The 72,089-nt window shown below is 36.3% G+C and overlaps 2 protein-coding genes across 3 annotated transcripts in view; one reads left to right on the top strand and one right to left on the bottom strand.

Annotated features, from left to right (window-relative positions):
- Positions 1 to 2,297, bottom strand: part of LOC753743 (5'-nucleotidase) — a 9,732-nt gene extending 7,435 nt beyond the window's left edge. The window contains exon 1 of the mRNA XM_030994083.1: positions 1,829 to 2,297. Within this exon, the coding sequence (XP_030849943.1) occupies positions 1,829 to 2,176 (348 nt within the window). The 5' untranslated portion in view covers positions 2,177 to 2,297. The remainder of the gene's footprint in view (positions 1 to 1,828) is intronic.
- A 19,795-nt stretch (positions 2,298 to 22,092) lies between these two features.
- On the top strand, positions 22,093 to 64,806 carry LOC753935 (transmembrane protein 181). 2 transcript variants are annotated; one of them, XM_030994081.1, is made up of 16 exons: positions 22,093 to 22,735; positions 39,346 to 39,449; positions 40,870 to 40,919; positions 45,946 to 46,036; positions 46,566 to 46,687; positions 48,784 to 48,900; positions 51,269 to 51,349; positions 51,860 to 51,959; positions 52,836 to 52,963; positions 54,073 to 54,222; positions 54,746 to 54,848; positions 55,405 to 55,456; positions 56,174 to 56,256; positions 57,394 to 57,483; positions 58,444 to 58,510; positions 59,032 to 64,806. In XM_030994081.1, exons 1-16 carry the CDS (start codon positions 22,599 to 22,601, stop codon positions 59,102 to 59,104), a joined length of 1,548 nt encoding a protein of 515 aa, XP_030849941.1. In that variant the 5' UTR covers positions 22,093 to 22,598; the 3' UTR covers positions 59,105 to 64,806. The 2 variants fall into 2 exon arrangements, with proteins under 2 accessions (XP_030849941.1, XP_030849942.1); XM_030994082.1 differs by lacking the exon at positions 22,093 to 22,735 and adding an exon at positions 36,857 to 36,985.
- The last annotated feature ends 7,283 nt before the right edge of the window (positions 64,807 to 72,089 follow it).

Here is a 72,089-nt window from a genome sequence, read left to right as displayed (position 1 = left end):
AGATTTCAATACACTGATCATAATATTTGCAAACCGAGAAACCTGCTTCGTGCAACAAATGCGGATATCCTTTCTTTCTTAGTTCTCAAACCTGACATAGGCTACTTGCAATCATAGCAGTCAGATTATAATTGATGGAGGTTTTAAAGACGGGCTTGAGTCTGATACGGGCAACCCCCCCCCCCCCCCCCAGATGTTATCCTAACAAGTTTCATGAAACAGGGCCCAGACATAAAGGTATCATAATTATAATCATCGTAACGAGACTTTGGCTATATCATTTTTATGTTTGAGCATTATCTGACAACGGTTTGGGTTTTTATATACTAGGTTTTTTATCTTCGTAATTACCTCTAACAAAGTCTAAAGGTAGTTTCCTATACTCTATTCAAAGTACACACCTCTGTTTATCCTTTGGATTCAGGCTCACACTCGTTAATTGTTTGTTGATTTGAGATGTCAACAAAGTCGGGAATGTATTTTGTAAGACCATGCGGATCTATAGGATTTAGCGCCTGCAAATGAATGGTTCTCTGTCAAAATCCACTGTTAAACTAATAAAGATAAATAACTTTTGTGATATACCACGACGAAAAAGTGCAGTAAGAGTTTCATGATTCTGGGTTATCTTGTACGGGGCGGTAGTCCTCACCCCCCCCCCCCCCACCCCTCCCCTCCCCCTCCCCCTCCCCCTCCCTCTCAAATTCATGCAGGGGAGGGAGGGGGCACGATTATAGGTGCCTATTCTTGTGTATGTACTTCGTATGCCAGATGTGGTTTTGCCCCTGGAAACGCAAATGAAGCGTATTTGAGTTCAAAAGTATTACGTGCGTTTTAGTATACTCGTCTAAAACAATTAAAGAAGAATAAAGAACAAATATATACAATAATATGAATGCCTTTAACACATGCAATGGGGAAATCAATATGCCATGTTCCGACAAGTCCAGTTTGTGCTAATGTCATTAAACATCGGCAGAGCGTACTAAAAATTAATCCGTTTTGATAAGCCTAAGCCTATATACCAATTAAACACCATTTATCAGTCTGCAATGATAAGTGCTGATCCCAAGGGTAATTGACAAGCTCTGTGAGAGATAGACAGAGGATAGGTTAACGACCTTATATGCCCGATTTATCGAATGAAAAGAAAAAAAGGCCACGCTGATGCAGCATTTGACCTATTAAAAAAAACTAGAGACACGAGCTATCAAAAAGAAATAGGTATATTATCTGTTTTTTCTTATGTGTTCTATATGTATTGATAGAATAATTGTTAGCACCTTTACGAATGTCTCAAAATATCTACAGATCTGTTGTACATGGAGTACGTAAAGTCTCACTTTGTCTCGTTTTATTCTCGCTATGTATCAGTGGGTTTTTATAATATTGGTATAAATGACCTTTAACTTCCCATGCGAAGATCGTATCAACCCCCGCTTGACCTCAAAGCCGCCATTTCCTGAAACCATGGACCTACAAAGCACCGATAAGTTTATATTCATTTCTGAATGAGACTCCTTCCCTAAGGTTCTTTAAATATGCCTAAATTACTGAAATTCGTTTTATATTTAAGATTAAAATCAAGCCTATCTAATTTATAGATCAATTTTGATACTCATTGTGATGATCTATCGCGGTTGTTTTGTTAATTAGTATTGTATACATGCGGTTTATTCCTTTTGTGTGATATCATATCGATACACGAATAGGCCTACACTTGTGTTACACTTGTGAATAACTTTGTTAATAAATTTCTTGGGGAAGGGGGGGAGAATTGTTTGAAAACAAAATAAACTCTGACCTGTGAACTTTGAAATGTACTCACCATAGCATCGTACCCTAGTAAATTCATAAAGTGCGCAGTCGCGTTCCCACGGTACGTGTAGAACCAGTCTGTTCCCTGAAACTGATCACCGGCGTCGAGAAACAGAACGTGCCCATCGGGATCACGAGCCCTTGCTTCGTTGACTACGGTAGCTCGTCGTGCAACCCCGCCGAAGCAGTCGGCGGTATCTGCCGTGCATATCCGACCGTTTTGGTCTGTTTCCATAAAGCGGGCATGACAGTCGTTCGTATGTAAGATTGTGAGGTTGAACACCGCAGCTCGAGTGCTATGGTAAAGACATAATGTAAGCAAGGCACAATATTTCAGCAAAAGATGTGTATTCCGCATGTTGATTTGAGAATTTTGCGAATGAATCCACAAGTTTGGTTAGAACCCAAAAGCAGATTTTCTGCAGGTGTACTTTGTCACCTGCCGTCACGCGTCAAGCTGTTTACAATTATGAACGCTGTCTTTAAAGAGACCGACAGTCCCACAGGATATTTGGAAATAAAGATAACAAAGTCAACATTGCCATATACGTTATATGTCGTTTTTTCTTCTAAATGAATTCATATAAAACAAAATGACTGTTTCGGAAGTAGTGTATCAAGCTGGGTTGCCTATACATACATTTAAATATGTCAACAACGGGTTACTAACCTTGTTTGATAGGTTAAAAAAAAGACCACTTTCAAATCAAATCTTTCAGGTTTGTTTTGGCGTCGTTCGCTGACCCTTTACTTCACAGTTTAATGAATAATGATAATAATGGTGATGCGCTATTAATTGTATAGCGCTCATGGCGTTCCAACACAACCCATGGTCAAAATAGTCCAGCAGCCATGACTATAACATGTTTGTAGCGTATTATAATTACCCATTTTAAACCGGGGTGGAAAGTGGCAACGTGTATTACCAGGGAGTAATTGTGAGTTTAAAACTCACAACTCCCTGATATTACGTTGAGTGCCGAGCTGGGATTCGAACCTTGAAACCTTGACTGAGATGAGGGCCAAGTGCATGAACAATTACACCACGACGCCTCCACAGAAGAACAGTGGGAACGCAACATCTATAATTCCACATAAGTGGGATTCCCCTATGCAGTCTTACTGTGGTGTGTACACACTGTGATTTATTATCTGACCACAGTGTGTTCTATTGTGTTACACACAGCGTAAAGACAGTGTGAACATAGTCGACACAATATGAAAGTGTTTTAAATCTTATACTGTTGTCTATGTTGTGTCTTTAGGACCACAATGTACCACACAATGCCATAAATGTGAACATGCTCGACATTACCTCAGAATGTCACATGCACTCTCATGCTTCATGATTTGACTCACTGTGGCGCGTGACGGTGTGGTTAGTTATCTGACCACAATGTGTTCTATCGTGTCACACTCGGAGTGAAGACAGCGTGTACGCAGTCGACATGATAGGAAATTATTTTCAATTTTACATACTAGCTGTTGCATCTACATGCTTTGATTTCCTATATGTGACCACAGTTTACCACACTGTGTCATTATGCGGACAAGTTCTAAACTACTGCAGATGAGTTTGATATAATTTTCAGATTCACACTGTGGTGTGTATGAACCTTATGTACTCAGATTTTACCCACAACCCACATTGTGCCACTATACTTCAGTATATGTTTCTCATTCTCTTTCTCTCATTCTCTTCTTCCTTTATCCCTTCTCTCTCTCTCTCTTTCTCTCTCTCTCTTTCTCCTTCATTGCTGCCCGTTTCTCTTTCCCTTTATCTTTAATTTGTTTCCTTCTGTTTTCCCATATAATTTTTTTCTACCAGCAGGGCCTTTGCTACAACCGTACTTTTTGTTAGCTCCTTCCACGTGCAAACTTTCCATTTCGTTGTGCATGTACATTGTCTTCTATATAACCTTGTCAAAATGGCCATAGTGGATTACATTTTATCGCAACAGAGTTTTAACATATAGTCATGACAGTGTCAACACAGTCGATACCATAAAAGTCGTAAAAATCTAAATTGTGGTCATGCCCTGTTCGATTTTGATCTGGTGACCACAATGCGTCACAAATTCTCTCTCAGTTTAAACTTTGAACATTTTGTGAACATATTCGATTAGTGTGAAACTTCTGAAACACATTACGCATGTTACGCATGGCCATACTACCTCATGTTCTGTTACAGTGTGAATAAAATCAACATTGTGAAAGGGGTCTATGGTTCCAACCGTTCTTGTATTTAATGCTCTTTGACCTCAATGCGTCAATTTGTGTCTCTCAGTTTGAATATTGTGTGAATATATTTGGCATCATGAAAGTGATCAGAATGAAAACTGCAATCGCAACCCACACTCAATGATTTGATCTCTGACAAACAGTTTAGTTCTCTTTTCAATTAATATAATTCAGTTTATTGATATAAACCGTTTGTTGCCGATGAGGCAAATTGCAGATTGCTCTTAATACAAAGAGTGACATAACATAATTACAAAGTAAAAGAAACATAATAAAGTGGTTTGAAATACGATAATCAATCAAGTCCATAAATAACAGATACAAATAAGCATTATAATGTATTATTGAACATTGAATAAAGAATAAAGGTTTTATTGCTACATTATTTTATATAATATATTGCCTGATTTGAGTACATTCATATAGCTCATGACATATCTTCTTCTTGTGTCATACAACGATTTGCCGCTAAAGTGACGAACCCAGGGGCCCATTTCATAAAATTTGTTATCTATAACAACTGCTAAATTTCTATGACGATTTTGTTCTCAGCCAACCAGATGCAATGTTTTAAGTAGCTTATAACAGTAACTTGTTATTGATATCAAGTTTTATGAAACAGAGCCCAGGTTGGAGAGCCACGCAAATGAGGCCTCATCTGACACAGGATGACCTGAAGATGCCTCTTGGGAGCCTTGTTAGCACGCATCTGATGATGGTGTGCGGTAAGGTCTGGTCTAGGTGACCACGTACTGTCATATTATGCACTCCCTCTGTAATGGTGGCTTCTTATGATAACGCATATGTCTGTCACGCCGTGACGCTCCTGGCGCTTCAACATTAGTACCCCGGTCACATCCGTCAGCTAAATGATTATGTAGCGCTCTGGCATATTGGGTACCCATTTACCCGTGTGTAGGGAGTGGCAAGTGTGGATCAATGTCTTGCCAAGGGTCATGAAGTTCAAGTTACTTCATCATAAAAGCGTTTTTTGACCACGAAGTTCGAATTCCGGCTCTTGTTGTCAGCTATACACTATGGAATTACTCGAGTTGTTCGTTTGTGATACATTTGTTGAATTCGTTAACGGGTAACCATTGCCTGTGAGGGTTGAAAAAAACGAGTGTTTTTAATGATCAGTATTAAAAGACCCCATAGCTGCCCTCCCTGTGGGTTTTTTGCAAAGTTTACAGCTGTCTACGCCTGGAATCGAGCCCAGGTCACTGGCTTAGGTCACGGAGACGGTCTGGTGGTTTTGGCAATACCCGATTTAATTAACCGAACGATTGACTAATATTCAACCTCCAATAATGAACTTCTTTGTTGGGGGTATTTCTTTCTGAAAACATATTTAGATAAGGAGCAAAAAAGAGAATATAACGACGTTCATTTGTATTATGTGTCTTACCCAAATCGATTTACAAATAAGTTTCGTTATATTAGTCGATGATCATAAATTGTTACAGATCATTAGTGATATCATCCGTGGACAAATTTGTTGACCCATCCAAAATTGTAATTCAGAAATCTGTGGTTGATTACGTAGCTACCTTGAATAGTTAGCTTTCAATACCAATGGTCGGAAAGGAGCTTTTAAACGGTATTTTCTTCGAATTACTATTGCAGCTATCATACATCCTTTGCATGCAAAAAGGACCAGAAGCTATTGTAGCAGGACTCAAGTAAACATAGGAGCAACCCTAATCGGGGAAGGATGCCCCCCTCCCCCCATATTCAAGATTTGTGTCAAAATCAAACGAGTTACCCCTGCCGAGGACCAGACCACATGTGAGGGACACTCCCAGGACGATGGAGCCGAGAAGGAGACCAAGTAGAAGGGTGTGCAGCTTCCGTCGAGCCATGTTGAAGGTGGAATCAGTTGAGCTTGGATCGTAACTCTACACAAGAAGAAGTACATCGGGAAAATATTTTAATAACAGAAACTTATATTTTCTTTTGGTGATGTAATAAACCACACTTCATGGCCTTCAACGTATTTCGAGTAGGATACATGGGATAAGCAAATATAATTTCTCCAAAGATATGTTACAAATTTAACAAAATTACCTAGCCGACCCGTAAATTATAGAAGAAGAAGAAGAAGAAGAAGAAAGAGTATTTAAATGTATTTTCATCATGATCATGTATATTTTATCAAATGTATACTAAAACAGGGCCCTATGAATGTCAGTTATATGTTGTTCCTATGTGCATATGTTGAAGAACGATTGTTCATGTGCATATAAACAATTATCCTATATGGACACAATAAAGAAATGAAATGAAATGAAATGAAAATATAATTGTTATTTATATTGTCACAGAGAAAATAGTTCTCACCTCTCCAGGGGCGCCGGATTCAGGATGTTTCATTTCTTTTGTTAATACATTTATTTATTTATTTTTTATTGTTATTATTTTTTCTATTTTTTTCGTGGGGGCGGATTCTTGGAGTGGTGTATTTAATGTATATACCACTTATGTTTCAGAAGTAGTACATACTCGATGTGCCATCTTAATCTGTCAATGCCCCTCCCCGATCGTTTGGTCTTCTCATAGCATGTATGCTGTAAACCTTACCTCCGGTCTAGTGTCTGGCTCGAGGTCGTACTTCGAAGCGGTGTGCGATGTCGGATCATAAGGAAATACCTTCATCAAACATGAGGTAAAAGAAAACAGAGATGGTGTTTCATTTTAAAAGCATCGTTTAACAATATTAAATCTGGGATGCACTGCCCTACGTGTTATCAATATCTGTGATAAAAAAATTGCGCTTAAGAATGATCAAGAAGTGCCTCAAATAAGTAAAAAGAACCTTTGAGTGACCGGTTTTACCATATTCGTTTACCCCAATATACTGTAGTGTTATGAAAGCCGTTTGGTAAACGCAAAATTTGATTTCGATTTCCAATCATAAATATCTTGATAATCAGACAAGCGATCGGCTTGTAAAAGTTATGAGGTTCCTGGCTGATTTAAAGGTTTATAATTACCATTGCAGCATGAGCTAAATCCAGGATATTGTTCCAGAATCTGAGACAAAGTTACCGGATCCCTTTTAGGGGTTGTCGGCTGTTGATTTTCCCTAACATCAAACTTTTGTGATTTGTTGGCATGTAAGCACTTTAAAAAAAATTCGTTTCGTATTTTAATGCCGATTTACTTTCCGCTATGTATTATACCCAGAGCCACAGAGTTTGGCCATCTTGGCTTCAGGTGGTAACAAAATGGCATGTATTTTCTTGTTTTGTGCTTGGCCACCAACACAATATTCGTCGTATTGTGCCCGACTAGAATTATCTTTGCCAAAATATGTATATCAATGGTGAAAAATGCATTACTATACGGGATAAGGGCTTCTGTGATTGTGGCTAGGGCCCGGCCCCCCCCCCCCCCACTTAGTGTTATTTAGGGTACGCATATGCTCGTACCCTCTTTTTGAAAGCACCCCCTATCTGAGGACTGCCAACATTTCCGAACCCCCCTATCGCGGGCTTTTCGCGGGCTTTTCCTGCCTTGGAGACCCCCCTAAATCAGGAAAAATGCTCGATGTACCCCCCTAAATTCGGAATAATTTCTCAGGAGTCCAAAGAAATGAGAGGAAAAAAAGAAAAACACCCCTTTTTAAAGAAATCTCCGGGTGAAAAGTCAAATACACCCCTTTTTTTACAATTCTCGGGCCGGACTTTGTCGCACGAAAAGTACCCCTTTACCGGACATTTTGGCAACACGCATGCGGTCATTCCGACCTCTGAGTGGGGGGGCCGGGGGCTAGGGTTTGCGTTACACTAGGGGAAAACAGATGGGAAAACATCTACGAGAGGGGCTCCTTCTCCATTTAGCTTTTTCTATAATACTTAAGATTCTTTTGTCAACTTTGCGTTCATCAAATGTGTTAAGAGCTATATTTTGCCCGGAATCATTACAAAAATCCAAACAGATTATGAAACTTGCCTATAATTATGATGATACATTTTCGACTTACCCGTTTTGAATCCGGGATCTTTCCTTTGAGCGTATTGGGATCCACGCCTCCTTTCATGGGACAGCTGGTCCCATGTGATTCGTTCGTCATCGTGACGTCAGAGTAATATCGCTTAAGTTCGTAGAAAGTATAACTAGTGGCATGTGCAGTCTCAATTTACAAAATCCTAGGGGGAACTGTTCCAGCACGTCGTGTTAGAACTTTACAAAAAATTAACATCAAAATTTTAACAACATAATTTATGCCATTTTTAGATAAATTCCCTCATTGTGACACCTACTCGTAAGAAACCTGTATCATTGTATAACATGGGAATTGTATGTAATTTTACAAAGATAATCTGTGAAAGGAATGGTTTGTTCCTCTGTTCGGACATAACGAAGTTTATTGTGTTTGATCTGATGAGTTTCGTTAAAATAACGAGAAGCAACTCGATATTTCAAATAGGAAATAGTAAAAGGATGTTTAACAATCTGCACTTTTATTTTTCGAACTATTTTTATCCATCTAATGCGATAAACTCTGTTGTGAAAGTGCTGTCAGGTTTGCTGTTCCTCCTAATATGCTTTCCCGGAGAGAGATGATTAATCTGAAAAAAGAAAACATTTCTATTTAAATAAATTGTGAAAACATACTTGCTACTCTTCTTAGTATTTTTAAAATTTGCCTAGTAAATAGCATTTATGGATGTTTCATGTGTTCTTTGATTTGGCTAATTCTACGGTCACAAAGGTTCGTACGAACGATAATTTCGTACGAATCTCCCTGCTGTTTTTCCATTGTCTTCCCGAATTTCCATTGTCTGAAAATCGTTCGTATACGGCGTTCGTAGCAATTCGTAATGGCATTTGTGACCGAGGCTTAAAGCACGCTAGATCAACGTTCATCGAGACCGACACTGTTGTGCATCTCAACAATTTATCAGGTTAGTTTTCGGGAACGACGGTGGCCGATAATTATAATTTTATGGTTAGTATTAGAATAATTATTCCAGGGGGAATAACGTTGAGTATTAAATCACACCTACAAGCATGTACATGCACGTACGTACTTGTACCTACTTGTACCTACATGTACCTACATGTACCTTTGTCACGATTATTTAATTCTCCCCTTCTGTGATAATTAATCACCTGATAAAGTCCACAGGCAATTGATAGTGTGTATATCAGTTTAATATTTGCGCCTTAACCTGTCATGACTGATATCATTAATGATATTAATTAGTCATCCAATGTTCTAACAAAACTGTATACGCATCATTAATCAAAACTAGTCCATTAATAATTCACTGCACAATGCTTCATAGTTACGACAAAACCCGTTTACAAGTAAGCTATTTATTGAATTCTATGCTCGACGTACACAATTTCTATTGAAAATAATAACAAGCATTGTCAAACACATCACCTGATAGATAAATGTCAAAATCATCATCATGAACGCAAATATCACATTCGATAGTATTAGAATCATCTACTTACAACGGGCCATGTATATAAGCGCAATGGAAGAATAATTTGTGGCAAATACACCATTATTTGCACACGTTATAATATGCCGGTATGAATATGATCCGTATGCGATGGTATTATAATATACATGCCATACAGCACAAGCACGGTTGTCGGTCGTTATACAACGTGTTAAGCATATTATTATTATGGTCCATTGCAAACGTATACTCACCAAAAAAAACACTTCCATGAATAGCATTATTGTAAAGAAAACGGGTCAAAAACAGCATTATTGTCCACTGTCAGTGAGCTAACGCATATATACGATATTCCAGTAATTTATATGGTATAAATTGTATAGGTACCGTTGCGATGGGCAACGGCATAAACACGTTATATTGACTTTGTATATATTGCTCGCCACGTCCAAGGGCAAATTTTGCTGCCATGTCAATATTTTTTTTTTAAATTCTGAATCAAATTAGGGTTAGACACTCATTCTACATAGAAATAATGTAGTCATGAATAGCCTTAAATCCCAAGAGAAGGTGTTATGTTTTTGCGTTGTTGTTGTTTTGTTTTGTGTATGCTTGTTTTTTAGAGGAAGGGGATTCGTATATATTATTGCAGTCACCCCCAGGCTAATTGTGTATGAATGTAATTTATTCAGTGGGAATGCTGTCACATTGACATATTAGTCTATTGTAGCCTATTAGTCCTTACGATAACGTAATTTCAGGGGTTTTTTTATATTTTTTTTACCGACTTATGTAAAAGACAAGATCGAGTTCTCGGGAATTAGTGTAGAATAGTATCGTAGAAAGAAAAAAAATCCCTAAAAAGGATGACTCTTTAAACGCCCTAATATTCAAAATAGGACAAGTAAAAGCTAAAGGATGTGGATCACCCTTTCATGCTACATGTTTGTGTAGTCCCTTATACACATATTTATGGCATGCAGTGCATGTGGCCAACTTCTTAACATTGTGATGATTCCAAAACCTCAAAGTCATACACCAATGCCTATGTTCTACATGATTTAACCATTTTCATTGGCTACCACACAGTTTCTTTCACAATTCAACTTGACCAGAACTCAACTTTATCTTTAAATTCAAACACGTTGCATCTCACTGCATAATACACTTACGCGATGTGTTTCACATGGCCTAAACATCATTAAATGACATATTTATGTGTGTAATGTAAGTTCAGTGAATTATTTTTTGCATAATAATGCAGAACTCATTTCAATGAACTCAATGCACGTCCCTGTACACCATTTCATTAGCGCCATCTATGACCGTCGTTTCTGTTTGTTTGTTTTTTCTTCTTTTCTTCTGAAGGCAATTCCAGACCTATCTTTTTATCCCTATTAGTACATGCATATTGTCATGCACACCACTGGTGAACCCCCTCCCCCCTAATCCATTTGGGGACCAAAGTGGCTTATCTTAAGTACGCAACTTGCCCTCCCATTTTAAATGACCTTGAGGGCTTTCACACTCAACCCCCCCCCCCCCAAAAAAAAAAAAAAAAAAAAAAAAAAAGTTATTAAACAAATCGGGAGGCGCATGTAGTAAATGAATGAAATATACTCCAAGCCCCATCCCCGGAAGCCCCAAAATTATTCCTCTAAAACCGTTCATGTTTAAATAGTGTTAACAGCATAACAATATCAATATCAAAAGAGCGCCGTTGCAAAGCGATAACTTGCCTCGGTATATTATCATTTACAAAAAACACTCTCTACCTTTGGGGGAGGGAAATGACAATCGGGGTGGGGGGCATTTTAAACATCTTTGTTTTTAAAGGCACAAGGATCGGTTATGCCCCCCCCCCCCCCCCATCCCTTCTCAAATCTGCCAGTGAGAAAAAGCACTGATTTTTCCGTATGTGGTTAATCGAGTCTAGCTCAAGGATTTCCACTTCAAAATATTTTTCTCAATACATTTTTACTGACGTTTTTTTGTCGATTTTCTGCTTTTAATGAAATGATAATTATTAAGCCACTTAATATCACGTAGGACATCTTTTTTTAATGTAACAAATTTAAAGTGCGCTTTGAAAATATGATCTTCAAAAATATAACATGTCTCACATCAATAAATTAGTCTAAAAAAATATTTTAATGGATATTCTAATGGCAACGTGACGCATAACATTTTTACTTATTGACAGATCTGCTTTTAGGTGGCTCCAACACTTTGTTAATTTATGAGAATCCTATCCTCATCCAATGAATAAAGATAAGCCGGTGTTTTGAAAAGAAAGGAAAACATATTTTACGGCTGACACTCCTACGCGAGGCATTTTGGAATGATGGAAGTGTTGCCTTTTTAGTTTGAAATAAGGATGAAGTACCTTTTTTATCGCAGGATATAGCCGAGGAGTTCCCATTGCCAGTGGCGTAGCATGAAATCCAGCTGTAAAGGGGCCACTGTGTCATGGAAGGGGGCGGTCTAATAGGATGTTAATGAAGGCGAAAGGATGAGGCCGTCGATATAAGAGTTTGGAAAAGGTATACTTCCTCCTACGTTACCTCCCCTTCTCCCTCTCCATCTTTTTCTGTTACCCCCTTTGATTGGATTAGGAGGGGACACGTGCCCCCTTGCCCCCTATCGCAACGCCACTGCCCAGTGTCCTTATTAAAGAGATATCAAACGTGTTGAATATAACACTCTCATGATGACGAAAGTAATTAAGAATTTTTGACATATGATGTATTTCTGATTACTTGACCGATGAGATCACTAAAAATTCACGAATATTAAATTTGCCATTTACACTTTTTGAGGACACTTCTACCAATAATTGATGTCCAATGACAAAATTTTCATGAATTTCATGCTCCCTCAATTACAAAGCTTCTCTCGGTAATTTACTCAAGATATGTTATATATTATGGTTACCATTATGTTGTAGGCCTATGTTTTGAAATCAAAAGGAAAATTGTAATTAGATCATTTTAAATATTTTCGACCATGCATTACAAATATATTACCCAGTCGTCAATTTTACATTTAATATTATAGGTATATTTTTTTGTCAAATGTCAGAAAAATTGTTATTATTTATCCGATTATCGTTTACCATTAATTCCTGTTCATTTGTATGCTTTCTTTCTAAATATTTTGGCGTACAGGTTGGATTTCCGTAAATCCTCTTGCACGTTATTTCCTCTCAAAATATAAATAATAATCTAAAATCTTTCGGCAATTGCCAACTCCTACCCACAGACTGTATTTATTAATTTGCCATCTATTTTTCAGTACCTCTCTGGGTTGCTCTTCATTTCCCTTGATTTTCATCGTTCCTTTCTTGTTCTTCGTTAGATTCTTTTAAATCCTCCCTTAAGACATTTCTTTTTAATTCTCCCTGTTAAACCCTCTTAGTCTGTAGCTTTAATGTGTTTTACACGGTAGACGTAATGTAATTGCCTTAATTTGACTTTGTAATGTTTCGCCCTAAAATTAATTGTATTCTATTGTATCTATATGTATTTACTAGATGTATCTGTGCTTATGTATGTATTTTGAATTAATTGTAGATTGATTAGTATATATTAATTATAGTTATTGAATGTATTATTATCTAAGTACAACTTTGTAAAGCGCTTAGGAACATTGTAATAAGCGCTATATAAATATAATGTATTATTATTATTATTCTTTTCGATCTGAATTTTCTCTACTCTCTTTGTCCCTCTCAGTCATTTATTTCTCTTTCGTTGTTTTCCACAGTTCACCAGGCTGAGGTAAATTAGTACGTGGTATTTTGGTAGGTTATTCCTTGAAATGCACTTTCACGGCAGCCGGAGCTATATATAATTATAGCCGGGTAATAATTTCCAAAGTTCTTTTGAACCGTAGGGACGTAGTACAAAAACAGTATATTATCACTATTATTATTCCTTTTTCATTTCCCTTTGTTCGATATCGTGGAAACAGCCCATCTTTCCCTTAAAAATGTATTGTTTGAGAACTTTTTTTTAATCTATGGCCTTCACTCACATTCGATTTCATTTCAAATTTGTATTTTTCCTTGATGACATTTTCCTCAATTCTGAATCTTTGACTATTACTGCGTTTAAAAAATTGTTATTTTCACTTTCTTATTCTATTCACCTCTCATTTTGCATCTTTCTCCCCTCCCCCTCCCTCTCTCTCTCTCTCTCTCTATCTTACACGCTCTCTCTCTCTCTCTCTCTCTTATTCTTCCTCTCCCTCCCCTTCTCCCTATTCCCCCCTCTCTCTCCCCTTTATCACTCTATCTCTGTCTACTATTTGTCATGTGCTTCCAAATGTATACTCTTCTATTTAGTAACAGTACCACTGTACATCTCACTCAATAAAGAAAAATGTTTTATTTTACGTTTCAGATATTTATTTTCTCTTCAAATGAAAAACAAAATCCAACAGTAATTGAACACTTAATGTGAGACCGTTTTTGTTTTCTTTAGTCTCGTCATATAAGTACTTAGTGCATGTACCTACATGTATAAAATAAATTTTGTTTGCAGTCTGAAGAAATTATCAACTGGAATTTAAACATGGCGACATCATTTAGCGACTGGAAACGTTGTCGGGTACTATGCAGCATCTGGAACCAAATAAATTGAAAAAGGGGAAATAATTTTTACATAATGGTAACATGGGTTTGAGCCAGGACCTATTTATCTGAGGTCCAATGGCCAACAACAAGATCACATTACCATTAACTTCTTATATTGAACCCTTACTGAGACAATGATGCAATTTGGAACAGAATTAACACATATCCTAATAAACAAAATAGATTGGTTTGCCGCCAAAATGAGTTAATGATTAGTGCTCTCTCCCTCTGTATATATCTGTGCATCTATACGAGCGTCACACTTATTTTAACCGACAAGATAGTAGCTCATAGCTCGAGGACAAGATTGAATTGTATATGAAAATAACAGTTTGTTATTGTATATACAATCCGGGACATGATCTCAACTATTTTCGAAAAATGAAACAATTTCAATACCCTATTATATGTCTCATAGGAATAATTTTCCCGGGCGAGAATTGCTCAGGGCTCTCGTGAAAGAATTAGATAATTACCTGATAAAGGGGTACACTGGGATTGTAGATCGTTTTTAGGGTTAGTATTAGGGATGGATTTAATATTTTGTCCAGGGCAGTGCAACCGTTGTCACAGCATACAACGTTAAAAAACAGGAAGAGTGATGGTTTCGCATACTTTGCTTTCTCTAAATAGGGGACAGCGGCCCCAACCCCTCCCTCGTTTGATCTCCATTTTTATAGGCAATATGAAATAATTATGCTCACCTGTTAAAGTTTCTGTTGGTGTAGGATGGATAAAGGGTTCGTTTAGATGGGTGTTCCTTTGTTCTTTGGTACACAGTTAACGTATCGCCTCCTGTTGTTACGTCTGAACTTGCGGTCACACACGCAGCTGTCTCCACGGTCGTTCTTGCAGTCTGGAGATAAAAGAAAGAGAAGTGATCATTAATTAAGCACTAACCTGGTCCTTTAAAATCAGTAAATATTACTCGTTTGTACTCAGGAAATTGTTTAGATCGTGACACCGTGTAGACATTTATATGACATGTATAAAAACATAAAAACTACTACATATTGAGACAATGTCGAATTTAAAATCATATAAAATAGAAACTATCAACGCTATTCTACAAAATTCGACATGAATGTTGAATGTTAAAGTCATAAAGTTATCACATCATATCTTGTGTCGAAAATGAAAATGAAGGGTAAAGGTTCGAAGTGACTAATTCTATACCCTCGATGGCACCTGAAAATGTAATAATTTGCTCCTCCTATCCCATTTTCCAAGATATTTTTAAACCATGGACCCCTTCCCCACCACAAAAGAATTTCGAACCGCCATTTCGAGTGTGCTGAATATATATTACAAGTCGCTATATTACAATAGTCATGGAAGTAGGATAAAGATCCCGCGAAGCAAGGCGCTTGTGTTGGGTATGCTTTCCCCATCCCACCCCATCCTCTCTTTCTCTCTCTCTCTCTCTCTCTCCCTCCTATACCACATTTACTTTCTACTCACATTTGAATCGTCCTCTCTTCACCATGGGCTCACTCTCGTAGAGCATGGATTCCAGGAGGTCACTGTCGTCCATCGAACGCTTGTCCATGAGGTCGAAGAGCTCGTCATCGTCTTCTAACGCGGCGACGGAGGCGACGACGAGGGCGAAGGCGAGGCAGACGTAGAGGAACTTCATTGTTGAGCTCTGTGATGTCTGGCAAGAATATATTTGGTGGATATTTTAGGACTCCATTTGGGAATACAGGACGTCATTGGAGTAAGCCTCTTAAGGTATTTGTTTCTCTTTATACTGTTTTACGATTCTTGTATTTTAATGCACTTTATACTTAGCGGATAATATATTAAATCAATTTATACTTGGCCTACAATGAGGGCAAGTGACAATTATTTACCAAAAGAAAATATTTTGCTAGCGGTCAGCTATTCAGAGGAGGTAATACTTTCTGTTTAAGCCAATCACTGGAAGTCAACTGTTAAAGGATTTGTCAAGAATAGGGAAAGTGAAGGTACTTGTAAATCTAGCCATTTAGATTTCTTTAGGGCTAGATTGTTTTTCGCCAGTACATTTGGATTGAGTTTGGTTCTGCTTCCGTTAAACATATTTAAAATTATTCCGAGAAATCAAAACTGTGCCCAATATTGGATACGCCCATGAATTTAAACAACTAATACGCGTTTGAGGTAAACTCTTTTCGAAGATAAGATAACTCTGAGTTGATAGAAATGGACGATTAAGATATCATCTCGTATGAAAAATCCTTCTGAAGTAAACTGGATGATTTTAAGATTTGTATACCCTTATTAAGCTTAAGGTTTACTCTATTTCACGAGTAAATTGCTATTAAAAAAACATTAAAAACTCGTATTTCAAAATTGAAAAACAGTAGATCTCCTTTATTTTCTAAATTGTCTAATTTTTGTGTATTTTCATGTTTCTACTTTTTCTTTTGCACCTTGAGCACATTTAAGTCATGTGGAGTTTGCGCAGTCAGATACATGTACACTTTAAAGCACAAAGATTTTTAATAATTTCCCTTAAAACCAGTCACTGTCATATATAGATTGCTTTTTTGTACCAGAAAAGCCTTGATTTGCTTTAGAATCAAAGATAAAAATTACTTTTGGAATATCAAGTACCTATACACAGTATTTCAACATATATATTTCACTCAAATAGATTTCAGCTCTCAAATTCAAACAATTAAAAAATTAGTTGATTTGAAGGTTGGGAGCCAATAAGAATATTCTTGAAATTATTAAACACTGCCTCCAATTGAGTCAAATATTTTCTTGTCTCTAACTTAAAAGGTTAACAACAATATTTTCACTTACCCTTGGCTGGTTGGTGTATACAAGTGTTTCTGCTGCTGGTCCGATGGTTCCAAACTAGAATCTGCACCCTTTTTATACAATTTCGGTGTCTCTATTTTTTTGGTAGGGTGAGGTAAAGTCAGTAATTAAAATGCGTAAGTGAAACCGAAATGTCTGTCAACGTAAACGTATTATTAGCGGTCAAGAGAAAGGATGTACGCCCGAAGGAACATAGGAGAAAGGGAGATAGATTAAAACATCGTGTCATCACGGCTTATTGTAAAATCATTAAGGACGCATTTTCGGAGAAGGCGTGCCCGCGAGAAGGCGCTACAAGATGGGTGCTTTCTGTTTAGTGAGATTTGGTGAAAGTTAAAATCATTTCCGGGAGTAGCAAATTGACATGTTATTTATTGTTAGTTAATGAGCCATGAATTAAGGATTTGTAGTAGTTTTACGCAATTCCTAAATGTAACTTAGTAAAGGATAAACACTAATTTTATAAAATGATTGAATTGTGCAGAATTCAATAATCTTAAACTGCCTCAAAGTAATGCAAATGTAAAAATGATTTATAATGCACAAACTATAGAGAAAGTCAAGGTTTAATATTTCTTTCCCAACTATCAATTTACACAAGATTACACAATGACATTAAGTTAATCAAACAGTGTTCCAAAGCATTGAAAATTTACACCAAAGGTGTACGCCTAACCCCAAAATTGATTTGCGTATAGTATTGACAACATGATAGATGAAAACAGAGACTTAAAAACGCGTACAGAGAGAGAGGGTGAGAGGGAGAGAGAGAGAGAGAGAGAGAGAGAGAAGAAAGGGAGAGGGAAAAAGTGAAGAGATATGGACGAGAGAGATATAAAGACAGACAGACAAATAGACAGAGAAATGAGGGGTAGTGGGCAGAAAACGGGTATAATAGAAGAAGACCAAAAGATAGCAAACTAAACCTGAAGATAATAAAGAGAAAGAGGGTGAGCGCGCTTGTTTTGTAGATGTGTTGGAGAGAAAAAGGGGGAGAAAAGTTTTGTGCATGTGAGAGAGAGACAGAGAGAAAGAGAGAGAGAGAGAGAGAGAGATTTTAGGGAGAAGGGAAAAGAAGAGAGAGAGAGGAAGTGGGTGAGAAGGAGAGGGGTTGGGAGAGAAAGAAAGAGAGAGTGTGCTTTTGTGTAGTTGTGCGATAGAGATAAAGAGCGTGTGTATAAAGGGAGACAGAGAGAGAAAGATAGTTTTGATGGAGACGGGAGGAGAGAGAGAAATAGAGGGGGTCCCAAAGGTTTTTTAATGGCGACGATGAAGTCGATAACATTTTATATGGAAAACCTCTGTCGATGCATATACATGTACATGCGTAAATATCAGTATTTCTCAAGACATATTCAACCATTAAAAATGCGATAAATTTGTGTTATAAAGGGGAAAATAGGAAATTTCCTCTCTTTTTTCATATAATCTTATTTTATTTTGTATCATCATAATTATGTGGGAGTGGCGTATGGTTTAACGCAGAAGATAGAAAGAATGGAATTTTATTTTCGTGCTGTCATTCTGGACACGTTATAGAAGGTAATAACGTGGTTAAAGTAACTGGAATACAGATTGCTATATATACCTTGTATATTCTTCTGGTTTTTAATGTGGAAAATAAATGAAATGAAAATATGTCATGCGTGGCTGACTATAACAGACACGTTCCTCATTCCACATTTTTATTAAAATAACATAAGTTTTTATTAAGCTGCAACACTAGAAATCGAGATTTTACTGGTTACCTTTAAAAGGTTTGACCAACAAAAACAAAAAAATACACAAAAAGGGAGAAAGACAGAGAGAGGGATAGAGAGAAAGGAAGAAAGATAGACGGATGGAAAGCAGAGAGAAAGGGGATGAGAGATATTAGGCCCTAAAGATGGAGAAAGGAGTTAGTGCCGATGGGGGACAGCCCTTTTCTGTACATCTCAAAAAAACATGTTATCATGACTGTATTATAATAAGTTAATAAGTTATAACAAATCCTATTGTCAGGCCAGAACGGAATAAACGTAGGTCTAGTTGTTATCGTTTAAGTGAATAATATATTAGTATATTCTTCATGCAAAAAAAGAAAGAAGAGGAATTGTAATCAGGTGCGGTCACTCTACACCTTTTTATTCAGTGCAATTTGGTCGGATAAACCGAATACAGATTGCAACATGCCATGCTTGAATAGTTACGGTGGACAGTCTTCTTTGAATTCCGATGACCGCTTCTACTATCACCCGATCTGAAGACCGTTCATCGCACACTCTTATCTATTAACACCCTCCCCCGCTCATGGCGCTTTTAGAAATCGCTTTGTATATCCCCCCCCCCCGAAAAAAAAACCCGCCCCCTCTCTCTTTCACTACTTTCTCTCTCTCTCTCTCTCTCTCTCTCTCTCTCTCTTTCTCTTCCTTTATTCCAATCTGTATCTTCGTTCTATATACCCATTTTTGTATCTCTTTCTCTCTCTCTCTCTCTATCTATCTTTATCTTCATCATTTTCTCTTTTATGTCTGTCTCCCAGTTTACTTTTGCAGACTACTCCCCTCAATCGTTTAATGTTAAAGGGGTGTAAATACATTGTTTTACCCATCTATAGATAATTCTTTTGACGACAGTCATAAAATGATCATACGATTCGAAAATAGCACTTTAATAACCTTTCATCAAGGAAATTGTCACAGTATTTGGAACTTGTCAACAGTTGCAATATTATCAATCGCGAAGTTTCAATAGAAACATTGCTTGAATTAACAATACATATCCGCTAACTTTCCACCCTATAACTTACAGTAATATATGTAGATCAAAATCATAAACAGGCCATGAATCTATGCAATGTGTTTTCTTTGTAGTATTAATATGCACGCCGAAAGAAATTTATTAAAATGTACTTCTTTAATAAGGAATGACAAATTTCCTTTCTATAGCGACGTCTTTATAGGGTGGAGTTACAAATGTATCCTTTTATTTAAGACAAAGAAGTATCCATTTATCAGACATGTTGCAGTGGAAATTAAATCAAATTTGTTACCGAATAGCATTAATATTGATATCGAGAACAAAGTATTCACATTATGATCTTCATTCACGCTATTGGAGTGAGAGAAAAATAGAATATTATTTTTAATGCAAATGTGGAAATAAAGTCAATTCAAATTCAATACAATATTTAAAATAATAGTAATAAAGATGTTGTTCACCCAGTGAAGCCTCATCGGCATCAATCGTCCTGATGGCCCTGCGTGTGTGTGTGTGTGTGTGTGTGTGTGTGTGTATGTGGGCGTGAGCGCACGTGTGGGTGTGTTCATAGTCATGGTGTAAGTGCGTGTGTGTTGGTGTATGTATGTGTGTGCGCGTGTAGGTGGGTGTGTAAGTCATGGTGTTAGAGCGTGCGTGTGTGTATGTGTGTGTGGTTGTGTTAGACATGGTGTAAGTGCGTGTGTGTGGATGGGTGTGTTGATGTGTTAATCATGGTTTAAGTGAGTGTAATTGTGGGTGGGGTGTGTGTGTGTGTGTGTGTGTTTGTAATGGTGTGTGTTTTTTTAAACTCGTCGGTTCGTCTGGACTAAAATATCATTGCTCAAAACTAATTTACTTATTTCTAGTTGTGTATTTATCATTTGTATTCACATATTCAAATGAAATGTAGTTTGTGTTGATGGAATCGAATAAGGATCACTGGGGGGGGGGGTATTCTACTAATTCAGTTAGACCCAACCCTGTGTCGAAATTCCGTTTTTAACGAAAATAAAACGTAAACGAAACCTAAAGAAAAAATTTAGTAAAATACGAGCCACATCGTAAATCAGCACAAAGTCTGTTTTACTTTGTAATCATCTTTGTCAATTTAAATAAAATCGAATTGAATGATCTCCTGATCTGAAACAAAATAGAAGATACTAAGAGTAATTGGAGTATTATAATACCGGCACACTTAAGAATAAAGAAGGCCTTGCTCAATTAGCCGTAGTTAATGGTTCATCGATTTTTAGTGCATATCGATAATTCGGTAGGTTAATTGCAATGCAGCAGCTCTGGGGTATTTGGCATTAATTATTGGTGTCTGGCATTTCCTTTGTCCTCGTTCTGTCATCATATTTTGGGGAATGAGGGTCAATATTTAGGAAGGCAATGACTGGCACTGCCGAAAGATATGACGATCAGTTGATTTCTACTAATGGTGCTTTTTATATATTTTCATGTGGACACCGAATAGATCACTGTGCGTTAATGTTTGTATTTTTAAATGCCTGAAAAGCAAAGGCAAATTTTAAGCAAAATGATAATCGTATAAAGGTCTTTAATATAAAACTTTACCTCTGATTTTTTTTATAATGTATAGCAAATTGACGATATAAATAAAATAGACAAGACTACCCTGATAAACCAAATAATCTGAAAACGTGTTTTTCTTGTCATTTTTTCAGATACGACCACATATTAGGACATTTCCCAGTAATAGGCTATTATCATTTATAACATTATCGTTCATTAGTTTATTTTCACAATCTGTGTCTTGTTTTTGAAGCATTTAAATTCTTTTTTTTTTTTGGTTAATGTATGTATATTCATAAATAACATATCATCGATCAGTATAGAACTAAATTTTCAGAAAAATGTACATGTAAATTGGAAGATTTTACCTCTCTCTAGGTACATCTACAATGTCTACGCATATCAAGTTGAATACGAAAAAAATTGTTACATCCAATCGAAGTGCGTATTTAAATATATATATCTGCAGTACAGACACAATTACACAAATCAGGGTTCAGACAAAGGGATTCTAATTTCGACTTTATCTTTTCTCAAAATTCCTACTTTTTACGATCATCTTGACATCAACTTTCTAACCCCATTGAATTGTAATACTGTCAATAATACACGAACAGCTGGCAATTACTTCTTTTACACCACCTCCGCTCTTAAATTGTTATTTTTATTGGTCTTTGCAGACTTGCACATTAATTATTCATGAGCGTGTATTGTGTTTTCCTCTCTCCTCTCCTCCCATCCATTTTCACGTCATACATCTTTCATCATACGTTTACCCGTCTAGAATATTGATTTCTGTAGCCATTCACTGCGCGCGTTACTCAAGATCCATTTTTTTTCTCTGCTGACATTCTCGCATCGAATCGCTAGTTGGGGACTTTAAAGAAGAAAACCTGTGTATTTCGTGTTTCGAATGTAAACGGTGGGTTCCATCAGCCGACATGGCGAAAATCATTATTTGCTGATGCTATCTTCTTCATCTTGCTTTCCTTCTGGAGCATGTAATTCTATTTGGAGCATCTGGAAATGCGTACGCACGCCAAAATCGTTGAATGGTTTCTACGCGGACGCCACTGAATTACACGAATCCGCCGGTGCTTCGCACCCACACACACTCTCACACACACAATACACACTCGCTCTCTCTCCATTGATACCCACACACACGCTCGCATGGGCGCTCTCGCATTAAAACGCACTCTCCGGGTGGCTTCCACATGAGGCATGGGCATTCTTATGCATATAGTGTAGCGTGCACGTTGAGATTGCTGGGCCGTGTCCAAGAAAACACGGAAAGCATCATTTTGGACATATCATTCGGAATATATTCATGAACGTCTCGCATCAGCTTATTCGCTTTATTTGAGGGATATACTTGAAATTGCATCTAGTGCGAGATGGATGCTTATGGGTTCTCGTATAAGGCGCCACAATGGAAGGCAAAATTAAAATCATCCTGCCAAGGTCTTTTTGATATATACTCCGCCGTGCAGGATTTCATCGTCCCTAAGTATTACTACGACCGCTCTAATCGGTAAGTACTCTAAAATGATCATAGCCACATACCCCTTCAAACCCCTCCAGGAGCAGCCTTTATTTAAAATGGTATAGGTATATCTTTTATTTTTGTCTTGTTACGAATATGTTGTCAGTGTTGATAAAGTTTATTGATTGTAGAGATGTTAAAAAATAATGATGGATGTCTTGAAACGGTAGAGCAATGGTCAATGGTTGACAGTGTATGCTCTAAGGTGGTCTCTTCCAGTGTCAGGGACTGCATCTTCTCGCTCACTATACCGCAGGTGGTTGGTAGTGATGGTGTGAAAGTGAAAGTGTCATGGAAGAGATTATGGTGATGGTGATAGTGATTATGTTGACAATGGTAACCGTGGTAATCGGGTTATGATATGCTGATGAAGATGATGTTGATGATAATGATGCTGATGCTAATTTTGTGATGCTAGTGATGATGTTGATTATGATATCATGTTGGGAGAAAATATGGTGAGCTTCATTATGTTCATGGATGTGATGATGATCACGATTTAAGTGACGCTATCATTAACTGACGATGCTTAGGATGCTTATATAGTACTGATGAGATTTTGTGAGATGGTGATGGAGATGGTGTTGATGATGAGAATGTATACACTGTCCCAATGGTAAAGGTGATGGGTTTGATAACGATAATGATGGTAGTTATGGTGATCACAGTGATGATGGATGTTTTTGTGATGATAGTGATGGTCGTCATTGCTATGGTAATGGCAGATGGTTATTTGATTATTTGATGGGTGATTTAAGCAACGGTTGTTGTGATGGTGATGATGATGTTCATGATGGTGATGGGCGATGTTAGTCCGGGTTTGTTGTGACAGTCGTTTTAATGGTGATGGTGTCGGTGATGATGATGGCGTTGGAAATGAGAATGGCAGTGATTAAATGATAATTTCAATGACAAAGGAAATGGTCTGGGGTCAAAGATGAAGAAGCTGGTGATTATAATTTCATTTGCTAACGTCTCACTGACATTGAGAGTATCAAAATAGTTTTTTATTCATTTTTCAAAAATGTTAATGTAGTAGACATACGAGTAAAAGGGTTATTATACTGATGAGTTTTCGCATTCATTCGTCTTAGTAGTCTTCACCTAACATCATGCGTATATTTTCCTTTAACAGACCAATTAGTATTAGCTCAAACTGACAGAAAAATATGTGAATCACTTCATGATAAAAACTAAAATGTTCGTTTTATTTTCTGCTTTTAGAAGATCTAATACACTCTACGCGACATAGAAATGTATAAGTTAATGAAAATAGACGAGCTTAAATAAAATCTAATCCAGCATTTGTCAAAATTTGTCTTTAGTCAAAACGAAAATACATTTTAAAAAAAAACGATTTCCTCTGCTCGCTATAGAGCTACCGTGAATATCCAATTGAAGTTTAACCATTTCAGGAAATACATTTTCCAAATCAAAAGCAATTATGATTAATGGAGCATGGTCTAATAATTTGTTTATGAATCATTTTGTCGTCGGTTTGATGAATGTGGTGTTCTATTTGCGGCTGTAAAACACTTTGAGAGGAAGGGAAGGTACTTCTAACACTGGAGTAGCCTAGATCCAGATATTCATTGGATACTGGTGTCATTTGGGTGGGGGTGTGGGAAGGAGATTGTATCAACGTGTTGACATTATCCTGCTCCTCCCTCCCTCCCTCTCTCCTACCCTCCCCTCTCCCTTTCTCTTTCTTTCGTTCCCTTTCTTTTGTTCCCTTATTCGATATTCGATTGGAGGCATCGATCTGCCCCTATGCTCTCATGCCCCTCCCCCTCCCCCTCCTCACGCGTAGTTTTGCTTGGGTCGATAAACTAAAATCATTGCATCGACGTTATTTGTGCTCCCTCTAGATACTAGTTGAAATTACTTGGTAGCTGACAATGGTTTGAATTTTGCTCAGATAGCAGACTGGACAATTGTATTATTAACAATATCTACCTTTCGATCATAGATTGCTATAAGCGGAAAACTCTCTCGTTTTTTTTTCTTCATTAGTTTGTTTAGCGACCACCTGTCAATGTCTATAAAGATAACAATTTTTATTTTCCTTAATTAAACAGACTTTGCCAGTAGTACTCGTATAACAGAAACCTGTACATAAGGACCTCCTGCCTATAAAGGCCACTTTTATTTTCTACCCTGAATTCTTTACATAGGCAGGTCTCACTGGATTTCATAATTTGATTTTTCTCACTAATCGTTATGTTCTCTAATAACGATAACATCTGACATCAATCGAGTCAGAATATTAACATGACGTCTGAATATACCGCCCAAACTTAAGACCAGTCATGTTTATACCATTGCGTATTATACCCGCTAGCGTTTGGAAATCATTATTTCATTCAGACAGCTTAAAAACCAATACCCAATCCTTCGCATCGTATAGAACGTGAACTTTCACATTTCGATCGGCAATCTTTTCCCGCGCATCCCGTAGTTGGCGACTAATTGGAATCCATTAATGGGTAGATTGTACGTCAGATAAAAAGTCTTCTCGAGTGAGTGAGCGTAGGTTTCATTGTTCTGCATTTTAAATGATTTAAGGAGAACATTAATTATGTATTTGAACTTGATCGGCTAGCAGTGTGTATATAAAGTCATATTTCATTTTATTGTCGTATGTACTGTTTTATATATTTTAACGTACTGATATTCTGATTTGAAGGGTTAGTGATAAAGTTACAATAATGTCTAGATAGATTTAGATCACGATCGCATAGACTTTCAAGAAATCAAGCTAAGGCAATTTCATGAGATTGTGCGACACCTTTTGAAATGTGTGAATAATGACAACGACCTATTACAATGGCACACTATTGACTATAACTATAACTAGGCGTTGTGGTGTGCGCCTGTAAGCCAGCTAAAAGTGGAAGTTACAAACTGATTCAGCCGAGGACGCAGGTTCGAAACTGAGTCAAGTCTTTCGAATGGTGACGTTTAAAGGTCGGTCTTCAGACGTAAATAATCAGATCTGATTGATACATGTCTGTAAAAACCCAATACACACACACACACACACACACACACACACATTACGTAATCCCACCATTGATTCTAATTACGATTGGATAGTGATATTGCCCTTGACAAGTCATGATATCTCGAGAGTCTTTGCAATCTTGACCTAAATTCAAAGGCAAGGTACCGCAGCTCGCCCTACCCCTCTCGAATATTTAAACTACCAATATTATGGGCAAGAAGGTTGTCTCTTTGTTTAATTTCCATATCAACAAAGTTACATTAAAGTGCTAAAAATTGAGTCAGTTTGCATCAATTGTTGGTGTCAATATAAAATACATGAGTGTACAAAGATTTTCTTGCTAACAACATTATGAAGCCGACAAATTTATTTTCAGGCAAGTCTAGAGACGCAACGTGAACTGCCACTTTCGACATTTACCTTATGGGATTATACCCATGGACAACTGCATCTTGGACAACTTCCTTCTAAGACAACTTTCCTATATGGCATCTACGCCTGGACAATATTTATTTTATTCTTTGAAAAAGAGAGAAAAGGGGAAGGGGTCCTTAGTTAACAATACGAGAAAGGTAGTTTATAATATTGACAGAGGTGAAATCGCTTCCCGATAGAGGCTAGATGTCGGAGTTAATTAATCTCAGGTGGTCCTGGAATAGGTGTCTAGCTGGGTCCTGTCTTACAAAGAGTTGATATCAATCGCAACTTATTTGCGATTGATACCGACTGATCTTGGGCTACAGCCCATGAGACCGGTCTTGTAGGCCCTCTATTAACTTTTGTTTAGGGTTCATCAGACTGACATGTTATCGGTCTCTTAGGCTGTTGGTTTCGTAGACCATCGATCTCGTAGGCAGTCGGTCTCGTGGTCTGTTGGTTTACCGATATGTCCCGCTGATTGTTACTATGCCTAGAGCATGGCATTAACCGGCGCGTGAGGCTCAATGCTGTAGAAGGTGGACGTTTAACCTTTGTGTGCCCTTTCCAGAAAAATGTCATAAATATTTGATTGATATAATTAAGGTGGGTGGATGCATTGAGGATGAAATTAACTCGGTCTTTATAGACTTTATTGTAAGTTGCATTGAACCGTTCGTGTTAAATGACTTATTGGCAGACCTAGTGGCGTAGCGCGTATGTGGATATGGAGGCTACACCACTGTATGCCGCTTATGAAATTATTGGTTAAGTGTGTAATCCGAAATGACTTTCTGAACGGCCTTCAGTGGTAATGTTTGATGAGTAGGTCTATATCGTGATAATCATGTCACTCTATATAGCCTTCTCTACATAGATCACCACATGTCAGACATCAATGTATACATGCTCGGATGACGTAATAAAGGATAAACAAAATGAGTCAGTGCACTGATCAGTCGCGATGTACTGCATTTTGTTTAAAGGTCCTCTTTAACCTTTAAAATCGCACTAAAGCTCTACCCCAAATTAACCCCGCAGCCTATGCAGTAGCAGTTCTGAGGGGATTGGGGTTGGGCTCAACACCCCCCCCCCCCCTCACCAAAAAGAAGCAAAAAAATCTTGATAAGAAAATGAAGGCTAAACCCCCAAGCCCACACCCCCCCCCCCCCCACCCCACCTATAAAAAAAAGACCAAAATGTCTATCAATATATCTATCTATGCCACTGTAAGGGCATTGTGGTTCTATTACAGCTAAAGACCTGGGTTCAATTCGACTCAAGGCAAAAGCAAATTTTACAAATCTCTGCACACAAAATATCCGTTTTTACTAAGACGGTCAATAGAAACCTATGCATTCTCCCATTTTCTTCCACAGTATAGTATTAATGACTGCTTTGAGAGAAATAGTTGTTTTTATACGCTCAAGGGAAGGTTACAATTGTGCTATTGCCCCGAGGCGTGCCGAGGGCAATAGCCCAATTGTAACCTTCCCGAGAAAAAAAAAAACATTTTTTAACATGTAAACCTATGGGGTAACCATGGAGACTGAACTTTTTTCCCGGTAACCATGGTTACTGGGGTTTTAGAACTGTTTTAACCATGGTTACTGGGAATTTTACATAAATAGTTAAAGTTTATGAATGCAATTTCGACCAATCAGATGGCTGGATTTCTTAAGTGTATATATTTACGATTAAAGTATTCCTTGTAAATTTTAACTTGTGTGTTTGTTTTAGGTAACTCAAAATGAAAGGTGGACTGGTCGAATTAGGACCTTTGTTGAATACGTCATGATGTAAGCTTTAATACGTCACATTCACAAGAAAAATAAATTGGGACAAATCGATTTTTCATATAGTTAAATAGTTACAAAACTTGGTAAGGGTATGAATATTCTATTTGTCAACGGTAAATAACTTTATACCTCAATCAGGTTTCATGATGCTATTCCAATTGGGATTTTATCAGGTTCGTGTGAACTGTCTTTGTCCCTCATTCGAGCTAGCTAAGCTGCAAGCATGAACAATTGTAATGTTCTGTGACCTGTCTTATATAACACAAGCAATACATTCTGCAACTGTGATCGAAACTCTGTCCTTTGAACAGCTACCAAAATTGATATGTGACTACTGGTGTTATCTTGGTATTCCATTTTTACTTATTTTTTTTTTTTTATTCTTTATCTAATATTGACAAAATATTTCTGTTGATTTCGATGGGGTCTGTGTTTTAAGACCAAGAGTCTAGACCGAAGGCCGATTGTCCACATAAAACTTGGACATTGACCGCTCCGATAAAAATAAAAGTCGATGAATGTACAGAGCTGTTTACATTCACGAGGTATAAGGTGCTACAAAAAAAGCGTTGGTGTATATGACGGCCTGTAATTGCTTCTTCTAAAATAATAGATTGACCTCTTTGTGACAGTTTATGATACACAGAGTATATAGAAATTGAATGAGGTGTATACATCAAGGGAATCAATGTATCTTCAGCATTAAATGGGGGTAGTGCCTACGGTTGGGGCATGTCAGTGCAGTGCTCGGGTGTTTTCGCTCTGAACATATTTTATAGAATACACACCGTATTCCCAAGTAATTCGGGGAACTGTTCCTGCCCCCACAACGCTCGACACCCCGGGGAGGGCCTGCAAATGGTCTCCACAGAGAGGTACCCGAATTGTAACTGTATGATTACAGATTTACAAACTATGCTATTGATTTGATTATATCCAATGTGTTCCATTTGCTGATGTATTGTGATGTAATGTGAATTTGCGATGTATTCATATAACCTTGAACAGTTTAGCAAGATAAATCTAATGAAGAGCGAGAATTTCTTGTTGACTTGAGTGATCAAAGATTACGTTTTTTTTTTGGCATATTTAGATTCGAAAAAGGGCGAATGGATATACCTAAGCCGCCCCCCCCCCCCCCCATATCCTAGACCTAATAGGACCTTATTATTAACTCGGGTTTTAATTGTCAAGCATTCAAGTTCACGTACATGCCTTCCTCTTTATTTTTGGCATAAAATAATAACCCAAAAAAAATAACATTTTGATATGATACATAAAATCATAGGGGTAAAAGGTCGATTATTTAGTGCTGACGTTCGTCATGTCCAATTTGAAATAGCCCTAATCTAATGCATGTAGGGATACACTTAGTAATAGATAAATTAATAAATCGTTAGAATAAATCCTACCAGGTCAACATTTCTTTCCTGAGGATAGAGCGGCGAATGTGTAGATAATAAGAACATTGGTGCCGTGTCGGGGATCGAACCCGAGACCTTCGCAATTCCGGTCATGTGATCAAACCACTAGACTATACGATACATGTACTGTAATGCACGTTAAACGAGGAAATCATGATAAGTTGAGGTAGGTGCTTTTCCTTGCAATCTGCACAATCTAAAAACAGTTTATCAAAGGATTTAGTCCCAATATTTGCTTTTCATCTATACACGGGGTACCATAGTGATTGATAAGCCTAATCGGTTTCCGTGATTCATTGTCAATACATGATTTAACATACCCATTTGCCAAGACAACTAAAAAGGTGAAGCTTTATTGTCCATTACCGTTGTTTAAATTAATGACGTCGTTAATATAACATGAGAACCTTTTAAAGTATGGGCCTTTTGGGGGTATTGGTAAATGTCTTGATTCAAATAAAAGTTGCAGATTTACTCCCGCCTAGAAAATCAACATTATCTGTACGATGACTGCCATCCCTCGGACAATTTTCCCGAAAGAAATACCCCAAAGAAACTCCTATTGATAATACACCTCTAGAAAAACGGTACGATCAATAGGGGTAGTTGTCCGGGGGATAATTGTCCTAGTAGGGAGTAAGTTGTCCGGGATGAAATTAATAGTAGTCGGCGATTAGCCTATCGAAGCAACGGGGAAAGAAGATGGCTGTGAGCAATATCCATGTCAGAAATCTCGCTTTCAAATTGTCGTTTTCGATTAGGCGGCGGGGAAATATATACGACCGTGGCATTTTATGGCCGTTAATGTGTAACCTTTACAACGTCCAAATATAGTCTGGATTAAATTGAAAGCCATCAATAATCAGCACTTCTAATTCCCCTGTCTTTCTTTCTCTCTCTCTCTCTCTCTCTCTCTCTCTCTCTTTCTCTCTCTCTCTCTCTCTCTATCTCTCTCTATCTCTCTCTCACTCTCTCTCTATCTATCTCTCTCTTTCTCTCTCTCTCTCTCTCTTTCCTTTCTTGTTCATGTTGATTTATCGCATGAATACTGATGCGTTTTATGATTCGCCTATATCTTCCTCTTCTTCTTATAAGACCTAACAAAAAACATAACTTGTTGCATTGCCCTTTAAGTGCCAAAACATTGGTCGGTCGGTCGGAAACCTCTTTGGGCTGATATTTCCAGTTTTTGAAGGCTTTAAAGGTAAAGACCAGTTATGGTCATGCGATTGCATTGTGAAAGAAACGTTGTGGAATCGATCAGAAAAGGTTGATCATCTAGCATCTAGCCTCTGCAAGGTTCTGGAATCATCAAAATGATAAGAAATTTGGCCCATTCTTCGTAAAGTTACAAGCACTATACACAGAAAGATGTATATGGGACTACCCTGTATCTCTCACAGACCATGAGAGAAACAAATTTACCAAATATATGAATTAGTAGGCGGTTTCCCGGCTAATTTTGTATCATCATGTATTAGTCAAAACATATTCTTTCACATAATTGGTAATGAGAGCTTCCATTTCATTTTTTGAAATTAGGGCGTTTCCAATACTGGTCTTTACCTTTAATACATTTTTGTTCTAAAAACCGGTAATTTTTTTTTTAAAGCCGTCCATCGATTGGTTCGGTCGCAAAGGGCAATACAACATCTTTTTGCGGTTAGAAAAAAAAAAAACACTCAACAATTATTTTCTCAACGACAAAAAAGAAGAAGATTAAATACTAGGTTTCGAAGAGGTTTTTCTTGAAGACTATACTGCACGTGAAGAACTGGGAGCTTGGTGATCTTAATATGGGACTCTATTAAATATTCATTTTCAATTAGATTCTGGGTGAAATCTGGTCGTTATCTTGATGGTTCACAGTCTCCTTTTCAATTACAGGTAGCTCTAATGGCAGCTGGGGTGACGAAATGTTTCCGCCGCGCGAGAGTTGTAGACGCTAAAATAGAGGGTATTTTAAAAGTAACGTGATTATTCCATTGTATTCCTTCCAACCAAGTTCAAGTGTGTATTCTTAGGGGTTGTTTCCTTGCCCCACCCCTCCCTCTAAAGCATGCGAATTTGAGAATTAGCTGCCAGTGTACAATTTTGTTCAATTATCATGAACCACCCCCCCCCCCCCCCCCCCCCCCCCCACCGGTCCTGAAAAGGGCAGGTTCGCTGCCCCTACTTCTTTATTTTCTCTTCTTGAATGCTGCCATGAATGCATATAATATTAAATTCCTTAATTTTCTTGTTCACTGATTCAACTACAGTCTTGTTCACTGCCTGCAAGTCTCACAATCAATATAGTCAATAAGTGATTAAAATATCAATTTTCCCTTCGATTGTGTCCTTGAGGGTGTATTAAAAGGATGACCTTCATTTTCATGGTTGACCTATCAAGTGAAAATACTTTTAATTCCCCATCCATTTTCCATGTTCACTGCCGTCTCTTTATAACGAGTAACGTGGAAGGCAGGTTGTATCCCTCCACTGATGTATACGCCTAATGACATTAATTTGACGGAGTTTTTTTTCCATCGGGGGAATTGAAAATATATCTCAAAATCAATCTGCAAAATTTCAAATCAAAAGTTTGCTATCTATATGCAAGAAAATGTAAGTAATTTTGTATACACCAAATGGGCTGAATAAAGCACTGCAAATTGCAAAATTCCAATTTGAAAAATAAAAAAGGACTGTAAATTTGGCTAATAATGAACATTCTGCCACCATTATGGTTAGGGAGGTTTTCAATTATGATTTTTTTTTTAAAAACAAGATTATTTCCCTTTCACAAGTTTGGAGATTTTCAACGTGTGAATCCCCGCAACGCCCTTTAAACGTGAAAAATAGTAGCGAAGAGGTTTAAATTCTTTCGGGGGGGGGGCAGGAGGAGGGGGAATAAGAACTATACTTATATCAGGCTAATAACAACCATACTCTTCAATATTTTATTTTATACCTCTCCATTCAAACGAGAAATCATAATCTCAATTTGCTCAGTTACAAAGCTCTTTGAATGAAATGAGAGATATTTTGTGTGCTATTAGTCAGCTGGTATTGCCATAAAATGTATCAAATTAGACACATGGGCCCTCAACCTTTACACAAATAGCTCTCTTCGATAGAGTCCGCGCTAAATATTTCCAAACGGTCACTCGCTTTCCTACCTGAACTTGCTTATGGTTATAATTATGATTATGATTAATGAAATGATCATGCAAGGTCGGCACTCGAACCATGACGTCGAACTCGGATCATAAGTGTACATTATGAATATCAAAAGCACAGTGACCTTCACGTATTGGCCTGTATCTTGTTGACATTGGGCATTTCATGGTATACGGTTAGCATAATTGAATAGGATGGTTATCTCTACACGCATCATAATTTGATAGCGAAGTGAAATGTTTTAAAGGGAGTATAATTATATCAATATAAATGATAGTACGACTATTCACGGGCCTACGGTTAGACTACTGCTGCTGTTTTGGGGATAGCCCTTAGTGCTTCCAGAGATTATTAATAGCTTAACATTCATCTCCATTATATTATAACTATTACAGCGACCCATTGTCACCTATGACGCGATATATTACTAATTCTCCACAACAGTGCTACTGGTATTACTCCCACCACTGCTGAATTTAATAACTGCTTCTGTTACTTCTGTTGGACCCCCAGGACAATCACCCCTAAAAAAAATATCCCCCGAAAAAAATACTTTTATTAAAACCAACTTATTATCAGGACTTCACCTTTAATTGTCATTGGGGTAATTTTCCGGGGGTGAATATCCAGTGGGTAATTGTCCTTATACGCTACCATACCGTCTAGTACTTTTTTTTTTTTTTTTTACGTCTGGTACATTTTGTTTAATCCTGCTGTACTGCACTGAATTTACCATTAACCAGAGATAGTAAATTTCTAACGTCCTTTGGCAAAACGTTAATCTACATTTGCCACACTCCACCCAGGTGAGGTAAATGGGTACCCGATATATAGGCCGCAGATATAACTAGGGGAATAATTTCGAAAGCTCTTTGGAAGCGCATAGGGACGTTATGTCTTGAATCGCTATAGGAACGGATATTTTTTTATGCAGGAATTTTTTGTTGAATAAAAGCGATAACACAATTTACATCTTAAACATTCCGTGTCATTGTCCTTTTCCTCTGACGTCATCAAATCAGTTTACCAGTCTTCCTCTGTACCTCTGTATACATGCTTACGTCACATCCAAACCAATCCACCCTCCTCCGCCATAGATAGATACCTGCACATCGGCATCCATCCCGTTGCCTACTTCGTAGAGAACTGGGTCAATAAAGGATGCGTTCACGCCCACTCTCTTTCTCCTCCCAACCAGCGATGCTCCCGGTGACCATATGTTCCGGATTCCAATTTACGCCTATACTATTTTCTGTTTCTAATATATAGAATATTATCAGATGTTGATTATGATGATGATGATGGTGGTGGTGATTATCACAATGGTGGTGGTGATGATGATGGTTTGGGGATGCTACCAACATTAAATTGTGTTATGATGGTGAACATGGTAATGCTGTTAAAGATTATGATAACGATAATAATGATGACGGTGATGGTGATAACGGTGATGATGGTGATGGTGATTATCATAATGGTGGTGGAGATGATGATGATGATGATGATGATGATGATGGTGATAATGATGATGATGGTTATGGTGATAATGATGTTGTTGATGGTGATGGTGGTGATGATGATGATAATTATCATGATGGTGGTGATGATGACGATAATGATGATGATGGAGACGACGGCGTTGATGATGAAGCCGACGGATATGCAAATGAAGATGATGAACATGATGATGAAAGTGAAGGTGATGATGATGAAGATGACGGTGATGGTGATGATGGTGAATAAAGGAAGCTCTCTCCCTCCATCGGTGTTCCCGGATTGACCATAATGTACCGAATTCCAACAGAGGACTACGGTTATAACATGAGAAACCCTAGCAGTCGTGCGTTAATTTTCAGGAAGGTGATGATGATGGTGGTGATGCTGCTGCTGCTGCTGATGATGATGATAATGATGGTGGTGGTGGTGGTGGTGGTGGTGGTGGTGGTGATGGAAGTGATTCTGATGATGATAATGATGACGATGAAGGTGATGACGACGACGACGATGATGGTGATGATGAAGTGTATGTTGGTGGTGGTGATGGTGGTGGTGATGACAGCGATGACGGTGAAGGTGATGATGACGACTACGATGATGATGAGGATGACAATGATTATAATGATAATGAGGAGGATGGTGCTGGTGCTGAGGATAACCATAACAAAATCTAACATTATCGTTGATACAAAAGGGACGGTTTGAGGAAGACCAAAAGCCTTTCACTATTGTGTGCATGCTGCTGTCGTTGATGATGATTATATACCTGTCAGTTGAGAAAGACAACAAATTATCTTAGTCTGGATAAGCTAAGTAGGGGACGCTTGCCTCTCAGTCATATATATATTGACAGAAAACGATGCTTTGTTCTGAAATACATTCCAGCGACATCAAGCTGGACTGCACAATGGTGCCATATAAAATTATGTTTAGTATTAATTTTAGTAAGTTAACATGTTTGCAGTTTATTGCAATAAAATTAAAAAAATACATGAGATACAAATTCATGATCATATTAAACCGATGACCCTCTCTAAGTACTGATAAAGCAGTCGTGGTAGTGGCGGTCTATGATAGTCACTCTGTACACGAATTCAATTTTCTGCTACCATATGGTTTCTTTAAATCACTTTTCCATCGTCAGATATGGTATTTACTTTTGCAGCAGTGACATGAACCCGAAAGGCTCAGCCGCTGAGAATTATTTTAAGAAATAATAAGGTCCCTAGATACCTTCTCTCTCTCCTTCTCTCTCTCTCTGTCTCTCTCTCTCTCTCTCTCTCTCTCTCTCTCTCCCTCTCACTCTCTCTCTCCCTCTTTTCCCCCACTTCACCCCCAGTCACCGCATGTTGGCTTTCTCTCTATCTCGTCGTTGATTACCCGCCATGCATTCAAGCTGCTATAGGCACACACAAAAAAAAAATCAGTTTGACGTCATCACCTTCTGGTAGTTCTGGTTGCCATGACAGCGCTCCAAGATACCGTCATCTGGGCTTCCCTCATCACCATGGTAAAGAAGACAGCCGTTAATGAATCAAAATAAAAGCGTTTATAACACGAAAGAGTAAGGAGATTTTGGACGCAATAAATTACTAATTCTTGAAATGTACGTGGCTCGATCAACAGATGCACGTATATGGGAACTTCGTTGTTTTTCTTATATTTTCTACCTTCCCCACCTTGTACCATTAAATTGTCACTTTGTCCATATTCGAGTAATCTCCATCTTATTCATCCTCGTCTTAATTCCTCCCCTTCCTGTTGGATGGTTTATTAAAATACTGAACCTGCCAGCCCGTATAGATTGAATTATATTCAGTTTACAAGACAAAAACAACTCAACTTGCGTATCAATGTTGTAACAATAAGCATACCATGTGAGAACATTTATGGTGTATGCAAAATTACAGTTCATTGTATCATATTTGACGTAACTCATACATATTAAAAAAGGCTAAAATACAACCAATGAAGTCATGATTTTTTTTAAGGAAATCAGAATGCGCATAGGGAATTGTGAGGATTAAATCAGTGGCGGAGACAGGAATTTCTTACGGGGGGGGGGGGGCACAAAATGGCATGGGGTGAAATCAGTAGCATACGCAGGATTTTTTTTCAAGGGGGGGGGGGGTTAACATTTTCTAATCGGGCCGAAAATTTCGCAACGACTCAGCCAGCCACTGAATAAGTGGGGGGGGGGGGGGGGGGGGTAAGAGGATATATATATATTTTGTTTGGTCAGCCGCTGAATAAGCGGGGGGGGGGGGTAAGAGGACATATCTGAAAATCGCGCCGGCCGCAAATTCGCTCAGTTGGGGGGGGGGGGGGGTAGTGAGCATTATTATTTTTTGGCCCGGGGGGGGGGGGAGCACGTGCCCCCTGTGCCCCCTAGATCCGCCCCTGGAAATGCACACGAAATAATGTAAAGATGTTATTTTTGTTTTATAGACTTTGAACATGTATTATGTAAACTTCAATAATGGTATCTTACTGAAGAAGATGAAAGAAGAAATACAACTAGTACCGGTATATACGCACGATTCTCAGTCGGAAAGGCCACCTCTTTATGGGCATTTAATTTGCCCGAACATTATTTTTGCTCATTTTCGAAATTCTTAGAGGCTAGCTAAGGAGTGTTACCCCCCCCCCCCTTTCATTTACTTCATACATCCATGCCCCCACCCCTGTCCTAACGCCCATCATGAATGTTGCATACGGATTAAAACATCGATGCACCAATATCCGGTTATCACTTGTAGTTATTTAACTTGTTTAATTAACCTGTGCCTGTACAAAATACGGGTACAATTTGTAATTTAGCACTTCTTTGCTTTGATGTTTACGTGGTGCAAAAATCTCCGATGTACCGTCTTTGTCAGTGAAATCGTTGGTTAATTTCTCGTATCATCATGAAAATTCCGTCTATTTTAGAATCGTAAGTTGCAGATTGATACCTCTTAATTGTAATCATTAATGAAAATTGTATTATTTACTTTTTTAGTGGACCGTTTCAAGCGTTTGAACTGGCTGTGTGAATGGTGTTGCAAGCGATGATTCGAACGCTACCAGGCCAGTGGCACTACCGTGTACCACTACCCCCGCACTCAACTAGCGCTGGCGCCTCGGGCTGGGAGCGCGACCGGGCTTGTCGCTGGCTGGGCTTGTACCTGTAAATAATGTACTTAGTACTTGTTACTTGGTTGGGTAATCCCTTTAGGCAGCTCACTAAGGAAGCTATACTGGGATGGTAGGTGAGGCGAGTAACTACAAGGTGTGTGGTGTGGACAAAGCACTTGTCAATTTATAGTAAAATATGCTAATGAGTAGACCTAAGTCCAGTGCAAGTAAAAACCTAGACCAAATTATCCGTCTCTTTCGTTCGTTTAGAGACAGAAATGGTCTATATATACCGGCTAAGGTGTAGGTTAGGTGGGCAAATCAGTGCACCAAACTTGCAAAACTTATCCCTGAATTACTCCTTTCACAGGATGCATTTCCGATGCATATAGCACTAGTCCAAAATTGTAGATCTAGGCTTAACTACTGCGGATCCACCTACCAACTTGACTGAAATAATCCGTTTGATGGTCCATTTTTAGGAAATTATGGGTCAAAATCGACATCCATGATAAAAATCTTGCAGCCGTAGTTTAAACTCTCGCTGCGCACGACATTATCTAAATCTCATCCCTTCTAGTCTACACCGAAGGCAAAATGATTATGAAGGAAAAACTGTGCACGAGCTACGAGTTGGTAATGACATTTTAAAGGATCTGGATGAGAAACAAGGAATCAATTTATACTTGGCCTTTTAAAAGAATGGTCAGATTGTTACCTGAAATTGATCTCCAGCTGATGAAAAGCACTTTCCAAATTCTCAGTGAATCTATCATCTAGCGTTATGGTTGCTGCTGCTGTTAACACAACAATGATATCTGACATCTACTATTGAGCTTTGGCAGAGTAACGATGTCTGCAATTCAATATTCATAAGTTTTGTTGATGAATGATGACGTGGGATCATGATATCACATTGTTTATAAGTGCCCTGCGGTTGATGATGTCAAAAGTGGATGAGGATTGTATCATGTACATGTACATGTAATGCGTGTTTTGATGATGAATGTTGAAATATGAATTCATGTCAACAGGCTGATATACAATGTATGCAAAATCTTTTTATCCGCAATAATTTGTTTTCTTTTTCATTTTGTTAATACTATATTTATACTAGTATATTTATATTTATACTAGTATTCTTTATTCAAAGAAATTAAATCATTCAGGTATTAAATTCTGTTTGGGGACCTTGCTCTAACAAGCCCAGCTTCTATAAGGTCTCCTCTTTCTTTCATGTACAGAACATGATCTTACATAAGTAACTTTTTTATAGAATTTCTTTAGTTAATAACAAGAGTTGTACATGTATGTTGAACGTTACTATTGCGCTTCAAATTATGTTCATTATATTGATAATCTGCTGTTCCAGTTACTTTATTTGAAATTCTATGTACAAATATTTGTGAAAGAAGACAGAAATACCGGTAAATGAACTAACTAACTAACTATATTTCTGTTGTACATTCTATGTTTATATTACTATTGTGTATTGTATTATTTTAGTTTTAAACTGACCCCTGCAGCCTGTGCTGCCGGTCAGTTTGTATAGACCAATAAATAGATAATTATAAATAATTGATAAATTAATGTTGACCTTGGACTCTACTGCCTCAAGATGAGAAAATTGTGCAGTCCCAGCTGGCTATTAATATCAAAAAGTTGTTAAGTTAAGTTTGTGCTGCATATAGTGTAGGAATAATTTACAACCAATGTACATGTACGTTAAACATTTTGGAACTTCTTGTAAGTTTGTTGATTTCTGGTGCTGAAGTGTACCTGTACATATTTTTCTTTAAATACTCCTCAAACAATAATAATTGTATACATCTCTCCATTTGTATGTTCGAGGGGTCAGTGACACAAATACGTACATTGTACCGTAACTCCATTTTGGCCATTTTGGAAAAAAAGTAGTTTATGTGTCACTGAGCACTTGGGTCTTAAGGAGTTAAGTCTATGTTTCACTAGCCATTGACTTCAATGGGGTGTTTCATTTTTCTGAATACTTCGATATCAAATACATGTACTCATTTTGGCAAAATATGGAGTTACTTCTTTGTGTCATTGAACCCTTGTATCTTTGACCGCAAGGGCCTCTCTAGGGGACCGTATTGCTGGAAAAGAAGGGGGTGCATTATCACAATAATAAACTTCATCTATTTTTCTTTCATGCAGGTCGGTACAGATGCGTCTTTATACCTTAAGCAAGAGGCAGTTTGTCTTAGTCTTCATCTGTTTTTTCATGGCTTTCGGCATCTCGTTATTAATTGGAATAGCAGGTAAGACCATTTACCTTTCCAAGACAAATGTTTTTATGTACAGTTGTGTACAGTATGCATATTAATATACTTATAATACACAGCAGTGAACAAAATGATGTGTATTATTTGTTTTATAAGATAATGTTTTATTTGTTTTATAAAATTATGTTTTATAACATGATTTGTAAATGACCGGTCATAAGTAAATTTATATGTTACGGTAGGCTAAATAAATGCTTGGTCACGTGTACGCTCTCAACCAATCAATCGATTAGGATCTGCTTACATCATTTTATAACAGTTTATACCCTGTAATGAAAAATTAACCGTTTCATGAAGCAAAGTATTTAAAAAAAATTCAACAAGTTACATGATGGTGCATCCTAAAGGCTTTGAAAAAGATAAATTCTGTTGATACAGTGTAGCTTATAGTACATGAATCAGCGATCAAACTAAATTTAATTAAATCCAAGTTCTGCTTGGCATCAAATCTTGTTTCTCCTAATAAGCTTCTAATTGTTCACATTCTTTGATGCATCTTGCAGTAGTGACTTAAAATTAAAGCCGGGGTACTAATAACCACATGTTCAGGATTATTTTTCTATGCCAATTCTATGATTGTGGCTTCACTTTCACTTATTCACTGTAACTCTCAAACACACCAGATAGCAATCCCTCCAATATTCGTGGTTTGATAGCTAAAACGTCACTTAAATATATTTTCTTGTTAGAATCATGCATTTCAAACATTGCAAACTTTATTACCTTGTAGGATCCTTTCTATCTCCCTCTCCCTCTCTTTCTGCCTTCCTGTTTGTCCAAATTTAGAAAGCAATCAGATATATTGACCAACATAACCTTTCCGGAGACCATAACATATATTATTCTTATTTGGTTAGTACCTCAAGTAAACACACGATGGAGACACAAAATTGTGTTTTCTAAGAGCCTCCAAATATCCGCAGGAAGTCAGTTCATTCAATGCTGTATTTGCTGCAAGCGATAAGCAGAAAAATGAGTAAATACTTACTATTAGCTTTGAAAGGTGAACCTATTTCATTTCCTAAATGGCCAAAGGCAAAATTTACCATTTGGGAAATATTTTCACATTGAAATGAGTCCCGTTAGTACGGGTGTATGTTGTCAAATATTTTGAAACTGTTGGCCTGTATTCTAATAAAATGTAAACCTGACGCTGGATTTGATTTTTTGTCGTAAAAAAAAAAATCAGGTTTAAACAGTTAGTCTAAGGTCAAAGTTATCCTTTCATTGAACATGAATTCACTGAACGTGGAGTGTCAGAATATGGACCTTTATGTTTGTTAAGATGATTCAGTGAATTTACTACATTCCAAATCTAGTCAAACCACCAAATATTTCCTATTTTATGCAAAGTTTCTAATTTTGTTATCTTCTGTTTCCATTTTTTGCTCCCCAGGTCCTAATATACAAGCTTATGAACTGCAGAAACAGGTTGAAAATTTACCAGTAAGTTGGAATCATTTGATTATTGTCGTGTTGTGTTTGTCATTATGTAATTGAAATAGGGTTAATGAATATCAACATGAAAATAGGGTTCTTAATGCCGAAAAATGGAAAACAAGCTTGTAATGCTTGAATGGAAAATAAGAAACTCTCTCTTTGGTTCAGAATTATGATTCCTCAAACTATTGAACCTTCGGAATCATGACAAATCAATGTACAATGTACATTGATGCTCAGATAAACATTGCTTTTATAGCTTTCTGTGGAATAAAAAAAAACCTTTTTACAGGGTTTTCTTGTGTTTGAAACGCTGCACTTTTGAACTTTAGGAATAACACCTTTGGAATAACGACTGTAGAATAACGATCATGTCCCACACCTTGTGCCCCTGCGTAGAGGGGCTGTTTAAGTGTCTTGACATTTTCAAGTGGCATAGCAGAAGGGATGCCTGAAACACAAGTACTCTACTACATACAATCTTTGGTATAAATATCGTGCATGAACTGAAGCAGTTTCTGTACCCACTTTAGCCTGCTTTTCATAAATGAATAATGTGACCCAAATACATGTAAAGTATATATACCTACATGGTCCTTGTATCATCATTTAGGAGCCACAAGCCTGATTTTTGTAAATGGGTAATTCCATAAATTAGGGACCCACTTGGTGACATTTTTGGAGTCCCACTTGCATAAGGAACCCACACGTATTTGAGGCTCTGAGTAAAGACTTGAATAGTGGAGTGAGATTATAAAGTGATTTCCAAGCATAATATTGCATCCTCATACCTACTGTACATGTAGAATCACTTTAATAATAACAATCTCACTCCACTATTTACAGTAAATCTTTCATCCCTAATAGAAGGCTTTATTTGCCTTTTTTTTCCCTTTCTTTTTTAAATACTTTTAAAAATTATTTATATTCCTTTTTTTTTTGGGGGGGGGGGGGGGAGGGGGGGGGGGGAGTTCCCAGAACCGTTAATTGTTCATAAAAATCTACTGAGATATGTTCATGCCCAATAGGGGGAATTGAATTTTCTTCAAAAAAATAGGCAGTACTGACAGTTATCCAGGCGAATAAGTCATTTGTTGAAACTTATTCTGTGAACATAACTGTATTCTTTATTGTCCTGTTTCTTAATTTCAATGAAATACATGAACATGTATGTACATGTAGGTTTATTACTTTATCTTCCTGTAAAACACACCCGTAATTTTCTTATGTAAACAATCTCAGTTAATTGTCCAAAGTGTATACATGTCACAGTCAGGATTTTGCGTGGAAGCGACATTGTTAGAGATTTTAATACAGGTCTAGGGAATGAAAGCAAATATACACATTTGTATGCTGACATTTAGAATTTGAAGTGCCTTTAGGGGGCTCATTTGTCTTGAGAGGGTCAATGATGCATTGTGGACCGGGAGGAAGTCCTTACATGCAATATGAATGAGGTAATTTTTCCATGGGTCAGGGCTAGACCTGTGAAACAATAAGGAATCAGTTTGTCATTACCCAAGGTTTGTCATTGATGTGTCAGACGGCTCTTACCACCACATCTAATTTTGATTGCCAGCTTGGCAACTGAGTTGATTTATTAGTTGTAGGTTGCCAAAATGAATGTATGGTAGTCTTTTACAATTATTTACACTGTATGCACGACATGAAAACAATCAAATTACAATTACTGTTATTTCTTTTTTAGTGGACAACAAGGGTGGAACTTTTACCGTACATTTAGGTTGCCTAGGGGATTTTGCTTGTCAATGACACTGGGGCAATTACAAATGTTATGCCCTGTTCAGAGCTGCCAACCATTCCGTTTTTGCCGGAACTACTCTGTTTTTTCCTCCAAATTACGTTATTACGTTTTTTCTTCATAAACTACTTTTTTTTCCTTTTTTTTTCACATACCCTACGTCAAACAACTGCCCTTAAATGGTGATTTGATCACAAATTCAACAGAAAACTAAATTTAAAACATACTTGAAAAACAAAAATATTCTCAAAAAGAATGAAATGCCGATAATACCAAAATAACCACCAAAAAAAATTCCTGCTTGTATAGAAAAAAAAAAAAACAGCATGATGAATGAACATTTCTGCATTGGAAGTGTGTCGCGCATGGTTGTAAGTTTCGTTTTTATGAATTCCTTTTTTTTGCTTGAAATTCCTTTTTTTTTCGCACAAGGTTGGCAGCTCTGCCTGTTGGGTCATATACTGTAATAGCCTTTGTCTTACTGTTTGTTTATGTTTCTAATTTTGCCAAGAAAGAGTAACCTTTCGCTTAAAAAGTGTCAAATCTATGAATCAGTTTTTTTTTTTTAAATAATATTCTGACATTTAGAATTTGAAGTGCCTGTAGGGAGCTAGCTCATCAATTTGAGAGGTTTGAAGATGCATGATTTTTGATTTTACCAAGAAAGAGTAAGTTTTCTCTAAAAGTGTTCATTCTGCACACTCACTAAATATAGCCAAATCTATGAATCGGCTGTTATAATATTCTGACATTTAGAATTTGAAGTGCCTGTAGGGAGCTCATCTGTCTTGAGAGGTTCGATGATGCATTGTGGTCCGGGGCGTAAGTTACAGGGACATGTAATATTAATGAGGTTTTCATCAATGGTCTAGCTTACAATGCATAGTTGGTACCCTGACGGCAATCGCTTTGTGGTCGACTTACATTCATTACCGGTACATCTGAATTTGTACAATACAATACATTACCGGTGTGTTGACTCAGTCAGTACAGCGTCCGCCTCACAACCAGGAGGTCTTGGGTTCGAACCCCGGCCACGTCATACCAAAAGACGTTAAAAGACGGGAGTTGCTGCTACCTTGTTTGGCGTTCAACAATAAGGGATAGAGTAATGTCGATCTGGCGCTGCTCAGTAGCTGCCGGGCTCACGATCAATTAGGCAAAAAGAATTTCCATTTTTGGTTTAACTTAATAAAAATTTGGAGTGGACTTTAAAAGATTATCATTTATTTAAAAAACATTAAATGTAGGGTGTAGGCCCTCCTAGGTGGAGTGTGACAAACAGATTAATGTCTTTCCAAAGGACCTTGGCGCCCTGACGGGATTCAAACTGCGAACCATGTGATCCTTAGTCCGACGGCACATCCAGTAGACTAATGATGACACTTCTTTGACACATCATAATATTTGGCTTGTGTATTGCTGCGTATTTATGGCAGGCCGTTTTAACATTATTTCCTATTTCTTGAGATCAAGAATTACCATTGCTTTACAGCAGAAAATAATTTCTTGATATCAAGAAATAGGAATAAATGTTAAAAACGGTTTGCCATAAATACGCAGCAATACGCAAAGTTGTGACTGAAGCATTACTGGGGTCAGACTCTGAAGTGTGTACATGTAGGTAATGTGCACACATGCTTATCAGTAAATTGGGTTTGATCCAGTATGTTTGGAATGTAATTCAATGATGTAAATCTGAGCATATCGATGTCAACGCTCTGTTTGGACAGAAATCAATAATGCAATGTAGTCATCGTGGTGCAGTGATGCGGAAATAGATTGTATTACTGTTCATTGTTGGCAAGGGAATTGTGTCGAGAAGTTGAGACTGCAGGGTAAACAAATATAAATAGGAGCTTTAATTTGGAGTCAAACTGGAATGGACTGAGATTTAAAGAATTAAACATACTGTACAATGCACAACCCACTAACAGGAAATTTGTGTTACAGTTTGCCAATTTTTTTCTTTTATAGGAGCCTTTTTATGAGTTATAGAGTCTTTATAGACTTCAGAGGGCAGATTGCCCCCCCCCCCCCCTTTTTCAGGTTCATGTACATCTCGGGCCTTAGAGTGTGTTTATTCTGAGAGATTGATTGTATCTTGTTCATAATCTACAAAATTCCCCACCAAAGTGTATTAAAGAGGTATAAAAACAAAAATAATATAAAGTTTCTCAGCACGACATGGGCATTGCCTTGTTCTTGATAACCGTGATGTACCATGTGAAGTCGTTTATCAGGTTAATGTATTCAAATTTATGGATGCTTCCATGCCCAGGCGTGGGTGGTGATGAAATATTTTATTCACCTGCTTTTATCCTGGTACTAAATTGCCGAAACGCAAATTGCATACAAATAAGTTGGTGCTCCGGGGTGAATTTTTCACATGTACATGTAAATGAAGTAGATTTGTTCCCCTGTTTTTTTCACCAAATGTAATTTTACCTCAGCTATGATTGTCCCTCATTGAAAAGTAAAGTTTTTTTGTATTGAATTAAAAATTCCTTCCAACTCATGGTGCATGAAACGTGAAAGAGTTCGCCTGTTGCGTCACATTATCAAGAAAATGGCTTTTAATAAACAGGTCCATACAATGTCCATACAATGTGTCTACACAACTAAGACCGATCACTTTACAGCTTGAGAAAGTCCACAGGAGTGGACAAAAGCTTGCATAACAAATGTAAGGTTGGTAGAAGCTTGAAAACTACATGTTATCATTATCCCCAACTGATGAAAGTTTTCTGTATCAATGTGTCTACACTTTGCTTGTGTTTTATACATCCATTCGTGTTGATGTACTATGTACAGCAAAAATCACTTAAGGTACCTGTATGCATACAGTATTGCTAATCACCCAATGTGTTTTACAGTGTGTGCAACTTCAGCCTAATGAGCTAGAGCTAATGTGCAAACATTATGGGCCAACATGCATTATTTGAGCATGTACTCATGTATATTACAGCACTTGTAACTTAACAGTATGAAGACGATAGAGTGGTGAAGTGTGACGTCATCAAAAATCTATTTTTAGAATTTCTCAATTTTTTCTTCATTTTCAAAAAAAGCTTCAAAAATAATGTCCGAATGTCGAAAACCAATTGAAGTATTGGCTGAGATATGACCATGTGAATAAATATATTTCCCATAGGAACTCAGTGTTATATGCTCTGGCTCCTAAATACGTTTTGTATGTGCGTGTGGTTGATTTTCAATTCTACAGAAATCATGAACTCTCTTTTTTTTCTTCCCCTTTCGTCTTTCCAGAATGGTCCTTTTGAGTTGACGTCACCTATCCTGAACAAGTTCAATAAATCTTTATGGCTTACAACAGCAATAGAAGTAGATGATGCATCAGGTAAGGAAGCTAGCTCTTTACAGAATTATTATTACTAGAAGTAGAAGTAGAAGTAGAAGTAGTAGTAGTAGTAGTAGTAGTGTTTTAGTAGATGGAGTAGTATAGAAGTAGTAGTTGTTGATGTAGCAGTAGTAGTAGTAACAGTAGTAGTACATGTAGTAGTTGTTGATGTAGCAGGCATCACCTGTGCCTGGGAGAGAAAAATCATATACATGTATATATCACCTAATATTCATAAGGCAAGTCAACTCATAGTCTCATTGAGTTTGAATCAATGCCAAAACTTCACTACATACCTGTACATTGATAGTTGTACTATATTACATTTTAAATAAACGCAGACATCCCAATATCGGATCCAATAAACTAGGCCTGATAATTACCTGATATAAATCGGTTTCCCAACTATTTTTTTTTTTTCCAATTTTCTTACTCATGTTGTCATATGCCATTTTTTTTTCCTGGATCCTTTTTTAAAAAAAAACTCAATAAACTGAATCTACGTTTATTTTTAATCGTCTTGTTCCAGCGGAAACCTTTCAGAAGCCATTCAACGTGAGCATCATGCTGCGAGGTGTGGCCCAGGATAGCAGTCAAGAGAAGCTCACTAGCGTCCCTTATAACAGATCAAGGAAACTCAGCTGTGAAAAGGTAGGGACCGTAGATGCAGAGCTGTCAACCATTACATTTTTTCCCAGAATTATTCTTTTTTTTTTCTCCAAATTACGGTAGTACGTTTTTCTTCATAAAATAGTTTTTTGTTTTTTTGTGTGTGTACATACCGCACGTCAAACAACTGCCTTAAAATGTTGATTCGATCTCCAATCCAATAGAAAACTAAGGTTAAAACATACTTAAAGAGAAAAATATTCTCAAAAAGAATGACATGCCAATAATACCAAAATAACAACAAAAACTACATGAGGAACAGACATTTCTGTATTGGAAGTGTGTCGCGCTTGGTTGTAAGTTTCGTCTTAATGAATTCCTTTTTCTTTTGCTTGAAATTCCTTGTTTTTGCCATCTAGGTTTTTTTTGGGGGTCGTTCAAGGTTGGCAGCTCTGTAGACGGCGATCCCACATTTCCTTTCCTCTTGAAGCTTGATATATCTGGGCTCTGTATTACATAAAAAGTTACGATTAAGTATCTCCCCCAAATTAATTGTATTTCCTTCAATAATACTTATTATAGAGCTCTAAATTGATATTGTGCACATATCCATCCCAGGGAATGCTCAAGGCACATACAAAGTAGTATTATCACCCTGGCTTTAGCCCAGCTGCCCGAAGGTGATCAAAGCATTCAAGAAATAAGTTCCTACCGTAACCCCTTTACCACACAACACCTGTATGGAACTTTGCAATATATAGTAACTTGGAAATTATTCTATGTTATTACAGACAGATACTTGCATGGTCCCTAGACCAAATATTTTTTTTTTTTTTTTTTTTTAAACCATTTTCAATTCTGAGTCAATTTAATGCCTAATCTAAAAAATAAAGTTGTTTAGATCTATTTTTCTCTCTTTTTTCCTCCCATAAGGAAATGGAAGAAAAATATTTTTAGTTTTGTCTTGTCCTGTCATGTCTTGGTTATCTTGTCCTGTTATAAATTGCTTTGTCATGTCTTGTCTTATCTTATTATGTCAGTTTCCTGTCCTTTGTGCCCCGTTTTTTGTAATTATGTTCTTTTCGTATATTTTAATTATTTAGATACTTTAAAAAGGTTTATGAAAATGTTCTTTTATTATATCTATTTTACTGTAATTATTAAGACATTTTAAAATTATTTATGAAAATAATGTTCATATTATAATTATTCTTGGGAACCTACAAAAACAAGCTACTGTATGCTTTCCAGTAGGTTTCTGTTTCATTTCATAATTTTGAACTTACTTTGTTAACTATGTTTTTATTGTGCAAACAATTGATGTATGAAATCGCAATAAAATCAATCAATCAATCAACACCATTAAACTTGGAGAAAATGGTAAAAAAAAAAAAATTTGCATGTGAAAGTCGACTAGGGGTAAGATAAAATTAATTGCGGCTAGATGGGAGATACAGGAGATTTTTATGATGATTTTATGTACATTTTTATATTACATTACCAGGAGGCAATGGTTGAATGGAATATTTTAGTAGTATGGGGAAAAGTTTGATGGTTCCTACCATAACAGATAATGGCACATTTGATTGAATTTACCTTTTTTTGTAACAGAATATCAATTCAAGGTGTTGTGGAAAAAAAAAAAGAATTAACAAAGATGGAAACCAAATGAAATATTTCTCCATATTATGAATATTTTTCTCCAATTTTGCAGTTTCAGAACGACATAAATGTAGAAAATAATGAAAAGATAGATAAGGCACTTTTTATTTCTCTTTAGTCTTCAGACTGACAGGGCTTAAATTAATCCAAGGCCACCAAGGCCATGGCCTTGGATGCCCCTTTGATTGGCCTCAATGCCCCTCTCATTGGCCTTGGAGATTTTTTGTGCCCTTTCCAGTTCTTCCCATTTGTGCTGTAATATAGCAATGTGCCCTGCAGAAAAGTGGCCTTGCCCTAAAAATGTTGAAATTTAAGGCCTGGACTGACAAATTTTGAGATACATGCACAAATTTGATTCAACCACTTTGGGAAGAACTTGCTTCTGAAAGATTACTTTGAAGTTTGAACAATAAAAAAAGAAAAGCATTTCATTCTTAATAACTTGTACATTTTATTTTATAATTCCTTTTGCACAGGGCCGCTGCACTGAGCTGTTGCTCCTGCATCTGTTAACCTTGAAGTATTCCACGTACATCGTCACTGTTTCCTTCCAAGGGCTAGAAAAACATCATGTTACTGCAATCAATTTCTATGTAAGTCACCTGTAGTACAGTTTGCAATCAATTTCTATGTAAGTCGCCTGTGGTACAGTTTACAGATCATTCAGTTTGCAATCAATTTTTATGTAATTCACCTGTGGTACAGTTTACAGATCATTCAGTTTGCAATCAATTTCTATGTAAGTCGCCTGTGGTACAGTTTGCAGATCATTCAGTTTGCAATCAATTTCTATGTAAGTTGCCTGTGGTACAGTGTGCATATCATTCAGTTTGCAATCAATTTCTATGTAAGTCGCCTGTGGTACAGTTTACAGATCATTCAGTTTGCAATCAATTTTTATGTAAGTCACCTGTAGTACAGTTTAGTGCTGTAAGTCAGACGCTAAGTTTGTGTTTGGTTCGGTTCGGCAGAGTTCGACAATTTTTCACCCGAACTTGGTTCGGTTCGGGGTTTGGTAATATAATAGCAAGCAGCATTATAGCCGCGGCAGTCGGCACTGGGTGGGCCGGCCGGCCTGCCGGGCCCGACCAGCACGGAGTACCCCTGCACACTGCTTCCGACCAGTTCGAATTTCACATTAAAAACTGCTCTAAACGTAATTATTTGTGAAGAAAAATACTACTTACATTCGTATTTCCGTCTTGAATCGTGTTTTATTTTCAATTTTAAAAGAATCATGTTTTCAATTTGTCAATAAATTATATTTTATAAAGATTTTCCGAGACGGTTGTTGTCTAATGTTAGAGTCATGAAAGCTGTCGTCTTGAATAGAAATTTAGGCTCGTCAATAACTGTTTTTTATAAGTTTTTATTTTTAATAGGAAAAATATAAAATCCGTAGTTTTTCTTAATAAATAAATACCATACTATAATATATATTTATTTCATTATTTATATTGTAAAATTTGTCCGATATTGTTACAATTAAAATATTAATTTTTTGTTGAATGGGTTTGAGCTGAATATATTTTGATCACGCACATGTATTCTTATAATTCTGTGGACGTAGCGTGGTAAGGATTTGGGATTTAAATGGCGCCAGTGAAGTCGCGCCCACCACTTGATAGGCATAAATCACAAAGGCGGAAAATGGGAAAAAAGTTAATATAAAATGAGCAATCATGACATGAAAATTAGGTACAAAATTACAAGTTTATTAGCTTGCAAAAACTTTTATATTTTTCTGCCGAACATCCGAACCAGGCCTTTGCGTTCGGTTCGGTTCGGTTCGGTTCGGAAGTGCCATGTTCGGCGAACTTCCGTTCGGTTCGGCGGTTCGGCTACAGCACTACTACAGTTTGCAGATCATTCAGTTTGCAATCAATTTCTATGTAAGTTGCCTGTGGTACAGTTTACAGATCATTCAATTTGCAATCAATTTCTATGTAAGTCGCCTGTGGTACAGTTTGCAATCAATTTCTATGTAAGTCGCCTGTGGTACAGTTTGCAGATCATTCAGTTTGCAATCAATTTCTATGTAAGTTGCATGTGGTACAGTGTGCATATCATTCAGTTTGCAATCAATTTCTATGTAAGTCGCCTGTGGTACAGTTTGCAGATCATTTAGTTTGCAATCAATTTCTATGTAAGTCACCTGTGGTACAGTTTGAAGATCATTTTATTATTTTGCTATTTCTGAATTAATTTTTAGTTAGGTAATGATTTTTTAGATTTTTTAAATAGCACTCACTTGTTACAGTAATATAGATGGATAAATTGGGTACATCTGTACTTGGAGGAGCACAATATGAAGAAATAGACAAAAATGCGCCAGAAATAATAATGGCGATAATAATAATAATAATTTGGAATACCCAGGCAAGCCTCCTCAGCATAAATGATGTTCTTCCTGAAGGCCCTGCAATTATTATTACCCCAGGGATTGCAAGGTACCCATTAACACCTGGGTGGAGAATGGCAAATGTGGATTAATGTCTTGCCAAGGACATTAGTGCCCGGGCTGGGATTCGAACCCTTAACCCTTGAATTGAGAGTCTAGTGAATGAACCACTATACCACGATATGTCCACTGGAAATCATGTCAACTGAAAATCACAATTCATATTTGCTTGTTCTAGGATCCCATACATTGTATATTTTGACATTTAGCTCATATTTTTTTTCTTCTCCAGGTCTTTCGCTTTGCTCATTAATTCTGATTCTCACCAAATGATACTGTAGTGTAATCTTGCATTTCAAGACTAGGGCATCGTTTCATGAAACCGTCTTAAGTACAACTTCACCAACATCCCATTGAGACATGTATTAAATTAAATACATGCATACCAATGGGTTGGCGGTGAACTTGTTCTAAAGACAGTTTTGTGAAACGCTGCCCTGTAAGCTAAAGGTCAAATAAGGAATAATCCATGTATCTCTGTTTTTCATTTCATATCACAGTTTCGAACTTATAATCCGGCCTTCTCCAACATGATGATCTGGTTCAGATTTGTTTTCCTGGTCATCACATTTATCATCACAGTAAGTATACTATTAGCTGCCCTCTTCAAATCATTTCCTGAAATGCAAGCATTACTTTAAACAAACCAAACTTTGTTATTTCGGGCTCATTTTTGCTGATTGAGGTGTCATATGAAAGGGCAGAAAATGAACTTTCTAGAAATGTTAGTTTCTCTTTGAAATTCAGATACCGTCCGCCAAATGACTTTTTGGTTTCCTCTCTTCAAATTGCTTTTAATCACTCATGCATGAAATATGCAGCATATGAGTTGCATCAAATGAAAGAGGAGGATCTAAGCTTTACAGATATGTGTCATTTATTAATTATAATTGTGATTAAGTTAAAATAAAACATCTATAATTCTCGGTTTCTTTTTTCCTGGGACGCACTGTGTATCAAGTTCTGGACATGTTTTTAATAACAATCGTTAAACAACAGCACCTTTTGGTAGCTTCTGTCATATTGGCAAGCGCTATAAATCCAGAAATATTATTATTGTCATTGTTTTCTTTCTTTCTTTTTTGTTCCAGTGTATGTTTGCTCACTCATTGAGGAAGTTTTCCATGAGAGATTGGTCAATAGAACAGAAGTGGCTGTCGGTCATATTACCCCTCCTCCTTCTCTATAATGGTAAGTTTCAAATATGTAAAACAAGCTTATTAAAGCCTGTCTGCACTAGTTTGGCCAGGAAGGATTAGACCTCCCTGCAAGGTCACTGACAGGTGGTTATCTCATCAAATCACCTCTCAATTAACATAAGCAAAAGGGGATCATGGGGGACCATCGGGTACCGCTTAGCATTGTTTGCTTTATAGAGGGCGCAAGTAGCTACAAGTAGTGCAGTCCTGCTTTAAGTTCTGGGCCCTGTATCATAAAACTTGTTATCAATAGCAAATACTAAATTTCGAGGGCAAATTTGCTCTCAGCCAATCAAATGCCACAATTTCAGTAGCTTATGACAGTTATGTAACTTGTTATATTGATAACAAGTTTTTGTGAAACAGGGCACTGATGATGATAGATGACTAAATGTCAACCGAAATAAATGACATTTCCACCAAATGTTTCAAGTATAAATAAATAATCAGAAACTTTCACAAGTGGTCAAGATTCGCAAAGTTTCATGCTGCGAAATTATTCAATCATGTTTATCACAACATAAAATTGTGTAGATTTGCAAAAAATACAATTCTTGCAGCAAAAGTGGCTGTTGTGAACTATTTGTGGAAGTTTCTCATTTTACAATCAATGAAATAACTTTAGTTGCTGAGTATTTAGCAAAATAAGCCTGAAATAAACTAAGTTGTGTTGATTTGGGAGTGATCTGAGCTACGGTGTTTAATTCTTAATTATTTATGTGCACAAATTAGTCGATTACATTTTCAACAAGATTGGTTTTTAAAGGGATCCACAGATGTAACATATATCTTTAACTGATACTTGGGTAACTGATATTTGTGTAATTGATTGCTCTTACTTTGTTTTGTTTTCGTTCAAATATTCCAGATCCCATCTATCCTCTGACGTTACTTGTCGATAGCTGGATTCCTATTCTTCTTGATAACGTATTCCAAGCAACTTTCCTCTGTGCACTACTCTTATTCTGGCTTTGTGCTTACCATGGAATCAGACAGGTAAAAATCAAATCTTCCATGTAAACTTACTTGTTAACTGCTAGATTCTTAGTGTAAACATTGATAACATTCTTGGCAAACTTCCTCTGTGCACTACTCTTATTCTGGCTCTGTGCGTACCATGGAATCAGACAGGTAAAAATCAAATCTTCCATGTAAACTTTACTGGTTAACTGCTAGATGCTTGTTGTAAACATTGATAACATTCTCGGCAACTATTTAAACTGCATAAGAAAAATGACCCCCCCCCCCCCCTCCACCAGTTCTGTCTTTAACTTTGATGTGTGACAGAAGGGGCATGAATTGTACGCCTTTCAGTACTATAATTCAAAGGCAGGACATTTGCAATCCAACCTACTACAACAAAATTACTCTCACCCTTACCAAGTTTTGTCATTTTTGGAGTGCGAGAAAAATTGATTTGTTCTGATTCATGTTTCTTGGGAATGTGACATATTAAAGCTCACATCTAAAAGTATTCAACAAAGGCCCTAATTCAACAAGTCCACCTTTTATTCTTGAGTTACGAAAAACTAAAAAAACATCAAATTTACAAGGGGTATGAAAAATGCAGTTGTTAATTGTATTTAAACTAACAAGAGCTATGTGTATTCCTCATTTCTTGAAATGAAAAAAATCTACTGGGACGTGTTTCACAAAGATCCAAACTTAACTCTAAGTTGGACTTAAATATTATGGAGAGCAATTTGTAGCTTTAAAATACATTCAAAATCAAGAATTCAAGTACATGTATATTAGCATTTTTATAAATTCCACATCAAGAACATGAAATCTCCTTGGTAATAGAAAATATGAATGATTTGAATCAACATTTTATGCTTTTTTTAAAATAACTTTTACAAAATATTTTCATAGATGCTAACGGCTTTCCATAACTTTTGAGTCCAACTTAGAGATACTTTCAGGTTATGATCTTTGTGAAACACCCCCCTGGTTTGTTCCAGGGTACAGTGTCAAAATAAAGAAACCCAAATAAGCTGGTCAATTTAGGACGTACCATTTGTTTAATATACAGATTTATGAATAAATATTGTAACCACATTTTCTTGTATTTACCCCCCCCCCCCCCCCCCTCCCTACTCCCACAGAGTGATAGAAAGTGGGTGAAGTTTTACATGATCAAGCTGTTAATAGTGGGCGTGCTCTGGGTCTCAACGCTGGTACTAACGTCGTGGCAACTCTACTGCAGTCTCTACGACCCGACCTTCAACTATAAGGTGGATTCAGGGGACTTCATCGTAAGTTTTACTTGCTTTATCTGTTTTTACAATGAAGATCGCTTTAAAGGGAAGTCTTAGCTTTGCAAAACTTGAGTAAAACGGACTGGATGATGTATAATCCTTTTGCTATGAGCATAATTAATTGGAAGTGTGCGTATAGGTAAATGTATAAAATCAACCTTAGTAAAATTTACCTGGCATTCTAAAGGTAAACAGTTATGGAGTATGAAGAAAATAAAGGATGACATTAAACCCAAATCAGAGGGCTCGCACGGAACCCATGTCGAACTTGTTTTTTGTGCGGGCCTTTTTTTCTATGTGAGCACATATGTGTACATTGACCAGTCTACTAACAAGCAATATTATGTTGATTGAGAGTGTGTTTAATCTTGCTGTGGTAATACTAATGGAGTGCTAGGAGTGTCGTATCTGATTATATGGATGTTCCTCAAGGATCGGTTTTTGGACCTCTTTTTCTTTTTTTTTCATACACATTTTTGCTCCTATACACCCAATGTGTTGTTTGCTCTTTGTTTGGCAGGGTATGGTGATATTCTTCCTGGTGGTTGGAGGGTTTTATGTTCTCTATCTGCTCTTCCTGGTAATAAGAGCATTCACAGAACTACGCTCGCTTCCATACATGAGTAAGTATGCCATCGTTGTCATAGTGAACTATTGCCTCATGCTCACTTCCGTTGGGTTAAAACTTTTAGGACAGGAATTGTTTGAAGGTCTAAATCGATCACGATTTCTTCTTCAAATTGGCAACACTGAAATGGTTGTGGACTTTATTGAGAAAATTGCAAATCTTGATCCAAAAAAAAAGATTTTTTATTTTTTTTGGTTTTTGGTTTGTTAAACTTATTATGTCGCCAATTTAGGGATTTTAAAGATTATTTCCTTTTTGAAATTACTAGCATCGAATGTAATTTGGTCATGCAACTAAAATGGATATAGTGTTTGCAGAAATGTTTGCTCTTTGTACTCATGCATCCTTTGTATTTTGAGACTCTGAAATCAAACATAACTAAGTCCTACCACAAAATGTGGAATTATTGTCACGATAGGCGCTATATCGTGAGCTTTTAATTGTAATAAGAGTATTAACAGAACTCAATGCTCCCTCCTTAAACGGATGTCATAGGAAACTATTGCCTCTTCTTAAAATGAGAATTGATATTTTCTTCTATTTCACTCTAGATCTGAGGTTGAAGGTCATGACGATGCTAATGTTGGTGGTTGTTGCAGCAACGTAAGTAGATAAATACTGCTCATAAGGCCCGTCTTCAACAGCTCGAGATTGCCAAATATCCCGCTATTTTAATTATCCTGATCGCAAATTATCCAGTTAATTTGCATCTTCATCAGACCGAAGTTGCAATTAGCAGGATATTTGGTGGAGATAACCATTCCAAGATATCTTGGGCTAGTTTGCAAAATATCCCGCTATTTGTCCGGTGCGTCTTCACTAGCCCGAAGACTCGCACTATGCGCGAATGCTGAGCAAAATATCTCGAGCTAATTTCTTGAGCTGGAGTTTCAAGTTTCAACATCAAGTCTCGAGTTGATGAAGACGCGATTTGTAACTTCAGGATTATTTTCAAAATCAAAAATAGCGTGCTATTTGGCAATCTCGAGCTGATGAAGAGAGGCCTATTCATACCACCACATGTACCGGTAAATCAATCCTGCCTTTGACTTTAAGAATCCTGAGCCCGACCTTGGAATTGTAATATTAATCATCTCCACTTGGGTCGATTGCAGCCACTTTTGCAGTAGAAATGCCAACTTACTTTCCTAGTACTGGATTACCATCGTAACTGTGCTGAAAGATTGTCGGCCAAACTGGAGGACATTCAATAGATGTTTTTTCTAATCATCATGAGATAAGAAATAATGTAATATTACCCAAACTTCCCTAAATGGTACTGCAATCTGATATTTTTGTACGATTTTATGTTTTCTACAGGATAACGATCACCATCATGCGATACGGAGTCAACATTCTGAATGAAAACTTTGTGACAGAGCTCTCGACCTACTACAAAAACTATATCCTTTTAATCACTATCTGAAACATGAGCGAAGTTTGTCCACTGCAAGTGTAATATTGATGACATTTTAGATCAAATCAAGGATGCGTGATAGATTCTATACATCTACATGTATGATCGAATCAGTGAAAAAATACACGGGGCTCGGGTGAATTAGCCCCCGGAATGCCCAAAAGAGCCCCCGAAAGTCATAAAAGAGCCCCCAAAATTTGCATAGAGTTCAATGCAAAACAAAGTAAAGAGTGATATTTTCATGGAAGCAAGCTTGAAAAGTAGCCCCGAAATTTGTTAAGTATTTTTTTCCCATCATTGAATTTTTCAGGATGAGACTTGGTATTCCTACTGAGATCACAGTGGTGAATATTTTTTTTAATTAAGCATGGTTTCATCCAATAATCTTTGTATCACATGAAAAGAAAGGCCATTCAATATTCTCCTTGATTGTGATATTAAGGATTGGAATCACTTTCTTATTAATTTATGGTCATATTCTTATATTTATATATTACTGTAACTCTCACGCAAGTGATTGGGAAAGACATTGAGTCATACTCCTTTGAATTAAATACTCAATTGTTGCATAGCCCTTGTCCAAACCATATTTCTTTTCCTCAAGACTTAAAAATGATAATCTGGATTTATACAGCACTTGATACAAGTTACCATCTCGGTGCTTTACTGATAATATTACCCCGGTCATCTGATTCATTCACGCACAATGTGCACCATCTCCACTCCCTAGAGGGTATTCCTACCATGTAGTCACTGTGAGGGCATATGACAATTACAAAAACACAAATGCTGTTGTCGTCTTACCAGGTCCCCATTTCTTTCCTGAGTATGGAGTGGCAAATGTAGATTCATGCCTTGCCAAAGGACACTGGTGCCCCATCAGGGATCAAATCACGATCTTTGCATTTCAAGTCAAGTGCTTAAACCTCTCGACTATGACAATTTGCTCATGTATTATGGTCCTCACATGCATGAAGAACATAGAAATGAAAGAGATTTCTATCCCAGCCATCCTTGCTCAAGACATACATAGTATCCATTTTGCTGGTGTTTTATTAAATGTTTCTGTTTGCATGAACGAATGATATGTCCTCAGTATTTCCTTGACTGTTTGTCTCTTCACGTGCGGAGTTCCTGGCCTTCTATAGCCTCCTCAACTGCTATCTCTACACCATGGCATTTGTTTACTCTCCATCCAAGAATGCACATAAAGGTACGAGTCCCGTCTCTCGGTATCCTAGATTTAGTGAAACCTGTATATAAAGACCGTTCAAGGGAGACAGGGGAAAGTGGCCTTTATGAGCAGGTGGTCTTTATGTACAGGTATAGGATTATATTGTTTGTCTGAAAGGGGACCCATTATCAACAACCAAAAAGTAATGAAATTGTCAGATGACATGAAAATATTCCCCCGCCCCCCCCCCCCCCCCCCAAAAAAAAAAATAATAATAATAATAATAATAATAAAATAAAAATAAAAATAAAAAATAAATAAATTAAATAGTTTGACATTCAAACATTTCATTTTTTTAATTAACAGGAAAATTTGTTTATCGCTGCCTGCCTGGAAATTAGATTACTGTTGATATCAGTGTAATAACACGTTGCTTTTCTCTCTGTCGAGAGCCAAATATTGGTATTGCAAATTCTATTCACCAAAGTATGTCTAAATTGAATTAACAAATCCTGATTAGAGGGCTTGTAATATATAGGGTGCAATCTTAGGTTAAGGTATTACACCATTTCTATTCATTCCATCTATTAATGTCTTCTTTAAAAAGCAGGGTAATAATAATAATAATAATAATAAATTGTTTCTTTTACAGCGCTATATCCAGTTTACAACTGATCAAAGCGCTTTACAAAACAAATACATCAATGAATTAAAACTCAATAAAAATATGCTAGAAAATGTAATGCAGTTAATTACAATTACAATTACAGGGTAGGTCATTAATTTTAAAAAACTGCTTAACAATGACGCCCTGCTGCAGCATTAAAAAAAGAACAACAACATCAAAAGAAGAAAAACATTTGACATGAAATACTAGAAAATATATATGTACAAAGAATAAGTGACATAATAAACAATAAAATTGCGAGAGTACATATTTTTTTCCTTCTTAATAAGTCATAATATTGATTATTTATTATTTTTTTCTCGCTGTTTTAGATACGTACTTCAAGGATAACCCCACATTCTCCATGCTTAATGAGTCAGAAGATGAGCTCATATATGGGTAAGCCTTAGCCAATTTCCCTACATTTTACCGTCCTTGAATGTCTTCACTGAACTCAATTGGAGGCAGTCGAGCTTGTTAGTAGTGCTTGTTTCCTTATTGAACATTTTGAGAAGAAAATTCAGTTTATTTAGCTCTTTAGAAAGTCCTTGTATTTGATGAATTAGGGGCAATATAAACAGCACCACCGCATGTTTCTTTATTATTTCCCTTTTTATTTTTTTATTCATTTGGACTGGTCACTATTTATATACGTCCCCCATTCATTACCACAAACTATTTCACTGGGGCCTACAGCTTCACAAGCTTGCTTTCATGTAGGTTCCATCATAATTCTCTCAGTTAAATCAGTACCGGTACTCTATATTGACCACTTATCTTTATGTTATTTATTATGTATTATTGATTGTTATTTTATCACACAAAAAACAACTTGTACTTTATTTTTGAAATGTATATGTAACATGAGAGATATGAAAATAAATGAAATGAAGTAACGTAATATCTTTGACTTATTGCAGGAGTGACAGTGAAGATGGCGTCCACACGTCACTGACGGGCAACAACAGGCATATGGACAACGAGGAGGAGTGAAGGAAGCTTCTTCCTGTCCCCGAAAAGATGCCATCCAAAGATTTGATACGTCCCTTTCAACAAAGAAAGAAAGCAGATAACAAGCACAACTAGTCCACGATCTGTCTTCACATATACTACCCTGCTTGATTTTCAGCCTATCAGTTTGTTTTGCAATGCAAAAGTGTGAGAGGAGATTGAGTCCCTGTCTTATAAAAAGCTAGGATGGATACAAATCGATGGCGAGTCATCAGTCAATCCCAAATCGCCTGTCTCTCAACTACACATTTTGTGATTGATTTGAAGCAATCACAACTCTTTATAACATAGGGCTCTGGTAAACATAATAAGATAAAAAATTAATTCGGGAGCTTGCTTTGTGTTTTTTATTCATATGTGGAAGAATATTTCTTGTGGCATGGATTTTTAAAACAGATTTCTCTAGAATTTCCCTTCATATTCCAAACATTTGGACCAAATTTTTGATGTCGCAATGGAGTGTAGTCCCATGTACCCATATCTGTGTGAGGTGCTTCTCACTATCTGTGATTGCCACCAAGATTGAGTCAACTTGTTTCCATTGCGCTGGTTCCAAAACCTCAAAACCCTCTATTATTGTATGTACTGTCTATATCAAAGAATAATGCAACTACTTTCCCCAAAATCAACCTCAGGCAATTTCAATGGCTATGTACGTCACCTTTTTAAACGTGCAGACATTACAACGACATATTATGTAATCCGAACGTGATTTCCATGGGACTTCCATTAGGGTATTGAAATTGCCCTCAAGTTAATTTTTCGAAATTAGTTGCCAGCACCATTCCAATAACTTCAAGAGATATTTTTTCTTTATTTTGCACTTATTCTCGTACCATGTGAATATTCAGACTTAGTGAAAACCAACATGATACCGGTATATAGTTTTCACTGTTGTCATGAATATTTGGCCATTCCAAAGGAAAGATTAACATAGATTTATTAAATCAAAGCTTATTTATTTATTTATTTATTTCTGATATTTGTACAGGGTGGCATATATCACCAATTTGGTGGTCTTCCATGAGGCCCTGTTTAATAAGAATAAAGCAAATTACAGTAGCAAAAACAAAATAGATAAATACACAAGCATATAAACAGTTATTATACAAATTAATAAGTATCCTCATTAAACAACTGATCATTCGAGAATTATCCTTGATGATTTAAAAGAAATATTTGAATGGATTTTCAATCAAATCTATTACAACCTGTAGCAAGGGATGTGTCCCTGTTACCTACTATGTAGTCCCTTGGATAGGACATCAGGTTACAGGTCCTCTTGTCGCTAATCGACAAGTGTGAGCTTGCTTTTTTACCATCCCAGGTTTAAATGAAGTAATTCTTGATGAAAAGATTGGGGAGAGAAAGCACCTTGGGACGGCTCTGATATTTGCTGAAATTGTGTACTTACTTGGGGTTTTACTTTTTGTTTATTTTTGAGGAGGATAATTACCTTGAGGAGGCGTTATATGTGATTCGTTAAGATTTTGTTATGATTGTCCATGCCTTAGCCTTATTGTATTATTTAATGTTCACTTGCTTGTCACTGACACTTAGTTCTCTATGCCGTACTTGAATCAGGAGAAATGTTGCTTGGCCAATTTGCCATCGCATTACTTACCGATCCATAGCACATGTTCATGTGCTAGTTACCGACACTTGGTTTTGTATGCCATACTTGAAGCAGGAGACACATTGCGTTGCAAATTTTCCATTTCATTATTTACTCATTCATAGCACAGATTCACTTTGTTTCATAGCCCCGTTCTTCAATTACTATAATGACTGCCATTTTGTACAATACACATAATTTTACACTCCAGTATAGAAGCATTATGCTTCTTATCATCCGTTTGGAGCTATAAGGGCATTATCTCTGTGTCAAAGTATATGAGCTAATGCCCTTATGGTTCCGAACAAGGACCCGTCCAAAAAAAAAATGAGTTCTGCAATTCAAGCTGAAGTGTCGATATCTCTCTTGTTAGTGTGTTATCATACTTGAGTTTGGTGTAATTGCAAAGCCTGTTTCTTTCCCTTTATAATGATGCCCCATTTGTAATGTTTATTTAATGATGGACTGTGCAGTACACCTGAATATGAGGCCAAGTCAGAAGTGAAATGTCGGAAAATGAATTGTTGTTTCTTCAAAACACAATCCAGCCTCAAAACAAAGGGAGAATTCAATGTTGACAATAACAATGCAATTTGCAACTTTTCACTTTTGACTTTGGCCCCCTATTCAGGTGTACTGCACATTCCATGATTACATAATCATTACAAATGGGGCATCGTTGAAGAGGGGAATAATCAAGCTTTTCAATGACACCAACATCAAGTACAATAATATACTAGCAAGAGAGATATCTACCCTAAAGCTTGAATTGCGGAACTTATTTTTGAAGGGTTTAAATACAAAGTAAAGAGTAATGTGATAGTACTGTAGTTATATAGTCTAATTAGTCTTCCACTTGTACTTATATATAGGGAAGAATATGTATTTTAAAACTTGCTACATTGTATTGGTGGTGGGCGGGGCGGGGGGGGGGGGGGTAATAAAGTGGTTTTGTTTTCAATTTATAATTTTTATTGAGATTTTTTAGGGCTAAATCTGGTTTTACGATGCATTCGATGTGTAGAAGAATATTTCTTTCACAGTTGAAACGCAAGAGCTGGGGTAGTTATATCCAAATTTCTTTGAAAGCAGGTAGAGTCATCACATATGCGCTGTAAAAGAAGAGCATGTTATAATTACTAGTAGGCCAAGTAGGCTTATGATCAGTTTGTCATATTAATGTCAATATTCTTGCTTACACTGGTCAATGTTGTTATTAGCTCATAGCAAAACAAATTCATCTTGCCCGAGCATAAGGAAAGCAACCTACCCATACTCTGTGCATAGTAGCAAGCCACCTGAAAATTCTTGTAGAAAACTTATCTTCTTTTTTTCAACGTTCAGAGTTCAGACTGTAGTTTGTTCATACTGGCTTCATGTAAAAGATATGAACCTTGACAACCAAACTCCAAAAATAATTGTTGAGAAATTGATTTAGTTTTTTTTTTTGGTATTGGTAATCGCGATTAACTTTGGATATTGAGTATATCTCAGAAGTCTTGGACGATACATATAATTTTACAGATGTAAGTTTGCATAATATTTTTGTGGACCAAATATGGTTCATTTTATGCTTCAATACGGTGTTGTTTCTTATTTTTATTTTCTCACGGTCAAAAGCACTCTATGATGTGTATCCATTTTGTTTGTAACCAGTGCCGTAAGGGAGTGTCAAAGCTTGTAGATTTTTATGTATATATTTGCTTAATTGTCGAGCAGGCTGTCAATATTTTATTTAGCACAATATCAGCAAGTGTGTGTTAGTTGTGGAGATGTGGTTGTTTTTTATTTAAACCAAATATCTGTCTTTTCCATCTTATTTTGATAATGAATAGGAAATGATCTTTCAAAGAGAGAAATGGTTCATTTTCCCCCTTAAATTGTATCCTCTTAGTTCTTATACTAAGATAAGTAGGATGCAAGAAATAAGATGAAAATTTTATGAAGTTAGAGCAAGAAAGGCTCATAAGTCTAATTGAACCCATAGCAGTTCTGATTTTTATTATTTTATGAATTAATCTGTTTTCCCTCCTCAAGTTGGCAACAATCTTATTTTCCACTCCTTCATAGTGTGAATAAAAAATGTGAAAAAAAATTACAAAATTGAACCAAAATATTGCAAATTTGTAGATGAATATTGTGATTTCATAATCTTTGAGAATGGCTCTCTATACTGCATTGGAATTAGGCTCCTAATTTTATATGAATTTTGCTCTTTCTGCTGACGTATAATGTGTAAATCGTAGCTTTCTTGATTAAAAGATAATGCAAAAATGCCACTAAAAAGAGACGCACCATCCTGCTATGGGTTTTAAATCAAAACATCCTATTAGAGTATTGTTTCTTTAAGAGTATGTATTTTGTAATCAGCAAAATATGTAACCTTGAAAAAGGGTGAAGCGTTTTGTTGGTAATTTCTTTTCTCCACTTTGCAGTGGATGGTAAACTGTATTCTGTCAAAACATTCTTCACATTTTCTTTCTGTCTTTTCTGTAACAAGAGTATTCAGTTATCAAGTGCAATATCTGTCATAATATTAATGAAAACCACTGCTTTCACTTATTAATGCTAATCAAATACAAAGGTACTAGCTTTACGGGATACATTTTCAGATTAATTTATGATATTGATTATTTTAGCGAGGGGTCAGTTTTAGTTTACCCCATATTTGTTTGCTCTCGGGCTTTTATTTTTGTCTTTAGTTCAAAGGTTGTACATATTACTTACTTGTGCTAGAGGGGGATGAAGCTGCAATTACAGAAGATGAATTATCTGTATATACTTTGATATGGACTGGCTGGGTATTTGGTACGGTTTAGTTTTCATGAAGTGTGTCGTTTTTCTTTCATGTAGGTAGAAATGTATTAAGTGTGTGCGATGTAGTTGAAGGTCATTCACATTGTCAGATTTTCTTTTTATATACAGGTATATTAAGTTGATAATATAGTGTCATTCAAAGTATTATTAAGTCATTAAAAGGCCATCTATACTTGCGTTGCAGGGACTGGATGAAAAGTACTAGCTGTACTGGCAAGAAATTTTTGTAGAAAAAATGTACCTCTGTTCTCCGATTTGATTGAAAGAGAAAAAAAGAGATAGGGAAAGTGATATTTTGTAGTAACGTATTTGCTATTGATTTTAATAGCTTATTTTATTAGATATTGATAGACATTGATTTGAAATTATTTGCACAAGAAATGTTGAGCTCAAGCTTCGTACAGTTCACCTAAAACTGCACAATCCATGTTTAATTGTAGGAAAGTGATTTGTACACCTCCATGTACATTCTCGATGTATATGAGAACAGTTAAAACCATGGTGCAGTCACCCAGTGTAAAGGTTGCATTCATATGTGAACAGAATTGCATCATCCGTTACGTTTGATACATGCATTTCGATAAAGGTTTGTTAACACGTATGTACTTGTGTTGAAAGAAAGTCTTGATCAAGCTGTAATCTCATTGAAATACGTTCCATTCTTAAATATATCCTGATTTTGAATTCTTGCCCTTGCCCTTCGCTCTGTCTATCCTCATTCCCTTTCCCTTCCCCCCCCCCCTTTTTTTTTGGTATCCCCCTTTTTGGTATTCACCTTTTTATAATATATTACCTCACTTTCTCTCCTTTCCCTCTCTCTCAACATCAATCTGTATTTCTCTTTTCTGCCCTAAATTAAATTTGCTAATTCATATTGTAAAGCCAGACTTCTGTCGAATGAGCTTGCCTTGGAGTCAGTTACGATGTAAAAAAGCACTTTGTTAAATCTCATTTTGGTGTGTGTGTTATGTAGTCTAATTCTACCTTGTTAAATCCGTCTGCGAGCTAGCACTCGTAAAAAATAAATGCGAGATTCCAGTCAAGTTGAATGATTTATTGTCAAAATGATTGTCAATAACAAAAAGCAGCAGATTTATTTTCATTATTTGTTCAAATAATATATATATTACACTGTTTGTAATAATTACAGAAAGGATAATAGTACAATGTAAGATGATGTACATAATAACACTGGGAAAAAAGATTTAATACAGTACGGTAAGTAATAAAGTATGACGAGTACTATTACTTACACTTTGTGTGGTCTGTTCCGTCTGTTGTATCATTTTTGTCTATTTATTGTCTATTAGGGTACGTTTATGCTCAACTTTTTCTGGCCAGAATGAGGCATCTGTTACGCGTTTAGTTCAAAAACATGGTTGCGTCCTCTCTCATTTTTGTAAAATCACCGAAAAACGCCGATCGTAAACTCACAAAAAGGTACGATCGGCTGCAGACTCTGCACTGCACTTCTCTGGCTCCTCCAGGCATGAGCCAGAATCATGCCTGGAGGAGCTAGAGAAGTGAGCATAAACAGTACACCGTGGAACTGCGATTACGATGAGCGTTTCAAATCGCTCATTCTGCCTTCAAAACTGAGCATAAACGTACCCTTACATGAACACGATCGCAAAGGCTCTTGGGAAATCAACTCAAGGGCAGGCAATTTAAACACCCTAGTTTATTTATTTATTTAATTCTGATATTTAAGCAGGGTGACTCATTATCAACAAAAATGGTGGTCTTCCATTATATCCAAAAGAAATCATGTTCGGATTACATAATTATGTCAATTTGTGCACACTTCAACTGGTGATGGACAGATCTTTTGCATTTTTTCTCCCTAAGATTGATATTTCAAAAATCTGAACGATCGCATACATAACACCTTTTGCAGTCATGAACTTTAGCGCATCTAAATTTGCTCTACTTTTTAGTGACAAACGATAGTAAGTGTCAAAAGGGAACGACCAATTGACGCCAGTACATAAACCAAGATTATCAGATTTGTTTTATGCCTCAGTCAGATATTACGCGGCAAAACCGCGGCGTTTAGTTTTTAGTTGTTTTTTTAATGATGATGAAAAGTGTTATAGGCTTCACCTTTCTTTATCTAATAGACTGGGGTCAAAGAGTTTAAATGATATGAAAAGATATGAAAATGAGCCTTTTTGAAAATTCATGAATTTTGGCCAAAATGAGGGGCCCTTGCCATTTTTGTCAAAAAGTGACATTTTTTCACATTTCATGAAATGATCTGCAATAATCATATTTTAAATAGACTGGGGTCAAAGAGTTGATATGATATGAAAATAAGCCTTTTTGAAAATTCATGACTTTTGGCCAAAATGAGGGGCTATAACCCCTTGCCATTTTTGTCAAAAAGTGACATTTTTTCACATTTCATGAAGAGATCTGCAAAAGCATGATTTGAATAGACAGGGGTCATGATACCTTATCAAGATGAAAGGTTATGAAAATGAGCCTTTTTAAAAATTCATGAGTTTTGGCCAAAATGAGGGGCTAACCCCTTGCCATTTTTGTCAAAAAGTGCCATTTTTGTACATTTCATGAAATGATCTGCAATAAGCATATTTTTAATAGACTGGGGTCAAACAGTTGAAATGATATGAAAAGATATGAAAATGAGCCTTTTTGAAAATTCATGAATTTTTGCCAAAATGAGGGGCTAACCCCTTGCCAATTTTGTCAAAAAGTGACATTTTTTTCACATTTCATAAAATAATCTGCAATAGCATATTTTCAATACACTGGAGTCATAAACACCTTGTCAAGATGAAAGGTTATGAAAATGAGCCTTTTTGAAAATTCATGAATTTTGGCCAAAATGAGGGGCTAACCCCTTGCCATTTTTGTCAAAAAGTGACATTTTTTTCACATTTCATGGAATGATCTGCATAAGCATAATTTGAATAGACATTTTTTCACATTTCATAAAATAATCTGCAATAGCATATTTTCAATAGACTAGAGTCATAAACACCTTCTCAAGATGAAAAGATATGAAAATAAGCCTTTTTGAAAATTCATGAATTTTGGCCAAATTGAGGGGCTAACCCCTTGCCATTTTTGTCAAAAAGTGACATTTTTGTACATTTCATGAAATGATCTGCAATAAGCGTATTTTTAATAGACTGGGGTCAAAGAGTTGAAATGATATGAAAAGATATGAAAAAGAGCCTTTTTGAAAATTCATGAATTTTTGCCAAAATGAGGGGCTAACCCCTTGCCATTTTTGTCAAAAAGTGACATTTTTTCACATTTCATAAAATATTCTGCAATAGCATATTTTCAATACACTGGAGTCATAAACACCTTGTCAAGATGAAAGGTTATGAAAATGAGTCTTTATGAAAATTCATGAATTTTGGCCAAAATGAGGGCCTAACCCCTTGCCATTTTTGTCAAAAAGTGCCATTTTTGTACATTTCATGAAATGATCTGCAATAAGCATATTTTTAATAGACTGGAGTCAAAGAGTTGAAATAATATGAAAAAAAGCGTTTTTGAAAATTCATGAATTTTGGCCAAATTGAGGGGCTAACCCCTTGCCATTTTTGTCAAAAAGTGACATTTTTGTACATTTCATGAAATGATCTGCAATAAGCATATTTTTAATAGACTGGGGTCAAAGAGTTGAAATAATATGAAAATAAGCCTTTATGAAAATTCATGACTTTTGGCCAAAATGAGGGGTTAACCCCTTGCCATTTTTGTCAAAAAGTGACATTTTTTCACATTTCATAAAATATTCTGCAATAGCATATTTTCAATACACTGGAGTCATAAACACCTTGTCAAGATGAAAGGTTATGAAAATGAGTCTTTATGAAAATTCATGAATTTTGGCCAAAATGAGGGCCTAACCCCTTGCCATTTTTGTCAAAAAGTGCCATTTTTGTACATTTCATGAAATGATCTGCAATAAGCATATTTTTAATAGACTGGAGTCAAAGAGTTGAAATAATATGAAAAAAAGCGTTTTTGAAAATTCATGAATTTTGGCCAAATTGAAGGGCTAACCCCTTGCCATTTTTGTCAAAAAGTGACATTTTTTCACATTTCATAAAATAATCTGCAATAGCATATTTTCAATAGACTAGAGTCATAAACACCTTCTCAAGATGAAAAGATATGAAAATAAGCCTTTTTGAAAATTCATGAATTTTGGCCAAATTGAGGGGCTAACCCCTTGCCATTTTTGTCAAAAAGTGACATTTTTGTACATTTCATGAAATGATCTGCAATAAGCGTATTTTTAATAGACTGGGGTCAAAGAGTTGAAATGATATGAAAAGATATGAAAAAGAGCCTTTTTGAAAATTCATGAATTTTTGCCAAAATGAGGGGCTAACCCCTTGCCATTTTTGTCAAAAAGTGACATTTTTTCACATTTCATAAAATAATCTGCAATAGCATATTTTCAATACACTGGAGTCATAAACACCTTGTCAAGATGAAAGGTTATGAAAATGAGCCTTTTTGAAAATTCATGAATTTTGGCCAAAATGAGGGGCTAACCCCTTGCCATTTTTGTCAAAAAGTGCCATTTTTGTACATTTCATGAAATGATCTGCAATAAGCATATTTTTAATAGACTGGAGTCAAAGAGTTGAAATAATATGAAAAAAAGCGTTTTTGAAAATTCATGAATTTTGGCCAAATTGAGGGGCTAACCCCTTGCCATTTTTGTCAAAAAGTGACATTTTTGTACATTTCATGAAATGATCTGCAATAAGCATATTTTTAATAGACTGGGGTCAAAGAGTTGAAATAATATGAAAATAAGCCTTTATGAAAATTCATGACTTATGGCCAAAATGAGGGGCTAACCCCTTGCCATTTTTGTCAAAAAGTGACATTTTTTCACATTTCATAAAATAATCTGCAATAGCATATTTTCAATAGACTGGAGTCATAAACACCTTCTCAAGATGAAAAGATATGAAAATAAGCCTTTTTGAAAATTCATGAATTTTGGCCAAAATGAGGGGCTAACCCCTTGCCATTTTTGTCAAAAAGTGACATTTTTGTACATTTCATGAAATGATCTGCAATAAGCATATTTTTAATAAACTGGGGTCAAAGAGTTGAAATAATATGAAAATAAGCCTTTATGAAAATTCATGACTTTTGGCCAAAATGAGGGGCTAACCTCTTGCAATTTTTGTCAAAACGTGACATTTTTTTCACATTTCATGAAATGATCTGCATAAGCATAATTTGAATAGACATTTTTTCACATTTCATAAAATAATCTGCAATAGCACATTTTCAATAGACTAGAGTCATAAACACCTTCTCAAGATGAAAAGATATGAAAATAAGCCTTTTTGAAAATTCATGAATTTTGGCCAAATTGAGGGGCTAACCCCTTGCCATTTTTGTCAAAAAGTGACATTTTTGTACATTTCATGAAATGATCTGCAATAAGCATATTTTTAATAAACTGGGGTCAAAGAGTTGAAATAATATGAAAATAAGCCTTTATGAAAATTCATGACTTTTGGCCAAAATGAGGGGCTAACCTCTTGCAATTTTTGTCAAAACGTGACATTTTTTTCACATTTCATGAAATGATCTGCATAAGCATAATTTGAATAGACATTTTTTCACATTTCATAAAATAATCTGCAATAGCACATTTTCAATAGACTAGAGTCATAAACACCTTCTCAAGATGAAAAGATATGAAAATAAGCCTTTTTGAAAATTCATGAATTTTGGCCAAATTGAGGGGCTAACCCCTTGCCATTTTTGTCAAAAAGTGCCATTTTTGTACATTTCATGAAATGATCTGCAATAAGCATATTTTTAATAGACTGGAGTCAAAGAGTTGAAATAATATGAAAAAAAGCGTTTTTGAAAATTCATGAATTTTGGCCAAATTGAGGCCCCTTGCCATTTTTGTCAAAAAGTGACATTTTTGTACATTTCATGAAATGATCTGCAATAAGCATATTTTTAATAGACTGGGGTCAAAGAGTTGAAATAATATGAAAATAAGCCTTCATGAAAATTCATGACTTTTGGCCAAAATGAGGGGCTAACCCCTTGCAATTTTTGTCAAAACGTGACATTTTTTTCACATTTCATGAAATGATCTGCAAAAGCATAATTTGAATAGACATTTTTTCACATTTCATAAAACAATCTGCAATAGCACATTTTCAATAGACTAGAGTCATAAACACCTTCTCAAGATGAAAAGATATGAAAATAAGCCTTTTTGAAAATTCATGAATTTTGGCCAAATTGAGGGGCTAACCCCTTGCCATTTTTGTCAAAAAGTGCCATTTTTGTACATTTCATGAAATGATCTGCAATAAGCATATTTTTAATAGACTGGAGTCAAAGAGTTGAAATAATATGAAAAAAAGCGTTTTTGAAAATTCATGAATTTTGGCCAAATTGAGGCCCCTTGCCATTTTTGTCAAAAAGTGACATTTTTGTACATTTCATGAAATGATCTGCAATAAGCATATTTTTAATAGACTGGGGTCAAAGAGTTGAAATAATATGAAAATAAGCCTTCATGAAAATTCATGACTTTTGGCCAAAATGAGGGGCTAACCCCTTGCAATTTTTGTCAAAACGTGACATTTTTTTCACATTTCATGAAATGATCTGCAAAAGCATAATTTGAATAGACATTTTTTCACATTTCATAAAACAATCTGCAATAGCACATTTTCAATAGACTAGAGTCATAAACACCTTCTCAAGATGAAAAGATATGAAAATAAGCCTTTTTCAAAATTCATGAATTTTGGCCAAATTGAGGGGCTAACCCCTTGCCATTTTTGTCAAAAAGTGACATTTTTGTACATTTCATGAAATGATCTGCAATAAGCGTATTTTTAATAGACTGGGGTCAAAGAGTTGAAATGACATGAAAATAAGCCTTTATGAAAATTCATGACTTATGGCCAAAATGAGGGGCTAACCCCTTGCCATTTTTGTCAAAAAGTGACATTTTTTCACATTTCATAAAATAATCTGCAATAGCATATTTTCAATAGACTGGAGTCATAAACACCTTCTCAAGATGAAAAGATATGAAAATAAGCCTTTTTGAAAATTCTTGAATTTTGGCCAAAATGAGGGGCTAACCCCTTGCCATTTTTGTCAAAAAGTGACATTTTTGTACATTTCATGAAATGATCTGCAATAAGCATATTTTTAATAAACTGGGGTCAAAGAGTTGAAATAATATGAAAATAAGCCTTTATGAAAATTCATGACTTTTGGCCAAAATGAGGGGCTAACCTCTTGCAATTTTTGTCAAAACGTGACATTTTTTTCACATTTCATGTAATGATCTGCATAAGCATAATTTGAATAGACATTTTTTCACATTTCATAAAATAATCTGCAATAGCACATTTTCAATAGACTAGAGTCATAAACACCTTCTCAAGATGAAAAGATATGAAAATAAGCCTTTTTGAAAATTCATGAATTTTGGCCAAATTGAGGGGCTAACCCCTTGCCATTTTTGTCAAAAAGTGACATTTTTGTACATTTCATGAAATGATCTGCAATAAGCATATTTTTAATAAACTGGGGTCAAAGAGTTGAAATAATATGAAAATAAGCCTTTATGAAAATTCATGACTTTTGGCCAAAATGAGGGGCTAACCTCTTGCAATTTTTGTCAAAACGTGACATTTTTTTCACATTTCATGAAATGATCTGCATAAGCATAATTTGAATAGACATTTTTTCACATTTCATAAAATAATCTGCAATAGCACATTTTCAATAGACTAGAGTCATAAACACCTTCTCAAGATGAAAAGATATGAAAATAAGCCTTTTTGAAAATTCATGAATTTTGGCCAAATTGAGGGGCTAACCCCTTGCCATTTTTGTCAAAAAGTGCCATTTTTGTACATTTCATGAAATGATCTGCAATAAGCATATTTTTAATAGACTGGAGTCAAAGAGTTGAAATAATATGACAAAAAGCGTTTTTGAAAATTCATGAATTTTGGCCAAATTGAGGCCCCTTGCCATTTTTGTCAAAAAGTGACATTTTTGTACATTTCATGAAATGATCTGCAATAAGCATATTTTTAATAGACTGGGGTCAAAGAGTTGAAATAATATGAAAATAAGCCTTCATGAAAATTCATGACTTTTGGCCAAAATGAGGGGCTAACCCCTTGCAATTTTTGTCAAAACGTGACATTTTTTTCACATTTCATGAAATGATCTGCAAAAGCATAATTTGAATAGACATTTTTTCACATTTCATAAAACAATCTGCAATAGCACATTTTCAATAGACTAGAGTCATAAACACCTTCTCAATATGAAAAGATATGAAAATAAGCCTTTTTCAAAATTCATGAATTTTGGCCAAATTGAGGGGCTAACCCCTTGCCATTTTTGTCAAAAAGTGACATTTTTGTACATTTCATGAAATGATCTGCAATAAGCGTATTTTTAATAGACTGGGGTCAAAGAGTTGAAATGACATGAAAAGATATGAAAAAGAGCATTTTTGAA

This window comes from Strongylocentrotus purpuratus, unplaced genomic scaffold, assembly GCF_000002235.5.
Source record: "Strongylocentrotus purpuratus isolate Spur 01 unplaced genomic scaffold, Spur_5.0 spur5_scaffold_21, whole genome shotgun sequence".
In the NCBI taxonomy this organism is placed as follows: Eukaryota; Metazoa; Echinodermata; class Echinoidea; order Camarodonta; family Strongylocentrotidae; genus Strongylocentrotus; species Strongylocentrotus purpuratus.
The sequence above is the reverse complement of the archived record's forward strand: the minus strand, read 5'-3'. Positions and strand labels throughout refer to the sequence as shown.

What these genes read in the sequence shown, in the direction of transcription:
- LOC753935 (XM_030994081.1), top strand. Translation starts at nt 22,599, where the DNA reads ATGGATGCTTATGGGTTCTCGTATAAGGCGCCACAATGGAAGGCAAAA. An exon ending in GTTATTAATTGGAATAGCAG is followed by an intron (nt 39,450 to 40,869) that starts GTAAGACCATTT and finishes TTTGCTCCCCAG; the next exon opens with GTCCTAATATACAAGCTTAT. An exon ending in ATCCAAGAATGCACATAAAG is followed by an intron (nt 57,484 to 58,443) that starts GTACGAGTCCCG and finishes TCGCTGTTTTAG; the next exon opens with ATACGTACTTCAAGGATAAC.